This window comes from Peromyscus maniculatus, chromosome 6 (genome assembly GCF_049852395.1).
Source record: "Peromyscus maniculatus bairdii isolate BWxNUB_F1_BW_parent chromosome 6, HU_Pman_BW_mat_3.1, whole genome shotgun sequence".
NCBI classification, from domain to species: Eukaryota; Metazoa; Chordata; class Mammalia; order Rodentia; family Cricetidae; genus Peromyscus; species Peromyscus maniculatus.
The window spans coordinates 64,780,479-64,850,959 of record NC_134857.1 but is presented as its reverse complement, the minus strand read 5'-3'; the positions used below and the strand labels follow the sequence as shown (position 1 = coordinate 64,850,959).

The following is a 70,481-nucleotide window of genomic DNA, read 5'->3' as shown; positions in this document are numbered from 1 at the left end:
TTTTGTTTGCCTTGTATTTGTAGTCCACAGTGTGAAGACACAGCTGTGTGAAACATTGGGAGGTCAGCTGATACATTGAATGTGTCTGGTGCTGTGAGAGGTTTTGCATTGAACATTTAGTGCCGCCACTGTAGGGGATGACATTTTCAGGAGGTGTGTGCCCATGCAGTGTGCTTTTAAAGGAAACTGGAGCACATTGGTGCACAGCTGTATGTGGGAGAAAGGAAGGTAAAGGTTCTTTTACTTTTTCCTTAGCGTTTTGAGACAGACCTCACTATGTATCCCTGGCTGGCCCGGAACTCAAGAGATCACCTGTATCTGCCTCCTGAGTGCTGCATTTAATGCCATGCATACCCATGCATGGCAGAAAAGGGTTTCCTAAATATATCAAAATGCAGCTGGTAAGACAGATGGCTATGTATGTGGTTCAATAATACTAATCAACTTTTCTTAAGATTTCCACAATAACAATTTTTAAGTGGTGATTTGGTTCAGAAAGGCAACAAGATTGTGCCAAGTGTTCCTTCTCCACTACAGTGGCAATGAGCTTCTTTTTTTTTTTTTTTTTAATATAGTCAGTGACACTCCTTGCTCCAAATGTAAAGATTCTAGAATCCACACCACCCAGCCCAGCATGTATAAAGAGTGGAGATGGCAGGCTGAACAGCATTAGGCGAAGGCGCAGGGTGCGTCCAGGATGAGACTGAGGAACGGAAAGACGCTGTCCCTAAATGAGGTATTTCTCCTTAGCGCCTCTCTAACTAGCTATTGGAAAGTTCAAGGGAGTTAGGCCCCAAACCAAACTAACTTTAGCTCAGTTAGGATGATGCCTCCTGTCTCGTTTTGCGCTCTCTGCTCACGAACAAGCATGCAGTATGGCGCTTTTCTACACTAACATACTAGTTGCTTGAAATTCAACTATGCTAATTTGACTGCTTAAAACCGATTTTCCATCTAAAAGCGTATTTTTTGAGGTAGCCAGAATTTTACCCCATTCACACTAAAACTAATAAAGCAGCCTCACTCTATAAAGGTAAACCCTAGAAGCGTGCTTTCTCATGGGTCTCCTCTTCCGTCAGTCCTCTCCCGGCTAAGACTGGGAACATGCTCCGGATCCAAATGTCCTAGCTGGCTCATAGTCCCGAGTGGAGCCACAGAAGCCCAGGCAGTGTTTGAGCACAGAGGTCTAACCATGGCAATGGTTGCTATAGAACCACTGCCTGTCTCGGGAGCGCTAAGTGTGAGCTTAAACAGTCATGAGTATTTGCTGAATGACTGCTGGTATGACCTCCATCACCTAACCCCACTAACACCCTGAAGAGGACTACATGATTCCTGAGTCGGATGCCAGCCAGCTCTCCTTGGAGGACAGGCTCTCATTCTTGTTTAGCTTTCCTGTGTATGGGTCTTAAAAAAAGAAAAAAAGAAAAAGAAAAAAAACAAGGGTCTGGTAGTATGGTTTGGTGGCATTGCCTGTCTGGGTTTGACCCCAGAACAGAATCACCACCAGCATCATCTTAATGCCCCCCCCCCCCCCCCCCCGCCAAAAGACCGGATTTTTCTCATGACTTTTAGCATTTTCCTCCTGTTAAGCCAGCTGTAAGATGATAAGAGAAAGGAGTTAGAAATTGTAAATGAACACCTACTAATGTGACGGAAGAAAAAACAACCCTGGTACGCTGAGACAGACGGGGCCTACACTCACAAGGAGAGGGGAAGAGCAGCATTAACGCTGCTCCTCCGCGGCAGGCTCCCGTCCTAACTTGCCTCTTTGTCCTTTTAAAACAAAACCGCAGTGACATAATAGGAGGCTATTGTGCTGCGTTGGGGTTTCAGGACTCCAGAGTCACTGTGTGCCCATGAGCAGAGCAATGAAAACAAGTCTTCTTCCCCTTCAACACAAGTCACTGTAATCCAGGCCGCTTCGGACTTCCTTGCCGGTGACCTCCATGATGACCTTGGTTTATTCCAGGAAGAACTCTGCCCGCTTAGTTCTCTGTGTTCGTTTCTTACTGTGAACTCCTGCTCAATGGTAGTGAATTGGGTTCACCCAACTGCAGAAGCATTCACGATTATTAATTTGCTGACATTTCATTATTACAACATTTTCCTCCTAGGTTGTCCTCTTTGCAGTCTTACACAGGGCTTGTGGAAGAAGCAGTTTAGCTCCAGACTGTGAAGAGCCAGACTCCTGTCTTCCAGGGCATATTTCATCTCCCTTCAGTTCAAGTCAGGAGTCCTGTGTAACTTTAAAACAGTAGATATTCCACATGGAATATCTTTGGTCCTCTTTGCCTATGGTTTTCTTGAGTTCCACCTAAAAAACAAACAAACAAACAAAACTGTCTCCATCACTCTCCTTCCCAAGTTCCGTGAGAGAGCTCAGTGTTGTTTTTCAGTCCACCTGTGGGCTGCCCGCTCTGGCTCGAGCACCAGCATGTCTTCTGAAATGTTAACCGGCCTGTGCAAGCCTACGTGTCTTCACCATAAAATGTTATAATGCCTGGCTGTTGCCTTCATGTTTTTATATCCTGCTTCAAAGAGCTTGCATCTCTCAGACGGTTCCCTCCACACTGTCGAGGCCCGTGGAAGACGAGAACTGATGTGAACATTTGTAGCTTTCTCTGTGGCTTCTGTGTCAAAACAGTGTTCTCAGAAGGAAGGATCCCATTCCTGGGCCTCTGGCCTTGAGTGACTGAAGTGCCGTTGGGTGGCCGTTGGGGAAAAGGGAGAGAAAGACTAATACGGAGAACATATTGTTTGTGACTGAATATGGAAGCAGCTAGCTAACCCGGTAGGAAGTCTTGGTTCCGTACTTGAGGATGTTGAGGGGAGGGGTGGATTTTGCTCTTAACAGCGTGGTCTGTGAGCACAATCCCATCCATGCTGCCCAACTAAACCTTACATCAGTCAGTCTTGGAGCACAATATTCTCTTTGTAGGCTTTCAGGCTTAGCACCCACCCCCCACACCCTAGTCAACCCCATATAGAATGCTTGCAGGCTTGACTCCTTTTTACCCAGTGGTACTGTCACCAGCAGATGATGGCTGGGGAACTCTCAGGAACAAAGCAGACTGTCACTCCTTCCCAGTATATCCAGGTTCTTATCATAGAAGGAGTGCGGAAGTGAGACCAGGCAAAAATATTGGTAAATTTACTACAGAGTGTAAGTATACAGAAGAGGGAGCGTGGGCTTCTCGGGAGAGTCGCCCTCGTCCCTGGGAATTTAGGTAGCTCACTTCGGGGGCAAACTGTAAGACAGGGGAGGGTTCTGGATGTTTTGTGGTGGGGTATCCAGGAATAGATGGGGATTTTCCTGGAATAGGGTTTACTCCCCTTTCTGACCGTTAACAGGAGTTCCATGTGGCACGGTGTCAGATGCATGATGACAGCAGGCAACAGGAACATGGAAACGTCATTAGAATAGTGTGTAGACCAGTTAGCGGTTGTCTTGGGCCATGTTGGCCCACTGGTTTGGGGTGGTCTTGTGTCTGCTGTGAGAGTGGACATATAATGCCCTGTTGTAGCAGCTCTCTGGAGTAGCAGCCTCCAGCCATCATGCAGACTGCCTCTTTTCTGCCTTTACCTGCTGGGCTCCCCTCAGCACTAGGGTATATATAGTTGGTAGGTGAAGTGGCAGAACCATCTGAGCCTTGAAGGTTCAGAGGGAGGTGGTACTAGAAGATTGAGCTTTCATCTAGAGCCCAGCCTGGGTGCTGCCATCTTGTAGAAGGAAAAGACCCATAGCCACCCAGTTGTTGAAGTATGAATTACAAATACAGGTACAAATTACAAATACATCCCCGGGTCCCTGTTTCCCATGGAGCTTTAGGTTAGACCTAGTTATGCCCAGTAAAAAAAATGCAGACTGGGGTGATGAGTGTTTTGAGATCACCCAGGAAGACCTTGCCCTCTACAAACGGCTTTCTAAAACCTGAAAGTTCTGAAAGAGAAGTCCTTTATTGCAGCACAAGGCAGAAGAAACCAGCTTTTCATGACAGAAGACATATCCAAAAACACTTAGTGTTTTTAATTGAAGTCCTTATTGATCTCCTCAACAACTTTAGCAAAAAGTGTGTGTCTTTTATTAAAAGTCTAAAGTCTAGACTCTAGATGCTAATAAAAACAGTGAGGTGAATCAGAATCTCCTCAGCTCCATTCTCCCTGGAAGCCCAAAAATCTGCTCGGGCTGTCCATTTGTTCAGATGTATCCACCCCACCGCTACATACAACAAAGGTCCCTGAGCCATCAGGCCATTCTGTAGACCCTGGACTATGAGCATGGAGATCCTCAGGTCCCTGTTTCCCATGGAGCTCCTTTAGGTTAGACCTAGTTATGCCCAGTAAAACAAACAGCCACCTCAGAAACTGATGTTCTTACAGGCCAAAGCCGTGTTGCTTCAAAAACAAAAAAGGGTTAAGTTTGAAACTGCAAATCTTTGTGGTGGGGAACGTGGGGCAGGGATGGAGGTGTGTGGACACCTACCATTGACCTCTGCTGTCTTTAGACTCTTCAAACTGTAAATGTTTGTGATCCCAAATTTTGGCTAAATAAGAATTCACAGTAGCTTGCAATTTTCCTGGAGAGAGCGAGAGAGAGAGAGAGAGAGAGAGAGAGAGAGAGAGAGAGAGAGAGAGAGAGAGAGACTCTTTCCAGCATAAATATAAAACTAATTCCATGTCATAGTGTCGAATGTCTCATGTAGGTATGTTTGCCCTGAGTCCGCTGCCCTCTCTCTCTTGGAAAGGTGTCCATCAGTCACCCCACAGAAAGCCTGGCCATTCATCTACTGTGCCTCCTACAGAGGGCTGCAGTGTGTTGGGGGTCTGGGGATCTAAGTATAGAAACTTTAACATTTTAAGAAAATAAAATAATAAATGTGGCATTTTGCACTCTTCTCTGTAGCCTAGGCCCAAGAAATCACCAGCAGAGTCCATTGTACAAATGCCTTTTACTCTATTATCTAATATACAGTTTAATGGCAACCGCATAGAAATCAGTTGTATGCACAAAACTCTACACAATAAAGAGATTTGGGAGTGTAAGGAAATGTTTTCCATCCATTCTAAGATACCAGTTGTCAAGTATTTAGGACCCCCTTTCTTCAGAAGGAAGCCAGTAGGTTAGAAAGGATGAAAGGTAACGCCTAGGTTTAGCTCCAACAAACCCAGCTCCCTTTCAACCTCAGCTTGACCTGGCCTGCAGAACTATGTAAACATGAGCTAATTACAATGCCGAGCATTTCATAGGATTTCTCTCTCTCTCTCTCTCTCTCTCTCTCTCTCTCTCTCTCTCTCTCTCTCTCTCTCTCTCTCGACCCAATGTCAGGCTAAACTTGACCAGTAGTATCAGCAACAGAACACCTTCCTTGCTTGCTTAAGAAAATGGTTACAGTTATTTCTCTAAGTCCATTTGAGAAGCATTAGGATTCTGGTTAGTGCCTAGGCTGCGTGGAGCCTTGGGGTCCATTCCAAACTCTGCCAAAAACAAGCTAAAACAAAACATGGATTATTATGAGCTGGCCTTATTATTTGCTGTCGTAGCCTAAGTATGATTATTAAACATGCTTATTAAAAACAGAGACTTGCTGCAAGAGCATTGTCTCCAAGCTGTTTTACCAAACGAAGTACACACTTGATTCCTGGGGCACAAAGGGGCTAAGTCAACAGCTGGTCCTTTCTCCTACCTTTTTGTCTTCTACAAAGTCTCCACATAGCATTCTCACAGGGAAACACACACACACACACACACACACACACACACACACACACACACACACACACACACACACAGACGCGTTCTATTGCTGACTCCTTGGTTTGTTTGGGAACTGCTTATCCTGAGAGTTGTGGCTTCAAATTCTCTATTTGTTCTTCTAGCTTCTTGGAAGGGTAAACAGTTTGAAAAGTTAAAGCCAGTAGCAAAATAAACCAGCAGCTAACCACGCAAACTTCACTCTTATCCAGGCCTGCTCGACTGTTGGGGAGGGTGGGTAAGAAAAGAAATGCGGTGCTGTGCAGTGCTGTGCGGTGCGGTGCTGTGCGGTGTGGTACCGTGCGGTAGGACACTTTTTGACTCCATGTTTTCTGCTCCAGGTTGGACCATTGTCACAGCCAGCATGTTGTAAACGCTGAACCGGGGCTACACTAACAGTAGGTGTGGGTGAAGGCTTCCTGGGGAAACTCAGTGTGTAATGCCATCACTTTTTCTGTGGTCTCTTCCTCTGTCCTCACCTTCCCGAATTCTCGCACACACCCGAGGAGAGAAAATGGACAGTTTGCTCTACAGGCGGGCGGGGACAAGGGTCCTCACATATCTTCTTACCTCATTCCTCTGTTGGGTAAGAGCTGTTGTCAATCTCTTGACCCTTATCTCAAACAAACCGCCGCTGTTCTTGACAGGGACATGTCGTTGGTGCTGCCATGGATATCAACACAGGAGAAAGCACTCTCCGCGTTAACACGTTAGTAAATCGTTACTTAGCGTCTGACACGAAAGTTCTACCCACTTAATGATCGCAGCCCAGTCAATGTTTGCTAAATTTAGAGGCAACTTGCTATTTAAATTCTGTAGCCTGGGGAAATAAAATGGCATTTTGCCAGGTCAAAAAAAAATTGTTAGAGTGAGTGGAGCATGGCCCATGTGGCCAAAGACACTTGTGACTCAGTGTCCTGTCGCTAGAACCCATGTAGTGGAAGAAGACCGACTCCCCTGACCATCACAGGCGCACCGTGGCACGTGCACACCCACACACACATGCAAAATAAATAAGCAGAACCAAGATGGGGGAACCTCACAAAAGTTGTTTGGAAGATTCCAGGGATATGACATTTGCATGTTGCCGATAAGGTGCTGAAGGCAAGCTTGCACTCTGGCTGGCAGTCACAGTCTGCAGGTGTCCTTGTGAGACTCCCACCCTCCCGAGGAAACCGTGTGCCAGCCTTTCTTAGCAGTGGCCGCTGCTAGGTAGGTTTGTGAGCCTTGCATCTAGCTGCCGGTCTGTTTAACGACAGGATTGGCCATTTCTTTCTTTCGGCAATTTTCGGCTCCTAAGAGGCAGAGCTACGACCCGTAATCTAAACAAGCGGCCCTGTCAGGTGTATCTTGTAAGAAGAATAAAGATAAAAAGCTTGAGCTGAGCAAACCTCAGTCTGTAGCATAAAAAATGGGAGAAGCCATGTGGGAGGGAAAGGAAAAGAGACAAAATCAGTGTGTTGCTTCCGACGTGTGCCTGAGGGGACTGACTTCAGAGGATCCAAGGACCTACGGAGTCAGCACATGGGCTAAAGCTACTCCTTTAGCAAATAATTGTGCTTTATGATGATGGATATGCTTTAGAATGGATGCCGAAATTGAGTCATGCCGATGGGAAGTTTTTGTCAGTCAGTGGTTCCCAATGATAGATTAAACACGCTCTATTTCTTATTGGGGGGTGGGGGAACTGAGAGCATCTCAGAAGTCAAAGCCAGAAGAAAGAAAACGCATTCAGTGACAGGAATGGAACTTCAGAACTTTCTGGAAAGGCCGTTTTGGAAGAGGGCAGAGCAAGCTCCACAGAGAACAAGGAAAGCAGGTATGTCCCAGAGGCATTCTGCTAGCTCTGGGGGATGTAACTAAGGCACTCTGAGTGTCTTGCACAGGAAGAGACGGGCCACACTACCCTCCATTCAATGTCAAGGGGCAGCAGCAACAGCCACCTCCGAGCCATGAACCTGGTGGCTTCAGGCACCCTGCGTCAGGAGCCTTCCGAGCTTTCCCCACAGGCTGGTTGGTACATCTTCCTAGTATAGATGGAGCTCTCTGCTGGTCACAGCAAGCCTAGGGTGTGCATGTATGGGTGTGGTGGACAGCACATGAACATGTTGCTTCCTACACCGGAGAGCTGTCAGACCATCTACTGCGCAAAAGGAAAACAAGTCGACATAAGCAAGACCTATCTAGGCAGGGGTCCCACACCAAGCTGCTGGCAGGAAAAGGGAAGCCCAAATGGCAGGAGATGATGCAGGATGCCACCACCTTGTCAGACTGAAGGCCACATCTGCATACACGTGACTCTACAGAAGGTTAGAGACAGCTGTGGAAAGTTGTGAGATTGACCTGTAAATACAGTAACCCGGAAGCAGTTTCTGGGTGAGTGAGTGGATTTGGTGAGAAGGAGAATTCTAAGCTTCAGGATATAGATGTCCAGTTACACTTCTCTACGGTGAAAAACCACATGGAAGGTTGGTAGGTGATAGGGACTTAGGGTGTCCCACACATGGTGGACAGCCGATGACAGCCAGATCATCTTACTCTAGTTGGAGTTACTATGGTGGTAGTGAGCCTAAAGCAAACCACCGAAGCCAGGGCTTCAACTTCCATAGCCCGTTGTTCAGGAAAGGACCGAGGGAAAAAAGTGCTGGTTTAAGGGGAAGGTGAGTTGACTTCCAGGCATTGAATCTGGACTGGTGACACCACCAGTCGGATGTGGGTTTGAGTCCCTGGCATAACTGAAGACAATCAGCTCTCATTTTCCTGGGCTCTTTCCAAGGATGGGAACCTAAGGCCATGTTTATTCATTTTTATTGCTTTTCTTTCAAAAAGGCATCCAGATTAAAGTCAGAAACGATTCCCATGGGATTATAATGGACAATAGGAGATCAAGGGTTCTAAGAGCCTTGTGACTGTTCTTAGAAGAATAGAAGGGTCACCAGGGAGGCTACAGAGGCAGAGGGAAGGCCCCTGGGCCAGAACCAAGCTGCAGATCAAAGGCAGAAGGGAGGAGGATGGGCCACTGGGCTTGACTCCTCTCAAGCGGCTCTTTTCTTATGTTCGGAGAGCCCACCATGTTGCACAGGCTGGTTTCAAATTCGTAGGCTCAAGCCATGCCCTTGCCTCAGCTTCTGGAGTAGCGGGACCACAGGCAGGAGCGGAAAGGGGCTGGTCTTAGAACACATGCTCCCTACAGTGTGAGGTCACACAGGCCCGCAGGGCTTGGAGCAACAGGGAAGAGAGCAGCCTGGCCTCGGAGGGGAAAGGGGGCTGGCCTGGTGACCCCTGCAGAATCTCTGTGAGTTGGAGGGCAGCCTGGTCTACAGAGCGAGTTCAAGGTCAGCCAGGGCTACATATAGAGACTCTGTTTCCAAAAAAAAAAAAAAAAAAAAAAAAAGTCAAATAAAAAGGGAAAAGAACACCATCTCGCAGCTCACACTTAACACTTGTTACTCTTTACCTGGGTAGCAATCAATATTCATTTTGACTGACATGGGTTCCTAGCCCGAGACCAGCCTGGATATTTTCAGTGTTTGTGAATCATGAAATATATATAAAATCAATGGCCAAAGAACCATCAAGAAATAGGCAGGCACTGTTTTGGAGTCTAGATAGTTGGCCGATTGGAACTAGCACTTTCTCTTCTCCTAGGCAAGGCTCGCGTTAGGAGGTGAGGAATTGTGTTGCGGAGTTCAGGAGCTGAGGGCCTGGTGGAGTAACTCAGACCCTAGAGCTTGGGCAAGTTCTGTTCGGTTATCTGGGCGCACCCAGAAAAGGGTAGGATGACTTCATTCCCGCAGAGGGCGCTTCCCGCCCGGGCAGCTGAGGTGCCAGCAGCCGGTTTGTCCAGGATAAGTTTTCTTTAACTACTCAACTTCTCTCTGCCTGGCGTCGTCGCAAGTCACTTTGAAAAAAAAAAAAAAAATGCGATTAGACCGACTTCCCTGTTTCCTTCAATGAGTGGGCGGGCCCTTCCCAGTTCCCAGACAGAGCTCCTTCATTCAGTCAGATCTGCCATGCTTTTTTTTTTTTTCCTTTAATAAAGCTGAAAAGTTTGTTACCATCATTGAGAAAAAGGAACATAAAGGAGAGGGAATGGAAAGGAGGGGGGAGGGAACGGAGGGGAGGGGAAGGAAGAGAAGAGTTGGGGAAGGGAGGGGTAAGAAGGGGGGAGGGAGAAGAAACAATTTGGCCTGCGGCACAGAGGACCTGATCTCCAGATTGCTCTGGACCGCCAGGGAACTCGACTATCGCTGCCCAAAGCTCGGGGAAGAAGCTATGGTGGAGCGGAGCGTGCTCCGCGCGGAGGTGTGTGAATGTGTGCGAAGGTGCGTGCGTGCCTACGAATGTGTGTGGGGTGTTCATGCGTGTGCGCAGGGGAGGGTGTCCAGCAGACTGCTGCAGAGGTTCCTTTGTGGAAGGCGGTGACCTGCTCGGTAGCGAACGTGGCGCCTCCCCCTCGCTCCCTCGTTCCACTAGGACACCAGGACTCATCTTCGCCCTGCGGCAATTTCCATCTCCCTCGGAGGTTGCCCGCCCAGCCCCGCGCCGGTCTTCAGGTGCCAGGAGCAGCGTGCTGGGCGGCGGCTTTCGAGTCTCGGGAGCCCGGAGCTGGCTAGGGCGAGCACGGTGGCGGTGCCGTTCGGGTGGAAGGGGGAGCGAGGGAGGCAGCCGAGCAGGAAAGGGCGTGCTGCCCTTTGCGGCCGGCTCGAGGAGCAGCCGGGTAGGCAGCATTGTTACCTGCAGCGGCCCCGCCCCTCCGCACCGCCCTGCCCCCTCGCGGTCCCTGGCCTGCAGTCCTGCGGAGAGACGGCGGCGCCGGGACAGCGGGCGGAGGCTGCGCGGGCGCCGGGAGCGCGGGCGCGGTGAGTGCGGGACTGGAGAGGGAGCCGGGGCTGCGAGGCTGGCTTAGGGGATGCCGGGCCGAGCGGCGGCGCCGGGAGGATGCGGGGAAGCGCGAGCTCCGCTCCCCACTCCGGGGACCTGGTCTGTGAGCTCAGGCCCTGTGCCCCGAGGCGCACACGCGCCGGGCTGGCCCCGCATTGGACCCCGGAGCTCGGTTGCGGCGCTACCGGTGGGTGGGACTTCGGGGGTTCGGTTAGCTTTCTTGGCACCGACGCAGGTCGCGCAGGTCGCAGGAGCCCCTCTTAGCGAGGACTCGCCCCGGCCACAGTGGTGTGGGGCTTCCCACGCCTGCACACCTCCCTGGAAGTTGACGTCCGAAGTGGCGCCCGCGCTTGTGGAAGAGTAGGGAAGCAGCAGCGGGCTGGCGGTCATCCCCGGTCCCTGCGTGTGCCGGATCTCCACCTCCAGCCCGAGACTCCTTTTTGCGTTTCTGTCGCGGGCTGATCCCCTCTCCCTTGGTGTAGAGCCGCAGTGCGGCCGTGAGCCCTTCTCCTCGGAGCCCGAGCTGGGGACCACTCGGGGTCGCCGCAGCGATAGTCCAAGCGGCTGGCGACCACCGATCCTAGAAACACGGGCTCCGCAGTGAACCGGGCGCCCGAAGTCGGCTGGGACACTGGGACAGGGCGAACCACTCCGGGTCGGGTCGGCACTGGGGGAACCCCTAGGGGTAGAGCAGCTGGCGCGGACACTCCGATGGCCTCTGAGCTGATCGGGAACTGGGATGTCCCGGGCCTCCTGGCAGCGTAGGGTCGAACCCTTCTCAAGAAGGCTGTTCTTACTGTCCCAGCCGGGGAGCCTGCGCGGCGCGTGTGGGCGTCTCTCCGCCGCGACGCGCGCCTTCCCGGCCCAGATAAGGCGGCCTGTGGGCGAGCGCGGTCCAGGGACCGCCCACTCGGAGCCCGCCTGCTGTCCTGGGATCCTAGGCTGCGCGGCTGCTGGACACTGGTGGCCTTCGGGGACTCGGGCTAAGCGCAGCCGGAGCCGGCGGAGCCGGGGGGCACTTTGGTGAGTGGATCCGTCCGAGCGCTGTACTAGAGACCAAAGGAAGTGGTGAGCAAAGACTTGGGAGGTAACTGTTCATCTTGCCTGGAAAGATATCGTGTCCTGGCTGCTCCCTCCCTGCCCTGGTCGGGGCGGCTTTCATAAAGACCTGGAGCTAGTGTGTAAAGAAATTCTGCCTTGAGTTGGGCCCTCCGCGGACACTCTATCTGGTCCCCAGTTGCCTTTCTGGAGCGTCTGTCTCTCCAGGAGCATCCTTTGGCACTCCCGGGCCTATTCTCCCTGGCTTGGGGCCTGGGAGAGAAGGAACTGAAAATGTGCGTTCAGAAACAGGCGTTCTCTCGCAGCTGTGAATGTTTGTTTATGTGATGTGACAGATTAAACCTGCCGTCATGGATTCTCGCTGCCGGCTGAAGTGCCAAGTCAGGCTGTGTTGCTCGCAAACTGGTTGTCTATTTCTTAATCAAGAAAGGGTTTGAAAAGACAGGTCGAGGTGGAGGAATGTTCCTTCAGGAGTGAGTAGAAAGAAGGGAATAATATTTTAGAAAGGCGGGAACTTGCCCCGGCCCCGGCCCTCTTTTCCCAACTAAGAATACTGTGTAGCTCAGTCTTTTCCTCAGTTCATCAGGTGTACCGTCCGGCCTGCACTTCCAACCCAGGCCTCATCTGTGACACATGTCGGGATGGAAGAGGAAAGTCATCTGGCGCTGGGTCACTTTTTATTATTGTTGAGCAGAGCGGTCTAGAGGAAGACCCTGGTTAGCAGTGAGGCAGGAGCCAGACCGCTCTTCTAGGAATTCTTAGGAATATTCTTATTCTAACCCTGTGTGCTGGCTGATCCTACGCTTAGGTGAAATCCGAAATACCGAAATCCGAGTTAAAAGGTGCTCAACTGAGCAGCATCCCCTCCAGAGAGAGGGGTAGCACCCCCACCTCTGATGGACCATGGTTATCACTCCGAGGGCTTGGAGATGGGTTCTGCCTTCAGAGAGCCTATTTGTGACAGTCCTGCATTTAACAGCTTCCTCCCTGCTGCTGAGGTCCCCCTGTTGGGGAGATGTTAAATACAAGCCTGCCTCTGTTTGTCCTGGGGAGATTGATGGGATACTTGATGATTCCCAGACAGAACCAGGGCCGACCCCATTGTCCCTGCCACCGACTGTGAGAAACAGGCAAGGGGTGTCATCTGTCAGGGTGTTTGCATCACCCAGCATCCTTGAGAGTGGGCAGTGTCATCTCTGCTGTGGACAGTATGATGGACTATTTGTTGTGCATCCTCTATTTTAATACCACATGGGACTGGAAGGAGCCGGAACGCTGTCTGTGCCCTCTTGTTCCTGTCACCACTGTAGCATTGGAGACCCTGCCCAGGGTCGGTAGTAGGGACGCACGATGAAGTAATGGTATAAAAGCATGAGCATGTAGCTAATCATCACCAGTGAACTGACTCAGTTGATGCTGTTGGGAGCTAAGATCTTTGAGTGTTGTGTGTGTGTGTGGGGGGGGGTTGCCAGATAAAGGGACCAGGGACTGTATGGTACATTTCCCTTTGTCCCTCTAACGTCTTAAAATGACGTTCTTCTCTCAGGGTGGGAAGTATAGAGTTGTATCAACGCACAGTTTATGTGTGGCACTTTTTAACTATTGCAAGTGTTTATCCGGTACTTGGGCTGTGCATAGCACAGTACTCAAAAAGTCTTCGTCCTTTGGGCTGTAGATGTCAGAAGACAGTGATTGATGATGTCACACTGCCTTTGAGTATTCAACCTTGTCACTTCAGTGTTTCTACCTATGCACTGAGGGGGTTAATACTACACCTTTAGGTATACTTAACTGATACAGAATGAATTATCACTTCCTAGATCAGTGTTTTAACTTACCCCCTCCCCTAGCCCCTCAGTGCTGGGGATCCAGTTCAGGGCCTTGGGGGTAGAGGACATGCCTGGCGTGCATGAAGCTTCTGTGTTCAGTCCCCAGCACTGGGTGGAGGTGGGGTGAGATGATGTATAAATATATCAGTATATGTGGGCCTGGAAGTGAGTTGGAGAATTAGCAGCTTTTTAAGGGTTATTTTATGCATAGAAAGTATATAAAATATGTAAGAATAAACTGCCAGGATGACCTGTACAGTCTTGAAAAAAAGAGGAGTTCAAATGTAACTATAAACTGTAATTGACAATGAGTCATGATCGCTTTAGGGGTGCCAAGTATGAAGACAGCCTAGTTATGCCCCTAATGGTAATTATGAAAACTCCTTCTAAAAGCCAGTTCCGTGTCTAGTGAACCAGAAATCAGCTTAGATACATACGTCTGGATAACTTTACTTAGGTGCTACCTACCCAGTGGTGACCACTGAATACACCGATACCACTGAAATCATGGAAGTGATTTTTTATTTATCAAATTGTTAATTGGGAATGTCGTTTTCTATTCAATACTTAAATTGTCCGGGACTGAACTTGTAGCTTAGTGGTAGAACACATCCTTAGCAGGTGGGTTGAATGCCCAGCTCCAAAGTGAGAAAAAAAGGGCTATAGGCTCAGCAGCTAAGGGAGGGCTGCCTGGTTGGCATGCAAAAGGGCTGGGCTCACTCCCCAGCTCACAAATAATGAACAAATAAACAAACCTCAGACAGTTAAATCTTTCATAAATGCATTTGTCCCATAACAGAGACAACAGCTTAGCATGTGGCCACTGAGTATTAAAAGAGAGCCGGGGGGAAATCTATCTTCAAACTCTGGTAGCAAAGTGAAGATATTACACATATTTCTAAGCAGCCAGGACTTTTGGCATCTCACCTCTAGACCCAAGACATGTTTTTTTCAGATTTATTATTATTTTTAACTGTGTGTATGTACGTATTAGTGCACATATGTGCATGTATGTGCATGAGTATGTGTACTTGAGTGCAGGTAGCCTTTGGAGGCCCAAGTGTCAGATCCCCTGGAGCTGGAGTTACAGGTGATTGGGAGCCACCTGACATGGATGCTGAGTCCTTGCAAGTCATTTTAAGCAAATGAATTATCAGTGAGGATAAATGGAAACAGTGCGCACAAACAATTATTAGAAATAGTTAACTACATTCCTGAATTAGCGCATTTTTCTTACACAAGCCAGTGGGAAAGGTATTCTCCGATTTCATAGATGAAAAATGCTGAAATGTAGGTGAGGTCATCCACCTCTGCTCAGATTGCAGCTCGAGGAAGTTGCAGAGCTGGGCTCTGAAGGGACAGTGTCTCTAGACTCCACTCTCGCTCCCCAGGAAGTCCCGCCTATTATATGTGGTTGTATGTACAAGGTTTCATAATGTCTGAATTAGGGACATCCTACGGTTTATCCTGTGTAACCCAGTGTTGTGTGAACCACTTGTGTCTGCAAGTCGAGGCTCTTCTCACGGTGATGACATAAGCTGATAATTATAGCCAGAAAAGTCATGTAAAAAGCTCCCTCTTCACCTCTTCACCCCCTCTCACCTGCCTCCTTGTGAGAAATGTGGTTATTTTGACCCTCTTTCTAATTCAGTATAAAGCCAAAACCAAACATCTGTAGGTCCATAAAAATACAGATAAGTGAGTTGTATTGATAAGGGCCAGACATGTGGCGAAGCTGATAGGGCAGTGTGCCCTTGTGCATCTCCTCTTTGTCATAGTGTCACAGCAGCAGAAAAGGCAGGCGACAAGGTTAGGGTCTCTGAAGAGTGGTTTTTCCAGAATCTAAGATCACAGCATTCGAAGGGGTGATAGGAGTTATTTAATGTACTGTAACTTTAGAGAGGAGAAAATGGAAGTCTAGTGAGATGATGTAATATGCCTGGCACACTTTTCTCCAGTTGGGAGATCCACATCACCCCGTGGAACAGGAACATGGTGACCCTGGCTCCAGAGAAACGAGCTGGGCCATTATTGTCTCAAGTGCCCCACCTGCTCCCTTTAACATGGAAAATGCCTTTTGACCCAGTGATTGGAGAGAACATGTCCAGACTGGAAAAAGGCAGGGTCACTAAGTAAGCACCAAGCACCTAACACTTCAGCAATTTGGGCAGTTTCCCCAAGGGCTGGGATACATCGTCCAAGAGAGGAAGGAGCCTCTTGGTACACAAGTAGTTTATTCATAAAGGAAAGGCTCCTGGTTTAGAGCAGGCGCTGGTTACGTACGTGCTTCATTGATTAATGGGAGGTTTCCAAACTGGTTTTATTGCTGATTCTTTGGCAGCTTTTCCCAGTAGCAAAGTGTGGTTTGGATTTAGAAAACTATGTGTTCATTCCAGGGTGCCTTGAGATATCCTCTTGACCTCAATATCTACCCATTGTGGGCCAGCCTACCCTGGCCTCCGAAAGGGAAAAGCTAGAGGGAAACCCTTTTCCAGCACTGACTTTAAATTTGCTCCGTCTTCACAGGTCAGAAAGCTGACATGAAGCACAGTTGCCTTCTCTTCTGGCAGCAGACTCGTGGGCCAAGAAGTACGACTAGAGTTTGATGTTTGTGTCTGCTTCTCCAAGGTCAAGGAATTAGCTCCTTAGAAGGCAACAGTACTATGCATGTTATGAATTGTGTCTCCCTGGCCAGCGATAAAGAAAATGGGACTCTTGCCACGGCAGCTGCATTCATGGCTGGGCAGACGTCACCCTCTGCATCTCCTCCTCCTCCACCGCCTCCACCTCCACCTTGTCCACATTCAGGAGAGGGCTTCCTCCCCTCCCCACCTCCTCCTCTGCCACCCCCACTTCCTGGGGGACCTCCTCTCCCCCCTCCTCCCCCCGGACTACCCCCAGTTTCTCACGTGAATGGCTACAGCTCCCTGGGTAAAAAGAAACGGCTGCGAAGCTTTTTCTGGAAAACCATTCCAGAGGAGCAAGTTCGTGGCAAGACCAACATCTGGACCTTAGCAGCCAAGCAGCAGCACCACTACCAGATCGACAAGAAGACCATTGAGGAGCTTTTTGGGCAGCAGGAAGACACCTCCAAGGCTTCTCTTCCCAGGAGAGGAGGAGCTTTGAATTCATCCTTCAGGGATGCCCGGGAAGAGGTGAGAAGGGAACCTGAGGGTGGGGAGGGGGCAGAGGCTGGTGGCCATGTTGCTCTGTATTGGAGTTGCGTGTTTCAGATGATTTGGGAGATTTCACTGAGAAGTGAGAGCATGCAAGCTAGATGTGCTGTGAAAACCACAGGAAGGGCTCTCACACGCCGAGTTGGAGCTGAGCAGCAGAAGTGTAGGGAGTGTGTGCGTGCGTGCGCAGGATCCTCCCAGGCATCCCCACGGATTATGACCTCATACAGAGAACACAGGAGTTGGGGCTGCTGGGCTCTGGCCTCTCAGCACCACCACCCTGTTGCTCACAAACGTGCTGTCGTTTTCTCAGGGAGAGAAGTTCAGCTGGAAGCTAGAGTTTGTAGCCCCGCCTGGGGTGGAAGGCTGGGCTCTGGAGTTCAGCTGTCTGGGATGAGCTGGGGCCATCTGGGATCAAATGCCTTGTCTTAAGTGGCGTAACTACTACTAGACTGCCTTGGGCTTCCTTCCCCTCATCGTGCCCTCAGCATGTGTTTTGGGATGGCCTCCATGCCTCCCATCTCCGAATTAAGTTACGGCCTTTGTGAAGACGGATTACTAAAGAGCCAAAGTATCAGGCTATTTTGAGACAGTTTTTATAAGAAGCATGTTTCTAGTTAGCACTAAATGTGTTTCTCTGAAGGAGGAAGCAGCTGTGAAATTACCAAACACATAATACAACTCAATATAAATCCTTTGCTTTAAATCTGTTGTAAAGGATCGGAGAAAATAGGTTATCAATGGGGCTGCCTAGATAAGAAAGTGGGCGGGGCCCTGGAGTGAAGCATTCGCTCCATGCATTATTGAATTCTTGAGCCAACAGTGTTGACCTCTTTTCTCTTCATGGCTTAGGAACATGTTAACTCCTTCCGCCAGGCCCCGAGGTCCTTTAAGATGGTTGTATGACCCCCCCCTGAAATCGCTGAGAGCATTCTTATAAAATACAGGGAGGGAGCAGGGTTGTTGTGTCTAATAAAGTGTGAAGTGAGTTGGGAAAGTCGGTCATCAGAGGCTGTGGTGTCGTCAGTACTGATCACAGGCTTTGCTGTCTGCCCTTCATTTGGTCACCTGCCCTTTCAGTATTGGAAGGGACTCAGGGTTCATTTCCTTAGTGCCCTGGTCTTGGCCCAGCTCCCAACAGAAGGACCTGATTGCACAGCTGGTCACGTCTCACCCTTGTCTCCTAGTTCTCCCTGCTGAGGTGACTGGGCAGGTGTGTGTGGACCTGGGGCACCTGTCCCACAGAAGCACCTGGGACAGAAGGGGGGTTCGGCTTAGTGTGCCCCTGGGGAGGCAGCCCTCAGTTGAGAGAAGAGGCTTCCACTAGGAACTTGGGAGATTTCAAGGTGTTAAGGGCGACTTACTGCTTCCCACTCGAGAGGCAAAGAGCAGGGTAGAGCCCCTGAGAGAGGAAGCACGAAGCAGTGTTGTGAGCCATTCTCAGTCACGACAGGAACAGAAGAGTCCATTTCCAAGCCAGATCCAAAGCTCAGGAGCAAATGTCTTTCTGTCCACCTTCTTCTGTCCCTGCGGCCTACATCATAGACATTTATATTTTTTTCTTTAACTTCCTTTTTCAAAGAGTTACTTTTAAATTGTGTGTGTGTGCCTGTTCATTTGAATTGAAGGGCGCTCGCATGCCCTAGTGCGTGGGTGGAGATCAGACTTCTCTGTTGGTCCTTACCTTTCATCTCCTGTGAGACAGGGTCTCTCTGGTTGTTCACCACAACTCAATACCAGGACAGCTGGCCCCAGAAGCTTCCAGAGATTTTCCTGCCTCGGCATCCCGCCTTCACGCAGGAGTGCTGGGACTGGAAACTTGTGCCACGGCGGTCCGGTTTTTGCGTGGGTTCTGAGGAACCGATCCAAATAATGGATATCGGGAGGTCATCAGGCTTATTTGGCAAACACTTTACCCACTTGAAAGAATTATGCTTAATTTTGTAGGGGATTTATTCATTTGATTTTCATGTGTATGAGGGTTTTGCTTACGTGTGCGTCTGTGTACATACATGTGTATGTAGTGCCCTTGGAAGAAGGCATTGGGATAAACTGGAGTTAACAGATGGTTGTGAGCCGCTGTGTGCTCCCCAAACCCGGGTCCTCTATATAAACGCTTAACCACTGAGCTGTCTCCCCAGCCCCTGAATTTGTTGTTAGTGTTTAAATGCTGCGAATGGGATCCAGAGCATTGCGTTTGTGAGGCAATTATTCTAATACTGAGCTGAACCCTGAGCCCTAAAAGTATATATTTCATTGTAAATTACATATAAAATTCATTGCCTTAACTGTTAGTTGAATGGTATCGCGTGCATCCATAGTGTGGTGCTGACACCATGGTTCATCTCCAGAGCCCTCCCCCACTACAAACCTGAGCTGCATACCTATTAAACAAGGACTTCTCATCACCCCCCCCCCCCCCCCCCCCCGCCCCCGGCCCTTGGCAGCTCCATTTTTCTTTCTGTCTCTGTGAATTTTATTACTCCAGGTACCTCACAGAAGTAGAATCGTGTAGCATTTTGTCTTTTTCATGACTGATTTATGTCTCTTAACCTGGTGTCCTCCAGGTCCATCTAAGCTAGAGCATGAGTGTGTCAGAATCAAGTCCATGGAGTATTTAGTCCATTGTATACTCATACCGCACCTTGTTATAAATCCCTCCATCCCTGGATAGCTGTGTTACTTCTACTGCTGGCGAATGATGCTCTGTGGACATGGGGTGCAGAGACAGTGCTCTTGAGTCTCATGGGTCTGACTCTAAGAGACAGGGTGTTAAAGTTAACATGGCTCCGTGCCAAGAGATGATCCGACCCCCTCAGCTCCTCACTATGCAGGAATGGGGAGTTTAGATTGGTCCTTCTAAGTTCATGCTCGTTGACGTCGTCACCTGAGAGATCACTGGGGATCATTTTCAGCTTCTCACATTATCTTCAATATGACTGGAGATAAGCCAGTGTGTGCCATTTTCTTTCCTGACTGGTTGAGCAGGGCCACTCTCTTGACAAAGATCAGCCATAAATCTCCCAGCTCACCCTGCAGTGAGTGGAGTCCAGGGTCAAAGCAATAGTCCTCACCCTCCGTCCGGGCGCCCTGGAGAAAATGCTGAGCAGTGTGGTCCTCGGAGGGCCTGCTCCCGAGCCCAGACACGGGACACTAGCACGTCACAACAGGCCATAATTCTGGAGGTTTCAGACGTGCGGAGGAGGAGCAGGTTGGGTCCCTTGTCATATAATAACCTCACATAGAAATAGCCTGATATTACATGATTGGCTTTCATTTTAAAGGGCTTATAGAGCATTACTAGAAAGTTCCATTGTGCTCCGGAGGAGGAATTTGCTGGAGGGTAGGGAAGATGTTGGTTTGGGGATGGTAGGCATAGAAAGAGCAGCACTTAAAATAGTAAATTGGGGGGAGGAGGTTATGAAACGCTACCATCCTTGTATGCTTGTTACTAAAAATTAACTTGGGAGATCACAGATGTGATGGTGTCATGGTAATTAAGCTGTAATAAAGCAATTGGAGATACACTGATATATACTGGGCTCCTAATAAAAGGTTCGGCTCAGATTTCACTTCACGGTTCACTGATGCCATCCCTGAGGAGTTGCCGAGTTCCTGTCCATCCATTACAGATGTGCTGAGTTCTCAACACTGCTGTCAGCTGAGTCTCTGTCTCCCAATGCTGGTGGGAGTTGGCTTTTTGTCTCCCTTTATAATTTGAGCAGTTCTTGCTCCATAGACTGGGCTGGCCTTGAACTCAGAGCTCTTGCCTACCTCTGCTTCCCTGGTGCTGGGACTAAAGGCGTGCGCCACCACCCAGCTCTAATTTGAACAGTTCTTTAAAAAGCAAAAAACAACTTTATTTTTAATGTTTAGTTTATTGGTATGTGTTTGCTTGTCTGGATGTGCACCACATATGTGCAGGAGCACTCAGAGGCCAGAAGAGGGGATTCAGATCTCTAGAACTGGAGTTACAAGTGGTTGTGAGCTACCATGTGGGTGCTGGGAATGGAACCTGGGGCCTCAGTTAGAGCAGTACGTTCTCTTAACCACTGAGCCAGCTCTTTAGCCCCCTTGAGTGACTTTTTTTGGGGGGGTAGGGGGAGGTTTCGAGGCAGGGTTTCTCTGTGTAGTTTTGGTGCCTGTCCTGGATCTCGCTCTGTAGACCAGGTTGGCCTCGAGAGATCCACCTGGCTCTGCCTCCCGAGTGCTGGGATTAAAGGCGTGCGCCACCACCGCCCAGCCTTGAGTGACTCTTAGGGATGAGAACATGGTTTACCAAGTTGGTGAACTCCAAAGAAAACAAATGGAGAACTAAAACAGAATGGCCCAGTGCAAAGGGTCCATCGTCCTAGGCAAGGACAGATCAGAACTGGGGCTCACCAGCTGTCGTTCACCGTGGTGTGACAGTGAATGTTGGCACAGTGTAGACAATGAGCTGGAAGACGAGGATGGGAGTGAGAGAAGAGGGAAGAGGAGGAGTCAGGAGCAGGGAGGGAGGCCACAAGAATGATGGCTCTTTCTAGATGCGTGAGCTGTGCTGCTTCAGCCTCCCACGCCCTCATTTGAGAACCAGTCCTTCCCCTGTAGTCATGATTACATTCCCAGTACGTTCCGAGATCCTGGGAACTGCTCACACTCAACAGCTGTAGACTGAGATAGAGTTTATAGATGAAAACAGTATGTATATTTCAGGTTTCTCGCTTTCTTGGTTTTTTTTTTCCCCCTCTCATAAAATAAGAGGTTCCAATAGATAGCCAACCAAAACTGAAACGGTGAAAAGCTGTCAGAGACCAGAGTGAAGTGAGCCTGTCCTGGAAGGAGAAAGATTTAAAATAGTTTTGCTTTTCGGTTTTGAGTGGGGTGGAAACCGTCACCGTGTCAGGCGACCGGCACATGCAAGGATGTCCCAAGTGAAAGAGGTTTGAAGGGTTGAGACTTGGCTCCATGCTAGAGAGCGTTGCTTAGCAACGCTAAGGCCAAGCTGCACCACTGGCACCAGGAAACCAAGAACCCAAACCGCAAAACCCAAAACACACCACCAAGGAAACACACCAAGTGACTGGAAGTTTTTTTTTTTCCTTCCATCTTGAAAACATGCTAAATGAAATAAGCCCACCACACAGGGGAATTCCAATTCTGCCTAGATAGAGGTACCCAAAGGGCTAGAGAGAGAAGTCAGTCAGAAAAGCGCTTGCCTCAAAAGCATGAGGGCCTGAGTTCGATCCCTGGGACTCCCAGGAAAATGCTGAGTGTGGCGGTGCACGCTTGTAACCCTAACACGTGGGCGGCGGCGGGGGCGGAGACAGATGAATCCCTGGGGCTCACTGGCCTGCCCATCTAGCCTAACTGGTGAGCACTAGGCCAGTGACAGACCCTGTCTCAAAGGAGATGCACAGTGTTCCTAAGGATGATTCAGGCAGTTGTCTTCTGGCCTACACATACATGTGTGCAAACCAATGTACATAAACACACACACACACACACACACACACACATACACACACACACACACAAAACAGAAAATGAGGATGGAAAAACTCATGGCAATAGAAAGTGCCAGCCAGGGTCATTGGCTAGGGCAGGTGTGGTAATAGGCAGCTACTTTTTAATGGGTTCGGGGCTTTGGTCTTGCAAGATGTGAACACTTTGGAGCTGGATGGCATCATAGGTACCTTGTGGGTCCACATAGTGCTATTGAGCTGCACACCTAGAAATGGTCACGATGCTAAACATTATACACACGGTTTCCTACAACTTAAACAAGTTTCTTCTTCCTGTAAGGGATGTGGGAGGTGGGGCTTTATAAAAGACTGATGCTAAGGAAAGGCGTAAGAATTGTGGGCTGGGGCTTTAGCGTCGTGGTAGGGCCCTTGTCATGCATGACACGCCGGGCTTTGGGTCCTAGGCCTATCTGAGAGAAGGGGGCTGAGGGGGGACCTGACGTATCGCTGGAGGGAGAGATGGCAGGGCCTCCGTGGCTGGATTGGCACATCCCTAGCTTCTAGTAGCTTGTCTCCTCTGACTTAGCTTTTACAGCCCACTGGGATCTCTTTCGAGTGCCGCTGTGTGTGTGTGTGTGTGTGTGTGTGTGTGTGTGTGTGTGTGTGTGTGTCTGTCTGTCTGTCTGTCTGTCTGTCTGTCTGTCTGTCTGCAGCACACCACCGGCCAGTCCTAAAGGGCTCTGCAGCTGAAACACTAGCTCTGTGGAAGCCCGAGTAGTTTGGGAAGTGAGATAAGCTCCTTACATGGGCGGTGATAACCCTCTTTGAAGGGCTTTAACAAACACCTTTATAACTGTTATACGGATCCCGTTTGATAAGGCAGCAGAATCGGGCACTGGGTAAGCCCAGGGTGCCCGAGAGCAGGCGCTGTCCTCAAGTGTTATCTTTTGTCCCTTGTTCCTTGTTTGGGTGAAGGGCTGGCCTTTGTTTTCTTGGTAAGCTGATCAGTCATGAGCAGCCCAGGCTTTTCCTTAGAGACCAGCTGACTGTGACCAATTCCAGAAACTGCTTGGGCTGTGGGCACATCTCCTCCTGGCTAGAGCTGCCCTTGAATGGAGCAGGTTGGCTGCCTCTCTGGGGTGGCCTAGGCTCCTGGAGGCTGGACTGCCTGGTGAGAACATGACGTCACCAGGCATCCCACACTAACAACTCCAGGGGTGCCCCTAGACTTGGCCAGACACTGTGATTGGCTGCTTTTCACAGACCTGTCCACATTTCTGGAGGAGACTCCCCACCTTGGTGATGGGGGAGGGGGGCCTACATTTATTGATTCCACGGGAGACCCACCAGTACTGAGCTCACAGGAACCCAAGGGGAGAGGAATCAGAGAGAACCAGGCTGACATTCTGTTCCAACACTGCTTTGGGAAAGCCACAAAATGACATCTCTGAGGTGCAGTTTCCTTATCTGTCAAATAGGGATAATAAGAGTAATTTCTCCCCTTGCTTTTCCAACAGTGGTGGCTATGGACCTGTGCCAAGTATTCAGAGCCCCAGAGGGTGGAGGGGTGAACAGGATGAGGGTGGGGTTGGAAGCGTAGAGGGAGGAAGGATGCTGCAGCCCAGGCTGAAACACGGCAAGAGGTGGCAATTTCGTGAGAGAATTATCCAACAGGTTTGTTTCCATTCTAGGTAGACACGGACACCACTGCATCAGGGTACGTGTTCGTACTTGTGGCCTTTTAATTTACAAGTCTTAATGAGCAGTTTTCTGCCTTAATAAATTGAGATTCCTCATTCCAGTAGGAGCTTTCCTCCTTAGAGTGATAGGGTTCACAGGCTTAATTTCCACTTTCTTTCCCTTCCTTCCCACTGAACTTGAACCGCAGCCCCTGGGTAGGATTCCAGTTAAGGAGGGTGCCTGCTCTCAGCTTGGAAGCTTATTTTATGGCTGGCAGGTGATTGTGTTAACATCAAATAAACCCATGGGTTAGTAAATAATGAGATTGTTCGAGATTAGCCTTCAAAAGGAGGCAACCATACCTTGTAAAAATTTAACCTTATAGCCAGGAAGTGACATTAACGGTCTTGCTTGTTGCTTACAAACTTGAAGCGACCCTGAGATGCAGAATTCGGTCTGAAACCTGATTCTCTTTTGTTCTCAGTGAATCTCTGTCTGTCTCTATCTCACCCAGCCTCCCTTTACCAAAAGACAAATGGGAAAGATGGCAGTAATTTTAGCTTACCTTCTATCCTCCACCATGGATTTTTACTTCCACAGGTAAAGATCACTTCTCAGCAAGGCCCCAGAAGTTGTAATTTATAGTTTAATAAGATCTCAAATTATTGCTTTTGAACATTTAAAACTTGTTACAGTTCAATCTGGGTTTGGATGACACAATAGAATAGTTCTGTCAGCATTTGCTAAGCCAAAAGATGCTATACCATGCCAGGCATGGTGGTGCACATGCTTAATCCCAGCAGGCAGATCTCTGGGATTTTGTGAGTAGTCTGGTCTACACAGTAAAACTGTATTATTACATGGACCTTTTAACTCAGAGACAGAAAAGTGAGGAAATAAATGTATGGATCTGAGACTTCCTGGTGAAAGACAATTTTTAAACTTCTGAGCGAACAAAATGTAGAAACTTTTTTTTTTTTTTTTTTTTTTTGAGACAGTCTTTGACTGGCCTTGAACTTCTGATAATCCTCCTGCCTCAACCTTTTGAGTGTTAGGATCACAGATGTCCGCCACCCGCGGCTGTGGTACTTCCTTCCTTTCTCCTAAATGGATGATTTATGTCTACGACTGAGAACTGGGACCCAACCTCGGCAGAGCCATGGTTTTGTTTGGCCATTTCAACTCTCCTAGGATGCCTGCGATGCTGATGTATTCCCTTAGGCCTCTAAGTATGGGCTATATGGAAAAGAAAATTTTTCATTAAAAATATTATCTATTTGAATATCTATACTGGTATGATAAACCTATGTCTTGTGTGTTGTTCTGGGACTAGAACTCAGGGCCTTGTGCATGCTGGATAAATGCTCTACTACTGAACTACCAAGTCTAAACATGAATTCTCTTAAAATTTTTATTATTTACTTATTTTTGGCCCTGTGGGAGGAGGATTGAGACAGACTGTCTTGTAACCTAGGCTTGTCTCCAACTCAACAATGTAGCTTAGGCTAGCCTTGAACCCTCCTCTTACCTCCGTCCTCTAAGTGCTAGGATTAGGGGTGTGTGCCACCACACCCAGTGACATGTGTCATTCTTTCTGCTCAGGAAATAAATACAGTAAGATATTCATAAAACTATACTAAGGACATGTGTTAATTACCAGATTTACATATTAGAAATCGTTCCCATGTACATTGGTATTGTACTTTAACAGGTTTGTAATGAGTCTTTCTCTGTCCTGCCAGCCAGCTCCCAAATAATGACATGGAGATATCTTATTAATTATGAAAGCTCGGCCTATAGCTTCGGCTTGTTCCTAACTAACTCTTAAAACTTAAATTAACGCATGTTTTTGTTAATCTATGTTCTACCACGTAGCCTTTACCTCTATCCCGGTCTGTGTGTCCCACTCCTTCTGCGCCTGGCTGGCTTCTCCTCTGCGCTTCGATTATTTCCTCCAACTTCCTCTCTCTGGCCAGAAGTCCCACCTACACCTCCTGCCTAGCCATTGGGTGTTCAGCTCTTTATTAAACCAATCACAGCACTGTATCTTCGCACAGTGTACAAATATCCCACACAGCACAGGTTTTTAACTCTCTTGTTTCTTCCAACTGTTTTTATTTTATTTTATTTAGTTATTTTGGTGTTTCGATACAGGGTCTCTCTCTACAGAGCATTGGCTGTCCTAGAACTCACTCTATAAACCAGGCTGGCTTGGAACTGACAGAGATCCCCCTGCCTCTGCCTCCAGGTGCTGGGATTAAAGGCGTGCGCCACCACGCTTCAGCTCAGCTGTTTTTATTTATATTTAAAAATGTCTTATGCATCTGTTTCTTTCCAGGTTACCGTCCTGGATGCAAAACGAAGTATGAACATTGGAATATTTCTTAAGCAGTTTAAAAAGTAAGATTTTTTTTTTTCCGCATGTCTGGAATTTTAGGCATATCCGTGCTGTGAGGGTGTGACTGAGCTGAAGTTCAGACTGTAATCCGAGCTAGGGGCACTCCATACTCCTCCAAGTCCATCCTAGATGGGTGGCTCCATGGGTCTACACGCGTCTGTCTTTGCTGTGAGCTTACAATCTTGAAATGAGGGAGAAATACCCTGCAGTGTCCATGGAGGCACTGTATGTCAAGAAAGTGTGTGTGTGTGTGTGTGTGTGTGTGTGTGTGTGTGTGTGTGTGTGTGTGTGTGTATTTTAAATTCTTTGACAATTTCATATACACATGTACAGAATTTAGGGCATTTCTTCCCCATTACCCTCTCTTGTCACCTCCTCCATCCCCAAAACTACTCTCCTCAGCAAGTCCTGTTTGACTTTGATGTCTTTTTTTTTTTTTTTAGCCTACTGAGTTTAATTATGGTTGTTTACATGAGTGCGGGGTTATTTACAGGAACAGGGGTGGCTTATCAGTAGCTCTGCCACTGAGGAAAATGACCCCCACCCCAGCACCCATTAATTGTCCATAGTGCCTCAGTGAGGGTGGGACCTCATGAACCCCTGATGAGGCAAAGGTTTCATTCCTCTTCCCCCAAAGATCCTGTGGTGGATGCTGCTGTCAACCATCCTGGGACTCCTGGGGGTGTTTCCTGGAAAAGGGAGCCTTAGAGTGCGTGCTTCCCAGTAGGGGAGCTGGTGGGACCTCTGGACCAGGAAGAAGCGTGCGGGAGAGAGGGCAGAGAGATGAGCTTGCTTTAACTGCCATAGGCAGTGTCCCTGTTGGCACATCAGCAAATGCAGTTCCTTATCTTCTCAAGGTCTCCTCAGTCCATCGTAGAAGATATCCACCAAGGGAAGAGTGAGCATTACGGAGCAGAGACGCTTCGAGAGATCCTTAAGCTTTTGCCAGAGTCAGAAGAGGTAAGGAGCTTGCCGCGTTGACTTACGGGTGTTTGGAGTGGTGAGAGAATCTACAGGTTCTTCTGAGTGCGAGAGGCCTCCGTACGCAGAACACTTCCTCCCCAGGGTCAGGGGAGTCACACCTAACAGGCAAAGGTGACCAGTCCAATAGCACGAGCCCGGCTTACGGAGTCCCGTAACTGAGACGCTCGGGCACGGTTCTGGATGCCCGTGAACTTTAGATTCCTCACCTGTAAAATGAGGACAATGACCCTTACCTCATCGGTTCCCAAGATGACTAAGCCCTGATTATGCAGCCAGCATGGTAGTTGGCATACGGGAGCTCAATAAATTTTAGTTTTCTTTTCCATCATCTTAACATTTGACCTTTGCTTAGAGTGAACCCGGGTTATAATACCTACACCCTGTCTTTTTTTGAAAAAGGAAAAGAAAAGCTGTTTTGGATAAAGATACTGTAAATGTAGGTGAGTATTAACATAGGGGGCGTGTGTAATGGACTAACAGGAGGAAGTTGCTGTGGTCACAGAAAGTACCGTGACAACAAGGTATTAATTTTGTTTGGACCAGATGAGTTAGTTATTGGGTAGTTAGGAGCTTCGTAAGAGAAAAGAGAATCGCCATTTAAGACTTTAAAAAGCGTACTTCTTGCTGCTGTGTCTGTTGGGGGGTGAGTGAGTGGCCGGGTGCTCCAGTGGAGGTCAAGGGACAGCTCTGAGGAGGTGGTTTTCCCCTTTCCCCTTCCTATGGGTCCCAAGGATCAGGGTCAGCTCTCACACCAGACTAAAGAGCCCTTCTCACCGAGCCAAGTCCCTGGCCCTAGACCCTAGGAGAGCGACTTTATAAAGCCATCCAGCAATGTGATGATACCAGCCTTTATTGACTGTTTCAATAAAAAGAAATTACACACATTCACGGGCTTATGAACACTGAACTAAAACAGCAAAGAATTTTATAAAAGACTTTACTTCTGTAAATAAAAGTAAAAGGGGACATTTTATAAGTAACAAGGAAGGATGGAATGAAGTGTGGCTCAAATGTACGAGGCACTAGCCTGATCCTTATCACTGTAAGAAAATAAGTCAAGAGGATAAGCTGTTTTTTTTTTTTATAAATCATCTCTTCCAAAAGTACTGTTGACTCCTCCTACCACCTGCCCCCCCATCCCATACATCATTTATGAAAGGTGATTTTAATGCCATTAATAACAGGAGAGAGAGTTGTGGTTTTCCTTTTATGTTGACGGGTTCTAAATTCATAGTGGATATCAGCGGGTAGCTGGAGGCTCTAGTTCACGTGTATCTGATAAGAGGATGCACTCTCTCTGCCTCCGATTTTGTTTATAAATGTCACTTACTTAAGCCCTGATGAATTAATGACCTTTATTAATGTAATCTAAGGGTCTTAAAGTCTCTTAAAGACCGACAGATGGTCCTTCATTTTTTTTCCTATGTAAAAAATGGGGTTTGAGAATCTTTGCTAGCATGAGTAGGGCCGATTTCATTTGAGTTTTAAAAAGATTATTTGCTTTCAGCTAGGGCTGCAGCTCAGAATGCCTCCCGAGCATGCGTGTAGCCCTGGGTTTGAGCTCCATCGCGGAGGGCGCGGGGGAGGGGGGGGGAGACTGATGTGCTTTTGAAATTGTATCCCTGCGCGGCCTCTTTCCTCGCCCTCCTTAGGATTTCTCTTGAGTGCTCACTGACTGACCTCATCGGTTTTTTTTTTGTTTTTTTTTTTTAAAGGGAATATCAAATTTGACAGTGCATGTGGAAGTTCTCAGAAGGCTCCTCATGGTCAAAGGGAGAACTGAGAACTCTTTTCTTTTCTTTTTTTTTTTTTTTTTTTTTTGGTTTTTCGAGACAGGGTTTCTCTGTGTAGCTTTGCGCCTTTCCTGGAACTCACTTGGTAGCCCAGGCTGGCCTCGAACTCACAGAGATCCGCCTGGCTCTGCCTCCCGAGTGCTGGGATTAAAGGCGTGCGCCACCACCGCCCGGCTCGAGAACTCTTTTCTTAATATCTGCATTTTTCATGTTCAGTTCAAAAACGATTAGAAAACGCAGAGGAGTTTTTCGAAAGAGCAAAGAGATGTCAAAGGGCCTCTAGTTTAAAGATCATTTTATGTTGTTTGAATTTTGTGGGGTGTCACCGGAACAGGATTGTGCAGGGCCAAGTGACGAAGAGGCACCTGAGAGCCATCCAGGTCACCCAGGTGCTCTGGCCCCAGGTAGTGAGCTAATCGCAAAGAAGCCTGGAGTAGGCCCCCTGAGATGTCTTTGAACTCCCTGACACAGGCCAGAGCACACAGTCTCCCGTACAGGGTCATCCTCAGTGTAAACCTGGTGTGACAGCCCGGTCACACTTCTTGTTTACATTACCGTCTCCGGGCTGCCACTCACCACACCCTCCACCCTCCACTTCAGCAGAAACACCCTGCTGGGTCATCCCTCCTGGAACTGCCGGGGGATCTGTGCGGTCCAAGGGTCTGCAGGAGAAGCAGAGCTGCCTTAAGGATGTTTTGTGGCCTGGGGTACTACCTAGACTGGTGAAGACCCTGGAAGATCTTGGTCTCTGATGGAGGTGAATGATGAGAGTGAGGTCAGGGAGGAAGATGGGCCAAGGGAGAGGATTTGGAACCGTGGCAGAAATACACTAGTAAGTGTTTGTGTGTGCACAACAACCCCTAGCCTGGGGTGTAGCACAGTACCCGTTGTTAGCACAGGAAATAACATCACGTCTACCGAAGCTCTCTTCGGCCAAGCACTGGACAGGACAGACGGAAATTCGGTGGTGCTGTATTTACAGAGCTTCGTCCAGTGATGGACCCAGAGATGATTATTCTGTAGTCTTTTCCTCACTTGCTCTTCGCAGGAACAGTATGAGATACCCCCGATTTGCAAACTGCCTCGGCTCTCACAGGTTACAAGGTGTCTCAGGGTTGCTAGGTGATACAAGAGGGGTGGACTTGAACCCTAATTTCTCTGACCCGGAGCAGTTTTTCCTGTTGCCCTCTGCTGCCCTTCTTGGAGGAAGGAAGGGCAAAGGTTGTCAAAACCGTGTGCCTTGCTCGCACCACGTGGTCTCTCAGGCTTTTCATCACGGCTGCTATCACCGCCACCGGTGTGAGCAAGTGTCATCCGAATCCTCCTGTAACCTTATCAGCGTGCTGAAGACCATGAGCGGAAACAGCCGTTTTCTCTCCCGTCCCGCCTTCCCAGCTGACAGGCCAGCCAAAGCCAAGGTTAATTCGTCATCAGGAATTTCTCTGCCCTTCACCACTTATCTTTTATCTGGCATGTTTGCTCATCCTTCTTCCAGTATGTGGTTTGCCCTTGCAGAGGAAGAGGCGGGGCCCAAATAAAAGTTCTGGGTGTGCTCTTGTCTGCCGGTGGTTCCCATACCAGGGATGAGGGTGAGGAGGGGCCAGGGCCGCCGCCCAGCCTGGCCAGCTCTGCTCCTGCTGTGGGCTGCTGCTGCTGCTCCACTGACCATCTCAGTGTCCTGGGATCAGAGCTAGAAGGTGCTGGCGGAGCCGCTTGCTCTGGGGGTCACTCCCGCCACCCCACCCGGGGCTTTCTGAATGCTGGAGCAGCCCTTTTGTCTCCCCAGCTGCTTCCCTCCTCGGCCAGTGGCCATTCCATAGGCGGCAGGCTTGTGGGCAGTCCTGCCTTTCTGAGGCTGTCTGTGCGAGTGGATTGGGGCAGGATGAGGAGACCACCCTTTCAGGATGAGGAGACCACCCTTTCTTTGGCCTTTCGAATCTCAGGAGCAGGTTCTGGCTCTTACGACAGAAACTGGGCACAGCAGGGGTCATAATGAGAGGCCCATGGCTCAGCCAGCCAAATTATGCCTAACTGTTTAAGGCGTGATCTTTGATAATGACGATGGGAATGCATAATAATTACAGTTTGCTCACCTCGCCTCTTCCTTTCCCTGCCACTGGGAAGGCGCAGTAATCCCTCTTAATGAATACAAGGCTGGCTGGGAACTAGAATGAAGAACTATGTACATGGCGCTTCAATTTCTGTCTTCCCTCTCCGTTCCCTTAAGATCGATAAACATTGTTGGCCCTCTGTGTAAGTGAAGGAGATTAATCCTTGCGCAGTCACTCTTGAGCATATGTTTAACAGAAGCACTGAAAGTTTAGCTGGAATGACCCGTTCTTGTGCTTCAGCCTGAAATCCGTGCCGCTGTTTTCCCAAGCTTTGCACATAGAGAGCGTGGGGTCTCTTAAAAGGCCCCGCCTCCCTCTGCCCCTGCCCATATATAGTGAACTGTTAAACTCTGCTCCGGGAGCAATCAGAATGCAGCCTAGGGCTGTCTCAGTTCACAAGGGAGGCACTAACTGGAGTTGAGCTAAACCGGAAGTGCCCTGAGTCCTCAGGTGTGTGTCGCAAGGCTAAAAATGGTAAATTCCCTCTATGGCTCTCTACAAGTGGGTCAAATGTAGCTTTACAAATGTCTGTTTTCTGCCCCAACCAACCAACCAACCAACCAACCAACCAACCAGCCAGCCAGCCAGCCAACCAACCAACCAACCAACCAACCAACCAGCCAGCCAACCAACAACCCCCACCCCCCAAAAAAAGGCCAATCTGGGTGTCGTTCAGTAGCAAAGCATTTGCTTTATCAAGCATGAGGCCCCAGGTTCCATCCTAACACCACAAAATGAAAATAAAGTGGAGAGAGCAGCTTTGAGAGAGATCTAACTCTAGAGAGTGAATTTGTACTGTTAGATTTTATATTTTCACGTAATTGATATAAATATGTCAATTAGTAGTTTTTAAAGAAATAAAGCCTTCATGTTTTTTAATTATAATTTTCTGTTTTTATTTCTCCATTATTTATCTTTTTGTTTTTTGTTTGATTTTTCTAGGCAGGGTCTTGCTATGCAGCCTAAGCTGGCCTTGAACTCATCCTCAGCCTGCTGGGTTCCTGGGTACCACCAGGACAGGCTGCAGTTTCCATGGCTTCAAAGGGCTTGAACTCAATCAGGATGGGGAGGGTGGGAGAGAGCGAACTTGTAGAGAGCAAGCTTTGTGATGAACGGTGTGGTCCAGAGTGTGGCGCCTGGGAGATCTTTTATTTAGCATTTCGAGACCCTGGGTTGAATATCCAGGAAAGGATATTCCTTTCCATGCCGGAAAATGTGAAATTGGTCAATACTCTTTGTCAACAGTTAGCTGCAGGAATGGGTTGTGCAGCTGACAGTAACGGGACTAAGGTACCACTCACGTAGAGACTCTTAAGAGTATCTTTAGAAGTGATATGCTCTTACCTTGGTCCGGTTTTCTGTGTGGAGAGGGCAGGATTTTTCTGTCTGATGCAGTTTGAGAGTTTTGTCTCTGCCTCTACCTCTGCCTGCCAATTGTTTGGCTGTATACCTACGTCAGAACTCCTTACTACAGGAGGGGAACACGTGTGTGTTTCAAAACCTTCATTTAGCTTGATTTTTTTTTTTTATAGCAGCAGTTTGTTCATTGTAGATAAGTAAAAATAACTAGAATTGGAGAGCAAGTAAAAAGAACAGTGACTGGTAACACTGTGGGGGGGTAGACAGCTTTTCTTCTTGATTTATGGAAATGTGATCTTCACACTGTATAGACTATTTATTTACCTGCTTTTCGTAAGAAAAATAATTTTTAGGTATTTTACTTTTGATTAAGTACATTACTTGTATGTACTGATGGAGTTCCATATTTTACTTTTGATTAAGTGCATTACTTGTATGTACTGATGGGGTTCCAGATCATGTGCACAACAGCGTGTGCTGATCAAATCCAGCGCCCCTTTGCCCATGCTCTCGCTTCCCCTGGACAACCCTACTAATCACGATTCTACAGTCAAGACATTTCTCAGCTTCGACATAGGTCAGAGAATTTGCAGTTCTTGTCTTTCAGCGGCTGGCTTATTTCACTTACCATGATGCCATGTGGTGCCATCCATTTTGTTACAAAAGACAGACTCTCTTTTCAATAGCTGAGTGATACTCCATTGACTGTGATTCCATATTTTCTTTATCTGTGTACCTGTGATTGGCATCTAGGCCAGTTCTATACCTTAGATACATCATAGGCAGATATCTCAACAGCCATCGTTCAGTTGAAGCCTTTTTCCTTCTTATTACCTACTGGAGAGCCAACCTGGTCTCACTCCAATAGGCTAGGCTGGGATAGCCCAGTGGTACAGCATGTGCTTCTCACGCCCAGGCTCCAACCTCTATCCCAACACTGGGGGGTGGGGAAGCAGTAGCCAGGTGAGATAACACACATCTGCAATCCTAGCTGAGGCAAGAGGATCAAAACTCTGAGATTAGTTTAAATAGCAAAACACTAAACAAAAAGAACAAATAATGGTTATTGTCACTAAGATCCACAACCTGCTGCCTCAATTCTGAAATAAGTTAGTAAAGAAAAGAATGAGTTTATTTAGTTCAGCCACCAAGAGAGAAAGTGTAGGTGGACTTTTCTGTGTCCTGACAGCCAGCTCCCAAATAACCACACTGAGACTTATTATTAATTATAAATGCTTGGCCAATAGCTCAGGCTTGTCACTAGCTAACTCTTACATTTTATTTATTTATTTATTTATTTATTTATTTATTTATTTATTTATTTATTTATTTATTTATTTTTTTGGTTTTTCGAGACAGGGTTTCTCTGTGTAGCTTTGCGCCTTTCCTGGAGCTCACTTGGTAGCCCAGGCTGGCCTCGAACTCACAGAGATCCGCCTGGCTCTGCCTCCCGAGTGCTGGGATTAAAGGCGTGCGCCACCAACGCCCGGCTTACATTTTAAATAAACTCATATTTCTTATCTATGCTCTGCTACATGGGTTGGTACCTTTTCTCAGGACATCAAGTTCATCTTCTTCTCTCTGTGTCTCCTCACAATTCTTTTACTCCACCCTTTTTCTTCCTAGCATTCTCTCTACCCTGAAAATCCTGACTAGCTATTGTCTAATCAGTTCTTTATTAACGATGAGAGCAATACATATTTACAGTGTACAAAAAGATTATTCCACAACAAGAAAGAACCTAGTTTTTCTCCCCACTGGTGCCCAAGGCTCTTTTAGACTTTATAGAAAGTCAGGAGGCAAAGGGCAGAAAACATGTGGGTTTAGCTGGGAATTTTACCTGCCCTTTCCTCGGGGCCCAGGTCACCTTGTTGTTCTCTCAGACTGTGTCCATTCTCTTGGTGGAGAGGTCACTAGTGTGCCTTTAGAATTTAGGAAATCTCCTCCATCTCTCCATCGGGTTCTCTGTCAGCACGAGTCCCGGCCATAGCATCTACCCATCCGGCGGTAGACCTGGGACTCAGTGGTGGAATGTTAGGCTAGGATGCTCAGGGTCCTGGGCTCATCCCCAGATACGAAGACGGATAAGCAAGCAAACAAACAAAAAATAACACAGTAGTAGGTGTGGATTCCTTTTTCTTAGAGCTACATTGTAATTTGAATTTAGCACCGAAACATTATTTTCTTAGAATGATCCTAAAATGAAATTTATTCTTAAATTTTAATCAGTTTTTATTTATTTTTTTGTCTTCTCCCCTTCTCTTTTGTCTTTTAGGTAAAGAAGTTAAAGACATTTAACGGTGATGTGTCCAAGCTCTCTCTGGCAGATTCCTTTCTTCACTATCTGATTCAGGTGCCAAAGTAAGGCTGCAGTCCCTGGCCACTGTCCTCTGTGGAGCGGGGTTGTTGCTGATACCTGGTCCGGCTTTACTTAGTTTTATTTCCTTACTGTTTTTTAGCTATTCACTTCGGATTGAAGCCATGGTGCTAAAAAAGGAATTCTTGCCATCCTGCTCTTCTCTGTACAACGACATAACAGTTCTAAGAACTGCTACAAAAGGTAATTGAATATGTCTTTCCACATAGTTTGTTTTCATCAGTTTTGGTAGCTGTTTATCTTTTTTTAAAAAAAAAATTCAGATGAAATTGGAAATGGAAAAAAATCTCATTTTTGCATCACCTAAAAAGGGAAAAGTGTGTAAGGAGGGATGCAATTCAAGTAATGAACATCCATTTGCATATTATCTTTCCATGGAAGAAAGGTTCTTTCATCTCAGGCTTCAGAGTCAACCTTGCAAGTAGCAGCCTGTCTTGCTTCTCAATGTGGCTAGCTTTCCATGTTCTGTGTGTGTGTGTGTAAAATGTCTGTGGTAGTGTGTGTCGTGTATATGATACAAAATGTGTTTGCATTATGTTTATGTGTGATGCTGTGGCATTTGTGGTATTTAGTGTGTATTGTGCGTACTATATATTGTGTTTGTGTGTGGAGTTTGATATCTAGTGTGAGGGGTGTGATGCTGGTGAGTATGGTACTGTATATAGTGTGTACGTGTGTGGGGTACATGCAAGCACAATGCCTGTGTCCTGGACCGTCTACATCTTCCTTTCTCGGTTGACCGGGGCTACTCTTCCAAAAGCAGGCAGGCCTCCCTTCCAGGCTGCAGCGTGTGCCTTTTCCTGCCAGGGCTCCTGAGGTTTCTGTTCTGTGGCTCCTCCCACCTACCACCTCTCTAGACTCCAGCATGGGAAGGTCTGTTAAGTCTGAGATGGATCAGCTGATCCTTTCTTCACATCTTAAAGCAGCTAGCTAAGTTTTTCCTGCCCGGTCTCCTCTCGGGGTCTGCCTGCTCGGGCTGGGGCCTTTGTCTCTGGCTTTTTGTGTATCTTGAGAGTGTAGGCTGGCAGCCCTACAGCTCCCTGGCACTCACCGCCCTGGCACAGGCAGGTCCACCCACCTTCCCATCTTCAGCCCTCCAGCCTGGTTTTCTCCCAGCCACTTCGATGGTTGTTTTTCTGGAACTGTCTATTCCTGTTTGGTCTTCCTGTGCCGTTGCTCTTGCCTGTGGTGAGAGGGGACGCTCCCCCTTCAAGCCTGCCGCATTTTCTTCATGCTGGAGCAGCACTGAGCGTAAAAAGGAATTTTTCTTCTTCCAATATGGAGACCTCTTCCAGTTCTTCCCATTCCGAGGCTGTTTGTTGCAGCCATGGTGAAAAAATGGAGCTTCCTGTTCAAACAGCATTGGGAGCGCTTGTTTTCGTATTGAGCAATATAAATTTGTGGGCACGGAGGAAACGTTTCTTATCTGTGTAACCTTCCCAAACTGGCCTTCTTAGATAACGAAATACAGGCACTGGTCCAAATGTAATGTTTTGAAAGTAATGCCAGACTTAGTGGAGAAAAATGACCTACAAAGCATCAGAGGTGACGTTTTATTACCTGCGCTGTCATTTTAATAACCAGGCTGTTTGTTTTAGCTTTCCAAATATATCCTTTTAATTGCGTGTCTTTATAGGCACGTATAAGAGATTTTGTGTTAATAAAGAATTAGTTTACCAATATGTTACCGAAAGTTCCCTTTTATAGCCTTCAGCCAATCCAAATGAAATGTGTTTTGAATAAAATGGAAAGATGTTTTGAGTACCAGGGGCTTGAGGGCTGGTGGTTTGCAAGTTATTTACATGACATCCCCGCTTGTTTATTTTTTTATCTTTTCATAACTCATTGGCTAAGCAAAATGTCGCTGGCTATTGTTTTTCATGTCTCATAAATATAGTCTTAAAGGATAGTGAGGAAGGGGAAAAAAATGAAAGCATTAACCGCTGAAGAGGAGGAAGTCGGTCTCCACATCAGCACGGTGTTTCCTTGGGCTCCTGTGTTTTCTGGGACTTGAAAAGTGTCAGTGAATGACTTCTGCGGTGTTTGACTGCCCTACATGTTTGAGCCCCGGCTAAACACCAAGGCCTAGATCATACTGTGTTTCTCTTATCATCAGAGACATGACGACTGTAAAGAGTGCTTAGTTTGGGGTCAGAGCTTGCTCCAGATACACTTGAACTTGGGTGTGAAGCTGTCTTTCGTGCATGTGGGGTCTTCCTAAGGCGCAGTGGTGTGTTCCTTTTGACAGAGTTGATGTCCTGTGAGGAGCTACATTCAATATTGCACTTGGTGCTCCAAGCTGGGAACATCATGAATGCAGTAAGTAGAACCCCAAACGAGACACACGTCGGCCACGTCATTGTCTGTCTGAAGGCTCAACACATTTCTCTCTCTTGCCTTGCCTTCTTTAGGGAGGGTATGCTGGCAATGCCGTAGGATTTAAACTGTCTTCTTTACTCAAATTGGCGGACACAAAAGCAAACAAACCTGGGATGAATCTTCTGCATTTTGTCGCCCAGGTAAGTAGAGAGAGGGAGAACGTCTGTGAATGCCCAGTGGAGACAGTGTGGTTTTTCCTGGGCAAGATATGATTTCTCACTTAGGAAAAGGACAAGGAGTATACCAAGAAGATTCTGTTTTTGGAAGCTTTGTGGATTCCCAGTTTGAGCTACTGGAGGGAACTGGACAAGGGAGGCAACGAGGCTGGGTTCAGAAAGTAGGAAAGGATTCAAACGTCAGAGGTGCCAATTCAGAGGTCATGGTTTTAGCCAGGGGAAGCAGACGGAAATTTGTGTACAGTAATAGCATGACCAGGATTTTTGTTTTAAAAAAATAAGACACAATGAAGGCTGGGTTGGAGAAGAGCAAGAACAAAGAGACATCCTGGCCATAGCTGTCTAATTTTTCGGTGCAAGCTAGATGGGGTAACCATTGTAGGGACAGCGTGTAGAAAGCTGGGTGTGGGAACCGCCGATGTGAGATGAATGGGATTAGTAACCAGTCTCTTGGGACCTGTGCATCACAGCGCTGTCTGCTACTGTAGGGCTTAGAGTCTGACTCTATCCATGGCTTCTTGTCTTTGGAATCTGGGGATGGAAACCAGGGTCTACCAAGACTGTCCCCACCCCAGCCTCTAGTCCTCACTACTTGATTGAAAAGTCAGTGTTCAAAGCACTGAAGTGAGAAACTGTTTCCTTATCCAGCCTGAAATGCTTGCTGTCTGGTGGGGCTCTTTCGGACAGATGTGGACATTGGCTCTGCGTGGCCTGGGCCCCGCTCCGGTAGGAAGGAATCCCCTAAATGGTTCCTTCCCACTTACCCTTCCCAAATCAGCCTCCAAACAGCTGAAGAATCCAGACACCTCCTTGGCTTCTATGCCTCTTATTAAAGTTGTTTTGCAAACTGGTTTAACCGTCAGCGGCATCTCATACCTTCCTCCAGGAGCACGCTCACTGAGATGCCTGCCATTTAGGCAGGGTATATTGGGTTCTCCTGGAAACAATGGACACTAAGCTGCTGCCTCATTCCATTGAGTTTCAATGCACATGAGTTGAGTTTCATGCGGGAATTGTTTGTCTTGGGAAGGTTAAAGGTATCTGAACAGTGTGGGGGGGCAGTTCTGGTAAATCTTAGGAAGAATATCAAAGTTCATGTCTCAGGGAATTGCTTTCAATGTAGCAAGCTGAAAACTAAGTGTTGTTTCCAAGGCTCCCTGCAGCTCTGAGGGAATGAGGCTTCCCTCCCAGTTTTATTCATCCAGTAAGACAAGTTTGTTTCTGTTCCAGGAAGCCCAGAAGCAAGATGCCATCCTTCTACACTTTTCTGAGAAGCTGCAGCATGTGCAGGAGACATCGAGGTGAGCACGGGGACAAAGGGCGCCTTGGTTTCCTCGACTGCCTTCCCGTGAAAATGGCGGAGTCCTCTCCAATTCCAGTCTGAACTCCTCTTGTTGAAATGTTTTCTCCTGTTCTTGCTTTGCATGTATTTGTGCAAGTGTGTGTGTGTGTGTGTGTGTGTGTGTGTGTGCATCTTTGAAATTTAAGGATTTTGAACAACTAATTGTTATTTTTTAAACTGAAAGAAACCATTTTAGTCTATTCTAAAGAGCACCATTCAGTATAAGGAAAACAGGGATCAAGAGCTTCAACCCCCTCCTGGTCGAAAGGGCACAGCTTGTTACCTTGGGAGTTGGTTTAGATCAAACTCGTAGGGCCATACCTCACTGTTTCCTCGTGGACTTGAAAATGGTACATTTATTTTCTATTGCATTAAAAGAGGTTGGAACCACACCAAGGCCCATGAAAGGACTTGATTCTAAATTAGTCACTCAGCTTTACAGAGAAAGTGTCTACCAAGCATGAAGCCCTAATTCCATTACTCTAATTGCTTTTAAACCTAATATAGATGCATGCTTTAATGCAACAATGATCTGTGTGTGTATTATCTCCATTCTGTTATTTAACTTAGAATAGGCCCATGCATCCTCCGGTAAACACTGCAGTTAATCAGTTCTTCAAGAAAAAAGTCTTGATTCTTCATGTGATTTTTGCTAATGTCTGTGCCTTAAATACTGCTAGCCTGGCTGGTTTTCGGCTGCCAGCACAGAACTACTTAATGCAGAGTTGGGAAGAAATGCACACAATAGCCTCTGATGACCTGGCTCAGCTCACCACTGCTGTCAACCAAATTAATATCACATACTTTTTTTTTTTAAATGATATCTTACTATGTTGCCCAGACTGGCCTGGGATTCCTGGGCTGAAATGATCCTCCTGCCTCGGCTTCTTGAGTATCTGGGACTCCAGGCAAATGACACCATGTCTGGCTATGTAATATCCTTATTATTTGAGTGACTATCGCCAGCCATGACAGCATGAACTATCTGCATAGAGAGAAATAAACCACAGCTCGCAGTCCTGTCATTAGACAGTATCTAACTGTTATTGACATCTAGCCACAGATAATATGTCTTTCAGACAGGAGGATTACCAGTGCAAAGACTAAATACTCCGTAATTCATGTTTACAGATCACTAGATTATGTTCCAAGAAAAAAACAGATGTAAGATACACAGTTTTTTAATTCCTAGAAGAGACTAATATGCACATGTTTTACAGTATTAATACTATAGAAATATTACACATGTATATATAAAGAGAATTAGTGTTATGCTTTTGAGTTAGCATTTCCTGGTGGTACTGGGTAGCTTTAGCAACCCACCATTGTCTTAGACAAACCTCTCCCAGTCAGGCTTGTTTGTTTGAATGGAAGGTGAGTGACGTACAAAGTGAACTACAACTCATCCTTCAATTAGGAACTGTGTACCACCAAAGACCAGGATGGGTGGGAAGCTGTTTGCACAGCAGAAAAACTAAAATTCATAATAGCAACATGAATGCATCCAAATGTACTAAATTCCCCTGGATTTTGGATTTCGCCTGCTCCCCTCCCTGGCGACAAAACAGTCTTGGTGTTCTGCTGATTTTTTTTGTTTTTGTTTTTTTGTTTGTTTGTTTTGCTTTTGTTTTTTCGAGACAGGGCTTCTCTGTGTAGTTTTGGCGCCTTTCCTGGAACTCACTCTGTAGCCCAGGCTGGCCTCGAACTCACAGAGATCCGCCTGCCTCTGCCTCCCGAGTGCTGGGATTAAAGGCGCACGCGCCACCGCTGCTGCTGCTGCTGCCGCCGCCGCCGCCGCCTGGCGTCTGCTGATCTTAATTTGATGGCTAGAACACACACACAGCGGTCGATCCAGCTGCTCATTTGCGGCGCCGTTGGCCATGTTTTAGTTCTCTGTAACATACGGGGAGAGGTGGAATCTGGCTCCCTGTGACCCACAAGAGGAACTCTGAATGTCAGCCTCTATTGCCTGCCTGTTGGTGAGCGAGAGCGTCCCAGCACAAGGGAAGCAGCTGCTCCCAGTCTCGCGGGGTTTTCGTTGTGATGCTTGTTGCACAGGGGTGCTGAGATTGCCTGTCTGAAAAGCTCCCTCAGTCCCGTGGTCTGGGTCGGCAGGCAGCCCGCTTTCCTTAAGTCTTGCGTGTGAAGGAAGCACTCGCCTCTTAAAAAAAAAAAAAAAAAAAAAAAAAAAAAAAGACGGGTGGCGATTCACTCAAGATCTAAATACAGGAGTGGGTAGACGGATCCCAGAGGCTCCCTGTCCCGGGCTTGGCCAAAGATGGGTCTTGTTTGCAATAGCCACATGCTGCATGGTGTCTTGGTGCCAGCCTCTCACTCTCCCCTTCCTTCTTCAGATTGTCTCTGGATGTCACTGAGGCGGAGCTGCGCTCGCTCTTTGTCCGAACCAAATCGCTGCAGGAAAACATCCGGCGGGACCAGGAGCTGTCTCAGCAGATGGAAGATTTCCTCCAGGTCAGTCCGTCTCATCGTCCAGCGGTCTCAGCAGGCCGGCCTGTGTGATTGGTGGAGGCAGCAAGAGCCCACTCATGCTTTTCTCCCAAGTGAATACAGGGATCCTTGTGCCCCACTGTCTATTCATGGCAGAGGATAGCGATGATGAGCTTGCACAGAATTTGCTTCCAGAAAGGGCTTCTGCTGAAATGGCGGCAGTCCAGGCCTCTCACCCTGGGGCTCTGACTTGGCACCTTAAGGTTTGGCTCTGTAGCCTTCATATTTTTGGGCAAGGGGAGAGAGTTCCACGGAACATCCTGACACTGGAGGGTTTGGGCTGATGCTCCTTCGTGTGTTTCTGTAGAAGAGACAGGCCGTTTGTACCTGTCCTGATTTCTACTGCCAGCAGCAGGCAGGGCACACAGAGCTCCGGTGCCCATCGGCACCCGAATCCATCCGCCCACAGGGTGTGTCAGGAACCACTCGAAACAACATCAACAAGAACCAGTAGAGTGGATCTGTGACAGCTCAGTGTGACTCACTAATCACATAGTCTGACGTACTTCTTTTTATCTTCCTCATTTAAAACAACAAAGTGATACCTTCCTTCCCTTGCATCCAGCCTTCTGTGAGACCCTTGAGCCATGGCTGGGCTGCCGAGGCAGGCGGCAAGAGCAGGATGCGTGGCCATCAACGTCCCCACTGGTTTGGAACCCAAGGCCTTGTGCCTGCTGGGCAGGTGCTGTCCCCTGAGCAGTATGGTATGCCCGGTTCCACCCACAGTGCAACAGCAGCACAGAGGCCGTCTCCTTCTCTGATTACAGAGCAGTCCTACGTGTGGTCAGGTGCAGAAAACAAAGCAGAAACCCAGGAAAGAGAACTGTCACATCAGAATTTAGATTCCGGTGGTTTCTTAGCCCGGTTCTTACTTTTAAGTACTAAGATCGTATACTAAACCTTTTTGTCCTGGAGGTGCTGGGGATTGAACCTATCTGTGCCTTTGTACATGCTAAGCACACACCCTCAACTATAAGCTACACCTCCAGAGGTAATCTTGTACCGGATCTTAACAGAAGTCTTCAATATAAGACCCAGCTGCCTCCTCCTCACCTCTGGGCTGCTTTTCCGAGCCAACTTGCTCTTTAAACATTTAATTTTAATTTATTTTTGGTAGTGTTTGTTTAGCAGTGCGGAGACTGGAATTTTGTTCCTGCTGGACCAGGACAGGACCTTTAAGTGACAGCTCCAGCCTCGGCGTCCTTTATAACCTCTATCTATAGACAGAAGGTGCCACACAGATGGGTATTTTCCAGGTAGTGAGATGAGGTTCCTGGGAGCAGGCTGGGTTCAGGCCATGGGCCCTCAGACAGTAGTGTAAAGATGACACATGTCTTGCTATGAGCAGCACCGAGCTGTTCAAGGCTTATGGCTTTTCTGTTTGTTTGGCGATTGGGTTTGTTTGTTTGTGTATGTGCAAGGATTGGAACCCAGGGCCTCATACGTGCTAGGTAAGTCCTTCCAGCCCTTATGCAAGGTTTTTGAGCAGAAAGGTGCCGAGACACATCTTTTTTTTTTTTTTTTCAGCTTTATTTCATCATTTTGACCTGACTTTGGGTGAGATTATATAGGCCTTAGGCTTTGACTCCCAGCAGGACAGCAAGCTAGGGATGAATGCAAGTTCACCTCACAGCTGCTAAACTGTGTCTCCTTGGCTGGCACAGCTCTGTTCTGGGTTTGTACGGAGTGCTGTGGAATTTATGGCGTCAGACTCCACGGTGGCTGTTTACAGGGTGCCGTTCAGAGTGTTTGGTTGTTCCAGGGGCTGAGGGCAACTTGGGTTTTGTTAGGCTTTACCTAACATCCATCCATCAATCCATCCATCCATCCATCCCCATGGGGTCTGCAGATCAGACATAGGAGGTCCAGATTCTGATCAGGAGGCCCCTCTCTCCGGCAGTCAGCTGGTCTTGCCTTGAGTCTTTTTTCTTTTTTTTATGCAGAAAAATGACAAACAAATAGTTGTCTATCTGTGAATACCCTCTTCTCTGTGAAAAAAAAAAATACATTGGGAAGACTCTCACCGCCTTGGGCCTCTGACTCAGATGGTTACTGTCTCTGGTATTCACTTTCCTACATAGCTTTTGTTCCCCACCACCCCTAGAATGTGTCTGGTTTAAGCAAAGGCTTACTAAGGGGAAAGTGGTTGGGCTGGTGGGAGGGGCCGCGTCTGACAGGAATTTCCATTTCTGCTCCCCAGCGGGCTGAGTGTGCACAGAGAGCAGCTCCCCTCCTCCAAGGCGGGAACCCTGTTTCTTTCCCACACCTTAGGCCCAGCCCCTCACTCCAGAAGAACTTGTTCACGGGTAGACTTCCTTAAACTAGGACTGTAAGAGTCCTCTCATGAAGTCATGTGCTTCCTGCATCCTTCTTCATATAAGCCTAGTCAATGAGGCGACAATGAAAGACTTCCGTGCAGTAGTTCAAATCTCCGGTCCCCTTCCTCTCCCCACACTGCTACCTCATGACGGCTCGGACGCTGTCACTAACCCGTGACCCTTGGACATCACAAACCCCATTCTAGATGGCTCGGAAACGTGCTGGGGATGTGCAACCTTCTGTACACACACACACACACACACACACACACACACACACACACTACTTGTTGACGTAGCACTGAAATCTGTCGTGGCCTGGGAAACTGACCCATCCCAGAGGAGTCAGTCAGTAGAGTAGGGATTGGAATGGGGCCCACCAGTCAGAACCGGGGAGTTCTGACACACCCCAAACCTAGTACACGTGGGACACAGCTGTCTCCGGTAGCAGCACCCCGGGCTTCCATCCTGGGCAGTGGGGACAGTGACCCAATAAAGTTTATTTGGGATCAAGTGTAGATCCCCTGTCAGCCGGACAAGGAGGGCAGCTTGTCAGGACAAGTTAGCTTCTGAGACCTTGGCCCAAAAAAAAAGGTGTTTTAAGGAGAGGAAAAACAAACACAGCAGAATTTCTTAATGACGACAGGCTGTTTTCCTTGGCAACCCCGCCAGGGGTCTTAAAGGTGAACTTTGGTCAGTGACGCTCTATGGGTTCAGGCTCTCGTATTTACTTTAACGACAGGGTCTTGCGATGTAACCCGGCTGGCTTTGAACTCCTCATCCCCCAGTCCCTATCTCCCAAACGCTGGGATTACAGGTGTGCACTACCACTCCCGGCTTCTTCGGTTCCTTTGGCGGCTTCTGGGCCTCAGGGAGGAGGTTACCTTGTCCCCTTGAGGCTTGCTTTGGGGTGACTCATTTTCCTCTTGGCTCTGAGTGGCCTCCGCGGCCTCCCCTTTCCAGAGACCTGCCATCGAACCCCGACGGCGCGTCCACCTCGTCTGACCCTGCTTACCGCGTGTGTCCCTGTTTGTTTTTCTGTAGTTTGCCGTGGAAAAGTTGTCGGAGCTGGAACTCTGGAAACGGGAGCTGCAGGACGAGGCTCACACCCTCATAGACTTTTTCTGCGAAGACAGAGAAACGATGAGACTGGATGAATGCTTCCAGATATTCCGAGACTTCTGTATCCGATTCAACAAAGCTGTTAAGGTATGGTGGCTGTCGGCGCCGCCCTGTTTCCAGGGTCCTTGGGATTTCTGTTTTTCTGCTCACTGACCCGGTCCTCTGCCCATGACAGAAAGATGGTTCTTTGGTTTCAGGACCATCTGGCTAGGCCAGGCTCTTGGCAGGAAGAGTGGAAGGCGGCTCTGCTGTAGCCTCAGGAGTCTGTCACCGTGGCCTCTGGCCGTGGCTGATCATACAGTGTGCAGACCACCCTAGAAGCATTTTGCTAGCTTATGTTGATGAGACTTGGAAGCTTCTTGCACATCGGACTGTTTTTTTCTCAACCCCTCCCTAGGAGGAAGTGTCAGCCTCCAGGGAGGCTTGAGTCACCTAGAAGAGAGGCCTTCCTCTTGCCCATTCCCAGAGCCACACACCATTGGGGTGTTAGCACCATGGGTGCCGTCATTAGTTAGCAAGACCCTGAAGGTCTCCCAGGTTGAGGGGGTCTGCTGCCTTAACCGTGCAGGCAGTGGTCTCCTGGTTGAATTCAGAAGCCAGAAAAACTTCCCAGGTTGCTGGGCCTTGGTAAATGAAGCATTTCTCTGTCGATAAAAACATAAAAGAAGCTCAGATCCCATTATTTCAGGTGACACTGAGGAACCAGCTACCCCTAACTCCTATTTTATTTACTTACCAGCCTATTCATTTACCTATGGTGTAGGATTCACCCTGAGGCTGGCACTGTTGCTGTTTTGAAAGCAGACCATAGATGGATTTAGTAGGGGAACTGGTCACATTGCTTCCAAGTCCAGAATTCCTTTGGGTTCCTCTCCACGTCTTTCTCCTCCATCTAGCTGAGTGAAGGGAGCTGAGCCTGTAGCCACGTTAGCATGCTTCTGTCCAAGCAGTGAGCTCAGCTGTGGGAGGCTGTGGGGCTTGGCCGGAGTCTAACTGACTGCCTCTGAGGCTCTCACTCTCCATCTGGATACTGCAGGCCTGTGAGGCCACTGTGGGAATCTCTCAGCCCAGGCATCATGAGAGTCGGGGCCTGGGCCACCCCCAACTATGTGAAGGCTTAAAATGAGAAGACCGAGAAACTTGGGGACCCTAGGGAGGCTGTGGCTAGAGTTGCCGAAGGAGCCAAGACTCCCCAGGCAGAGCTCCACAGGAACTTGGAAAGGAAGCCCACTGGAAGAGGAAACGTATTGTCAAATAAAAACTGCTAACAATAACAGAACTGAGGTGTCCACGTAATTACATGATTACGTGGGCCTCAGAACCCAAAAGAAACTTACGAATTATAACACAAATACAGCTGTTTCTGCATATCCACACCTACAGATGCAGCCAACTACAAATTGAAAATAGTGTTTAAAATGTCTATAGATTTCTTGTTATGCCTAAACAATACATATGTAACTCTTATGCTGCATCAGCTATAAGTAGTTTAGACTTGGCTTAAGGTAGATATGAGGATATGCATAGACCACATGTAAATCCTGTTCCATTTTGCATAAGGGACTTGAGTATCTTCAGATTTGGTATCCAAGGAGGAACCAGGACTAAATCCCCTGGATATGTTGAGGGACAGCAGCAATATGAGATTACTCAGAGAGGTGAAGGACACTTTGGTGTCTCCACGTGGGTTCTGTGTCGTTAGGGAAGGTTGATTCCTTTCCAGCAGGGTAGATGGTTGAAAGATTTGTAAAGCACACCCGTTTATCTTGTCTGAGTGTGGGACTGGGCTTGAGGGACAGAGCAGTCACCTCTGCTTCAGCCTGGGGTTGGCAGACCCACCAGGGCATTTTTGGTATTTGTTCCTTTATTTTCATCCAGGGAGGCACTCCAAGAACAAGATGAAAGGTGTCTCCCACTGTCTTTGGCCGATGTTAACATACCCTAATCAATGTTAACTACAATGTCCTGCTTAGGAGTATATGTGCATTGACTTATAGAGGGGTATGGATAGAGCTGGGCAACTGGGTTGTATAATTTTGTGTGCACTCTTTCAGCATCTATGGTATTTTATTCACCTCTCTACAATTGCTTAGGCAGCTTTGCTGGAGTTGAGACTGTGTGCATACATGGAATCATAGCCCATCCTGGAAGCTGGGCATTGGGCCGAGGGATCAAATAAGACCTATAGACAGATTGTTGGGGCCAAGCCTAGCATGACCCTTTGTCACATTCCCTCAGTTGCTTTGGGAAGCCTTCCCACCCTGCACACATACACATGTGCAGAAGAAGGCAGAGCCTGTGTCGGGAGGGACCCGGGGCTGTCCGTGAGAGCACCACTCAGTAAATCTTACGGCGAGTGGGCTTAGTCCTGCACACAGGCTCTCGGCATCTCATGCTGGCTTCTCTCCACTCCATTAGGACAACCGTGACCGGGAGGAACAAGAGCGGAAACAGATACAGAGGCTGAAGGAGCTGGAACAGAAGCGACATTCTTGGACAACGGGAGAGCTGGGAGGCTTTGGCCGAAGCAGCAGTGAGAATGATGTACAGATGCTAGGGAAGAAGGGCACAGAAGACCTGCAGTCCTTCCTGAAGCCCAGGCCCGCCAGCCCCTCCTACCGGCCCCCCAACACCCGTCGCTCGCGCCTCTCCCTGGGCATCTCTGCTGACCGAGAGCTTTTGACCTTCTTGGAGAGTGCCACCAGCAGCAGCAGTCCAGAGGAACCCAACAAATTCAACAGCTTACCCCGGAGCAGTCCCAGACAGCCCCGGCCCACCATCGCCTGGATGGAGCCCAGAGAACAGCAGCACTGTGACCCTAGCTTTGGGCATGATCCTCAGGCTGCCAAGAACCAGGAGAAAGCCCCTCGCTTTGCTTGGCAGAGTCAGCTTCCAACACCCCAGCCGGAGGAACCTGCATCTCCTTCCCCGCTGACCGGACGGGGCAGGGCCAGCATCCTCCGGAAAAGGAACAGTGAACCCGTGGGCTTGTGTCCCACACAAAGCCCTCCTCTCCTACCATTGGATCTGGGCATCAGGGAGCATGAGCTGGTCACAGGACTGACCCAGTTTGACCTCCAGAGTCCCAGGAGCCTGGAGGAGGCATCCCCACTGACTCTAGATGACTTTTGTCCCCCAAAGCTGCAGTCGCCAGGGGATCAGCGCTCACAGTCCTTTGATGCTGGCGGGGACAGCCTCACACCCAAGGACACAGGTCCCCAGGAGGTTCTCAGCCCAGCTGGGGAGGATGACAGGGCTGTCTCTGGTGAACCCAGCAGTGAGGCTCTTGTGTCTGTGGTTGTCACTGACACTGAAGATAAGGACCCTGGGCCTCTGTTATATGTCTCGGATACTACAGACTGCTCGCTGACTCTGGACTGCTCAGAGGGAACCGACTCCAGACCAGGAGGAGAAGAGCTGGAGGAAGATAGAGCAGGAGATGTCTCAGTATCCTCTGGGGCTGGAGAGGCAGGCAGCAGCCAGATCTCCAACCCTGCTTCCAGCCCCCCGGGGGAGGTGCCCGCTCCCGACTCCAGTAAGAGTGAGCCCAGCTGCCAGGGTGGCCTTCCGAAGGACAGACCCAGCAAAGGGAAGGATGCCACAGCACCAAAAAGAAATTCCCTCAAAGAGACATCACCGGGGGCCTCAAAGCCGGTCAGTGCCCGGCGTAGCCAAGGGGTAGCTCCCAAGTCTGTGAGAACCTTGAACTCCTCTGAGAATGAGCACATGCGCAAGGTGGTGCCCATCTCCAAGTCCAGCAGGGGAGCAGGGGCCTGGAAGCGTCCGGAGCCGACATCCAGGGCTTCCCCCCGGGAGACACCCAGCAGCACAGACACACTGCTTTCACGAAGGAGCTCAGTGCGGGGGACCTCCGACACTTCGCCCAGGAGGCCCCACGTGAGTGGGCCAGGGACAGAGGAGCCCAGGCTGCCCCGCTCGAGTGGAAGCATGAGTGGGCGGCCAGGGAAGGAGGCCGTGGTACAGCCCAGGGCCTCGTTTCGAAAGCCCAGCGCCAAGCCCCTCAGAAACATCCCCAGGCAGAAACCCGAAGAAAACAAGGTCAGCAGCCTCACCTCGCAAGATCCTGAAAGCCTCATGGAAGAGCCCAAGGCACCTCAGACTCCGGGTGTCTCTCGAGCCCATCCCCACGTCCCAAACTTTGCTCGAAGTACGGTGGCCTCCTCATCTCGGTGCATGCGAACAGATGCTCCGCCTGTGTCCAGAGCTTCTGGCATCACCAGGACAGTCTCCCAGCGGCAGCTTAGGGTCAAAGGTGGCCCCGAGGATTCTGCCTCCAAGGACAGTGGCACTTTGAAGAGGGCCAGCAGCGCCAGGGCCTCCAAGAAGAGCCCTGAATCTTCCGGGGGTTCAAGTGCCAATGCAGAGACCCCCCTGAAGGGCAGAGGGACTGCGGAAAGATCCTCTCTCAGACTGAAGGACTCCGGGCAGGCTACCCTAGGGAGGCTCCTCCGTCCCCTTCAGAAGTGATGGGGCCTGTCTACATCTCTGCCTTGTGGGATTTTACCTACCAGGACTGGCTGCTGGGGTGAGGACAGGGGAAGCCGATCTTTAATGTCTTGTTACATGTCAAGCAACTCTCAGGTGCCGCCTGTTAAAGGTCACGTCCCGAAAGGTACATGGAGATCTGTAGCCTGCTGTGCAGACTTCTGCTCTGAAATCACGGCTGAGAATGCTCTGTTCTACACAGTGCTTTGCCAGGCCCCAGCACCTCCTGGCCTTCATACTCAGGACCCGAACCCTAACTCCTGCCCCGAGACAAAGATCCGGCAATAGTCTGGACATGTAAGATGACAATTCTTATGTAACAAGTAAAAAACAATTTCTGGCCAGTTTTTATATATCAAAGACTTATTTTTTAATATTATGAAAATAAAATGATGTTTTAGTTGGTTCCTTTTTCAGAGTGAAATGCCTCCCTGGGGAGGGGGTGTTATCCTTAATATGAAGATGTTTGTACCTTCTTGCCCCCAGCCTCTGGGTTCCATCTGCGCGCACACACACACACACACACACACACACACACACACACTATCCCTGGCCAGCCATGGCCTCTCTCAAGCTCTTGGGTGTTTGTAGGATTGGGTCTGTCTCCTGGAGGACTTTATGCCTTCCTTGGGTTTTCTCCTCAAATGACTCCAGGTGAGCATTTTATGTGAACAGGAAGTCAGATTTGTGTGGGTAGATATCTGATGCTACTGTAAGTTCAGGGCGTCCCAAGGTTGTGAGGCTCATGGGGGAGCCCATGGCTGTAGGAAGTTTGCCCCAAAGACAGGGCCAACTGTGTAGGGAGCTGGATTTTCCGCAGTCTGTGTCGTGTTTTAGTGGGAAGACAGAGGGTCTGCTCAGCTGAGCATATCTTTACCTCAGCTTCCCGTCTGTGCAATTGAGTGATGATCACTCCCTTTTGTCCCTCTGTGTGGAGAAGAAAAGGACCCTTTCTGTGGGCCAGGCTTCCTTCTCTCCTGGAGCCTCAATGCCCCACCCCCACCTCCGTTACTTTATTTTATTTTGCGTTTTGAGACTGGGTCTCACTGTGTAGTCTAGGCTAGCCTCTTACTTAGAATCCTCCTGCCTCAGCCTCCTGAGTGCTGGGTCAGGGGTTATAGCTCCAGTGATGGCTTCTTGGTGGCAGCTTCTCTTCCAGGGTATAGTGCTTTTTAAGTCCTGAAAAGCCAAACCAAGGTTGGTTGGTTCATTGTAAACAGACTCCCATCCCTAAGAAAACCTGAGTTCAAAAACTTTGCCATCAGGGACACGTGTATGGAGATCAGGCGTCATGAATCGTGAGCCCAGTTATTGCCCAATGTTCATTTCACTACTTTTTTATTTTTTAATTTAAATTTGTATTTATGTGTGCATTGGTGTTTTGCCTGCATGTGTATCTGTATGAGGGTGTCAGATCCCCTGAAACTGGAGTTACAGACAGGTGTGAGCTGCCAATGTAGGTGCTGGAAATTGAACCCGGTCCTCTGGAAGAGCAGCCAGTGCTCTTAACTGCTGAGCCATCTCTCCAGCCCCCGCCCCCAAACACACACACACACACACACACACACACACACACGCACACTTTTTTTTAAAACTTTATTTTTACACTACTTCATTCAACCTGGGAAATATAAAACATGCTTGAAACTCTTGATTTTTTAAAGCCCTTCTCTTAGAGAGACCTCACTTTGGGTGGGGACTGGCCGTGTGGTGACTGTGGATGGTGCCGTGGTCGGTCTCCCTTTGGTGGATTGTTGCCTCTCTCCTCTGACTGGAAACTGAGCTGCTGCACCTGAGCTGAGGTAGTGAACAGAAGCAAGGCCCAGTCACCATTCCTTGTACTCTTGTAGAAAAAGAGTGTGGGGGGAGGCAAGGAGGGAGGGAGGGAGAGAAGGAAGGAAGGAAGGAAGGAAGGAAGGAAGGAAGGAAGGAAGGAAGGAAGGAAGGAAGGAAGGAAGGAAGGAAGGAAGGAAGGAATACAGCCCTAAGGATATGTGTCTGGGCTACTGGGAAAATCCTAGAACATGAGTTATCAACCTGTGAGCCGCAACCCCATGGGGGTCATATATCAGATATATTACGATTCATAACAGTAACAAAATTATATAATTATAGTTGTGAAGTAGCACTGAAAAAATTTTAAGGTTGGGGGTCATCACAACATGAGGGTCACAGCATTAGGAAGGTTGAGAACCACTGCTTTAGAACCAGGTAGATAAAATAGTCTCAAGCCTAAGACCTGTGGGTGGGAGGGAAATGGATGAAAGAAGACATATGCGTATGGGTTTGTGGACGGTGAATGGGGAGGGCCCACTGGAGAGCTCCCAGGGTCCGATCCTTGCTATATCCCAACGCCATGTTGCAAGCGTCTCCTCTCCCCTAAGTGTCTGTCTCCTGGTCCACAGAAGTGAGACGTGGCAGCCTCCGTGATGGTCTCCACGTGACCTACCATCTCAGTGGTCCAGGACCAGTGTCTGTCCCTGAAGCAGCTTCTAGGATCCTGAGCAGAAGCTGAGCTCCAGGGCTGCTCCAGAGACGCCTGTCAGTATGGTGCTTTCAGACCACAGGGGCTGGGAGCCCTGAGAAGCGGCATCCCCGGCCCTGTGCACATCTGTGAACAGGCGGTCATTCCCCTGCTCCCTTGTGTGTACAGTAAGTTTGGAAAAACAATCTGCAGCAGAAAAATGTAAATACGGTTCTACCCTTGTTGGTTGAGGGTGAGCTGAATGTCCTTAAAGGTCCGTTTCTATGTGCTTTACGGAACAGGTAGTTTAATAAAGTTATTTGTAGGAGTTATGTTTGGTCTCAGCTGCCTTTGTAGATGTACCTCAGCTTTCCTGCCAGGAGGGTGTTTAATTTCTGTCCCAGAAGGAAGGTGAGATGAAGGAAGAAGGGGGGCTGGGATATGGCAGTCTTGGCCTCCAAAGGTTTGAAGAGTCAGAATAAGGCCCAATGGGGTGTCTTGGTATTGGCTCCGTGCCATGCACACTTAACTGAGGGCTTGGGAGCAGGCTTTGCTACAGACGTCCAGGGATCCAGGTTTATCCCACAAGCCATCATTGGAACACTCGAGGCTTCTTAGGGCTTTCATTCCATGCAGAGCCAGGCTTTGTGTGATCTCCATGGGGCTGGCAAGTCCGGATCTGTCCCTATGTGTCCTCCTTGAATTGGGACACACATTGGGAAATCACAGCTCATTTCTGTGTCTGGTTCGGGAATGAGCAGAGGGAGGGAGGTGTTGAATTTGAAATGCGCTGTGGGTGCATATTTGGAAAAGAAAGGAGCATTGTGGGTAGGTGGCACCGCATACCTCGGGTTCACATCGCGCTCCAGTCCTAACTGCCCTGTCTGAGAGCAGGCTAGAGGAGTGTCCCCAGGTATAAGCATCCAGGATTAGCTATATCCATGTGTTCAGGTGAGAGGCCCTGGGATACTTCAGTAGAACTCAGTACCCTTTCTGTGGTGTACAAATTCATGAACATCTGCTTTCAAATGTGCAGTGTGTCCTTCCCCTACGTCCCCTACATCCCCTCCTGCAAAGGCTCCACTTTAGAAAATTTGCCCTGAAACTTCATTCTTAGTTTTTCATTGTACTTTTACTTACGTTCAATTCCTGTTTAAAACAATACATTTTGTTTCTTTTTTTGGTAAATGTCCCCACACATAAGTATCAAACATAAAATTTGAGTAAGGGACATTGCACCATTCGGCAAATGCTTCTTAGAATGATTTGGGCTGTGAGTATAGGTGGTCTACCTACTTAAGTTACCATACTTAGCACCCACAGGGGAAGAATGTGTAGCTCAGACTAGCTACATGGCACGACTGAGCACATAACCCTGAAATACTGGGCTTCGCCATCCCCAAGTGTCTTCTGGTTAACAAATGCCATGCCTCACTGGGCCACCTAAATGAGGACAAGAGTAGCCAACGGCAACTTTTTTGTCTTCCAGTCCAGAGTTCTGTAACGGAGTCTCCGTTTGATGGGAAACTGACAGTACCCAAAGAACATCATGGTCTTCATAGCCAGTCTGTGCATGCCCAGACCCATGGCTGTGCCGTCGAGGAATCTGGCATCATGGCCACCAGCCTGTGGGGTGAAGGTGCTAGACCTTTCAATGAGGAAATCTGCTCGAAGCCCCCGTTGTTGGATTCTTGTGGGGATTCTTGGAATCCGATCCTAGACTTTGACCAGACCTCCTCAGGCACTTCCAAGGACCAGATCATGCAGACCATGTCTGACCTGCAAGCAGACGGTCTTCTCCGAGTTTATCTGGGTTTGATTTGGGGAACTGTGAATGCGCTTTTCCTCGGTAACCATGTCTCACCCCAGAAACAGTTTCCCAGGACAGACCCTCTGCTATAGGTCTGGATGCCTCTGCCCCCACTCATCCCATCTGATAGAGTCTAAAGCCAAGATGGCGGTGTTAGGAGCTGAGGTCCCTGGGAAGTGCTTTGTGTGAGGGTGGAGCTTATGTGAACAGGGTTAGTGTCCTTATATAAGAAGACCCAATGTACTGGTGTACTGTGTACCAAGAATCAGGGTTCTTGATCTTGGACTTTGCGGCCTCTAGAACTATGAGAAATAAATTTCTGTTCTTTATGTTTTTTGGTGTACGGCACTTTGTTATAGCAACCTGCGTCGACTACGACACTATCAATAAGAGGGCTGTGGCTATGACCCCACCATAAAAAAGAACCTACTTATAGCAGCATTTTCTAGGGGCCAAGTACAGTATTCCATGGGTGTCGGGAGTGTTCCATTTCCTAACAGCAAGTAGAGGCGAAGGCGCTGTGACCTGAGGGAACCAGTAACCAGTGAACTAACGCAAGGGCAGGCAGAAGCATAGCTATCCTCTAGGCCAGGCCTGGGAAACATGGGCCGTTTCTCTGTCTGTGACTTCCTCTTGCCTGTTCTTCATGAGGCACACACTGGCCCTGTGGGAAGGAGATCGCTCCCTGTTTTCCATTTTCCAGAAAGAAGGCTGGATCTGGCCGTTTGCTGCCGACATACCCTGAGAAGGTGGTCAGCGTGATGGGAACGTAGCCAGTGCTGTCAGCTGGAGCTAGGCGAGTGATTGACAGGATGTTCCATGCAGACAGTGAACTCTCCTTGGAGCCTTTCAAACCAAAGGCATCTGGGCACCCAGCCGTCATGCGGAGGCCTCCTGTGAATGATGGAATCATTAGGGGTCAGTGATTTCCGGTCCACGCCAGATCTACTGAGTCAGGATCTTCCCAAAGAGCTCCTAGTTTTGGATGTTAAGCAGCTTCCTAGTGGTCACGACTCATCCTGCCTTTGAGGCAGGCCAGAGGGCTAACCGACCTCTCTGCTTTAGTCTGAAGGCTTGTGTTGTCCCTCTGGGGACATCACTTCCAAGAATTTAAAAAAGAAAAAGAAAAACGGTGAGGTGAGTTGATCCGTTGGTCCCTTCGGAAGCCTGCATTGGATACTGTAGGTGCCTCACTCCTCAGGAAAATTGTGTGTACTTGACCTCTCCTTTGAATCCGGAGCTTCCCGTCATGTCACATTGGAGCGAGGACAAGTCCAGGGAGCACAGGAAGGGACCCTTGACGCCATCTTGCCGCGGCAGGCCTTTAGAAAGGTCAGAGCTCTGTGAAGGGGAAGCAGCACCTGCTAACACACGATGGACCTTGCCGAGCATTGCCTGAGTGCTCGCAGGAAGACAGTCAGCAAAGCTGCTCTTCATTGCTTGGCTTCCCGGATGTTGGAGCATTTCACAGCCTTTGTGAGAGTCACTTCAACTGGACTCTGGGAACTTGGCTAGTGGCTGGAGTTTCCTCCCTCTTGCTCCATCCCTGGGGCCAGGCTGGCCAGCATCCTTGCTGACCTCACCTCACAGGATCGGGGTGGGCACAGCTCCCCAGGGTGCTGACTCTGCATCCTTGGTAGGCTCCTTACGCTCTCCGCAGCCAGTCAGTATGTGAGAAGACAGACATGGAGGGAGCCCTCGGCCCTGAACAGAAGCATGGACCCACCTCATCCCAAGCCTGTCACATGTGATATTTCACCTGTCCTCACAACGGCTCCCCGCTGGTCTGAGAAGGCCGCTGAGAGGACACAGGCAGTCTTCCCACTTTCAGGGACAGCCATTGTATGATTTGTATGGGTAAGCACTAGAGGCGAGCTTGAGTGCTTTGGATGAAAATGATGATGGGACTGCTTTGGAAACGGCTCCAGCACAAAGAACAGTACCTCCATTCAGCTGGGGCTCACCGGCCAGGGCTAGCTCCTTGTTTCCCAAGGCCTAAGCGTTCCCCAGCCAGCTGATTCATCTCCGGGGAGGAGAGGAGAGCAGTGGGCTGCCTGCGGGGCAGGCTTCTTCACTCAGCTGAGAGACAGACAGCAGAAACGCCTTCCCACCCCCACAGGACCTCCTACTCCCGAGTTCAAGATCGACTCCAATACAATAGAAGTTGGAGTTGCTAGGCAAGCGGCTGGCTATCAGGCCTGATTGCTCATAGTACTTTCCCAAGCCCCTGCTTTTCTCACTGGCTCGTAACATTGAACTCTGGCTACAGCTTGTTCCCTCCACAGTGTAGGGCTTTGCAAATACTCATCACACCCTCACTGTCCCAGCCACTCAGTGGGAAATCCCGCTTGTCAAGAGAGGAATTCTGTGAGCCAGGTGGCCACCAGAGCACTACCTATGGTCACTTTCGTGCAGTTATGGTACCAGAGCAGAGCCAACTGGTCTGTCGGGGCACTGTCTTCAGTCTGGGGACCCACCTTCCAGGAAGGACACTCACGGGGTTGGGTGTGACAGAGAATATGACGGAGAGCCAGGTCCTGACCATCGTGTCTAAGGATACGCAGCTGAGGCTGCTGAGATCGTTTAAACGGAAGAGCTAGAAGAACTGGGTGGTAGAATCATCCTACCCTGTGTCATTCCAAAGATGACAACTCTTCGAGTTAACGCCAAAGCTACATGGCCCCCTCCCTAGGTCTCTGTGTCGCTTCTGTAGGAATGCTCCAGTCCTACGGAGAGACTGTCCCTGACTCAATAACTAACTGGATCTAGAAGTAGCTGGGGGCCATTTTTCCCGTGCAAGGGACACATCCTGGGAAGGACAGCTGCAGCGTCACATGTGTGGAGAAGACGCTCCTGATTGTCACCGGCAGCATGGTACTTCATGGAGCTGCCTGCTCTCGCCAGCACTTGGCTCCTGTCAGCATTGCCACTTAGTAGCTCCATGACCTTGGCAAACTGTGCTGAGCTTCTCTGCCCGGGAACCACAGACGTCTGTCCTCGGAGCAGTTCCACAGCACGTGACTATCTTGATGCAGGACTGTCTGTCATCGGTACCAGGTCAGAGCCCTGATATGACAACCTCTCCATCAGGGCAGCAGCCCACTGGGGGATGAGTGAGGCAGGCTGGCTTCAGCTACGCCTGCAGGATGGCAAGAGACCTCCCTGTGGCAGGCAGAGAGACCAGCGGGCTCTGTAAGTGCCCCGTGACTGATGCTTGATGCCATTCCTATCTGGCTGAGACCTTGGGCAGGCCACTGACCTGAAACGCATTTTCTTTTTGCTTCCTCCTCTAGTGGAGAATTCAAGGCAGAGTGTCACAACACCTGACACTCCATAATAGCCGGGTTGTGTTGCGTTTATTGATCTATAAAATGCTCTTGCTTCTACAGGCCATGATCTCATCCCAGAGGTCAAAGTCTACTGGAGAGTTCCTCCTATCCAGATCTCCTGGAGTCCCTCTCTCCTGGGTAATGGTTGCCCAACATCTATAAGGAGCAAGGTGCCCTCTGTGTAGCAGTGAGCAGTGTGTTGGTGCCAGGCAAGGCCAAAGGAACAAAGTGTGTCCAGAGCTCACTCTCAGAGTTAACAAGTTCATCAGGACCATGAGGAGTGCAGAGGCCTCATCTCTGAGGTCCTGCCAGCCACTCCAGGGTCACCTGCTTTCTCATGGTTCTACTGTGGTGTGTCCCCTGTCTACATCAAACCTGCCTGCCCTGCTGCAAGGAAGTCAGGACAGAGGGAGAGAGACTTCAGGGCCACTGGCAAAGAGAAGACCTTAGGATACTGGGTAAGGACTCATGAGATGCCCCCCTCATTTTACACTGGTTAGTGCTGGGCCAGTTGTATATCCTCTTTAAATGGGTTTTCTCATTGCCCAAGGAAGGTAGGGCTCAGGGACCACCAAGGTCCCCCGGGGCTGTGGTTCTTGGGTGCTAATGGACAACACTCCTAAGAGTGTTAGGGATGTTGAGTCTGCCTTCTTTACTTCAGGTTTATGCCACCCTGAGGACTTTCACTAAGGTGCAAGGATCCCCCCACCCCAGCTCCCACCTTGTACCAGTCTTTGTGCTGGCCTTCTCTGTGGAGAACGTGGGCATTGGGGCCATGTGCACCCGGTCAAATCTCAACATTGCTGTTTACTGGGTTACCTAAGTTTCTCAAGTGTCAAATAAAAAAGGCCGTGTCTACCTTTTGAGGCAGTTAATCAAATTGGAAACATTCTGGAGCCCAGAAGCTGCTGAGTAAATGGTGACTTGGCTATTAGGAAAGTCTGTCCTGTGACTATTTACTGAGTACTTTGTGACTGGCCGTGGCCAGTCAGCACTCTGACGAGGACGTCCTTAAGAAAAGCAGAGGGAGTTAATAGCTCATGCCACTCTTTTCCACAAATGAGAAACACTCCTAAGAGAAAAAGGACTCTGGCTTGTCGTTGGCTTCCAGAGAATTTCCAGAGTCAAAGGTCTAAGAGCAATTGGAACACAGCAAGGCACTGCTTCTCATGCGTGGCTACCCACACATGATGCTTGTTTCCAGTAACTCATCTTTAAAGTTCAGAGGCCACATGACAGAGCACTTTCCTCCAGAGGCCTCAGTGGGGGGAGGGAGGGCAGTCTATGTCTCAAGCCTGTGTCATGTCTGTCTCATCCATGCGAACTCCCTCCCTCAGTGTGGCCAGGGTACTCAGCAAAGTGCCTCAACCACTGCTTAGGGCTTGAGTGTCCGTGTCCAGGGTAAGCTGGAAACCAGCCTGGGTCCCCTGCTGATCATCTGGATTCCTGCCAACCCAGTGTGGGCCTTAGTGACCAGGCCAGTTGCTTATTTCCCTGTAAGCCTCAGCGGCCCCCAGGTTGGGACTGTCTCACATGGAGTGCAGTGGGGGCAAGGGACTCATTTCAAGGGGGCTTTGATCTTGAATGATACGTGCATATTAGAACTGAGTGGCGTTCTTCCCAAGAGCCGACTGGGAATGATGCTTTGCTATAGATCTAAGTTGGAGACAAACGAGATTGATTGCTCACTTGCTTCCTCTCCGTCCGCTGGTTGCTACATTGACCTTCTCCAGAGGATTTTTTTTTTTTTCCATCTCTGGCTGGCCACAAAGAGAACTATCTCTCTCATCCATGTCACTGAAGGACTTAGAAAGGATGCACACTCAAGACTGTGCTGGCTGGCATTCCCAGACCCAGCAGGCGACAACTGAGTCAGCCGGTGCAGGTTTTCTTGACCCTGACGTTGATGAAGTCAAAACCGAGGGAAGGGGTGGCTGTGGAGATGGCTCACTGGATAAAGCGCTTGATGTAAAGCATGAGGACATGAGTTCAGATCCCTGGCACCCATGACCATGCAGGCCTGTAATCTATATCAGTGCTGGGCAGACCAAGACAGGTAGATCCCTGAGCATACCGGCCAGTCAGTGTAACCAACTGATGAGCTCCAGATTCAGTGAGAGATCCTGTCCCCAAGAATAAGATAAGAATAAGACAGGCTAGAGGGAGATATCTGATGTTGGCTTCTGACCTTCGTATGCACACACACATCAACGTGCAGTACACACACACACACACACACACACACACACACACACTGTTCCCAACTGTGGTGTTCAAAGCATGGCTACCCTTTGGAGGGTAAGTAGTCACTTGAAAGGGACATGTGTGAGGGGCTCCTGTGGTTGGGAATGTTCTGTGCTGGTTCTATGAGCATGTATAGGTTCTGAAGATTTGTTTTTTTGATATGTGCAATTTCCCCCTCTGTACACACACTGTGATTTAAAAACAACAACAACACAAGGTCAGACACGTGGTTCATGAAGGATTTGGGGGGCACCGTGGGTAGAAGTCATTTTGAAAGCTGCTTCTCTGAGAACTTACTGTTCCACCTCATCTGCTAGAAAATGACAGCCATAAACCTTGACCCGGGGCCCATGCTAATACCCGTGCAACTCTTCTCTCAGCAGCTCTATGGACCGGCAGGCCCAGCAAACTGTTGACATCAGCGTGCTGTGCCCACACGAGGCAAGGGTTCTAGATCCGCTGTGGTTAGAGCCAGAGAATACCGAACAGGTTGTGGGAAAGATGGTCCCTTCAATCCCTTCTCCTGCCTCCGTGCTGTGGTGACATCATATCCTCCAACCTGGATCCCTCCCACGGAAGCCTGGGTTTTGCTCTCACCTGTCCAGAGAGGGTGAGCTCATCCGAGCTCTGAGGCCGTTGTCCTGGAAAGGAAAACAGCCAACAACACTGATAGAGCAGGACAGAGCCTCCCCACTCATCAGGAGGCCTTCCCCTTGACCTGCACACGAGCACAAAGCATTGCCTTCAGACCGGGTGCCCATGTGATAAGACACACACAGCCAAGCCCTCCAAACAAACGCGAGGGCATGCTGGCTTCCGCAGTTGGAAAATGGAGCCTGGCAGAGCCTGGGGCTAGAGCAAAGCCCCTCCGTCCTGTCCTCCCACGGCTGTGAAGTTGTATGGCTGGAGCCGCTCCCCTGCCCTCCACGGGTCACGATTCTCATGTGGGGAATTGAGTGAAATCATTCCCAAGACCTCCAGACAAGAGTAAAATTCCCAGGCCCCTGAGAAGCCCGGGCATTTCAGGTTGACTGGCTGGAATGGGGTGGCCTTGTTTTGTATGATACCATGACAGCAGAGGAAGAAACTGACTGTGGTGTACAATTATGACCAGGTTGTGCAAAGCCCTTTCAAGCGGGTGTTACTGCATTTTTACCCTTTACCTCTAATCTCCGCTCCCACCCTCACCCAGCAGGCACCAATTATAATGTATCTGATACCTGTTCTTAGATACGCGTGTGTTTATAGAGTGTATATGCATCTCTATGTCTCTATAGATAATAGCCTTGAAAGAACCATAGCACAGTTTTGGGTGTTTTTAAATTTATGTAGGTGAGTCAGGCATAGTGGTACATTCCTATAATTCCAGCACTTGGGAGGCAGAGGCAGGAGGATCACAAGTTCAAGGCCAGCCTCGACAACCTAGAGAGTCTGTGTACAAAAAAGAACCCCAGGAGATTTCCATAAAATGGTCGGGCGCTACAAATCCCACGCTGCCCCTTCATTTTGCATGCATCTGTATTCTTTCTCCTTGCTGTGTGTACATCCGGCCTGTTGACTCTCACTGACACAAGAGTCCCTTTGTATGTGACTATCCCATTGTTCTTCCCCTTCCTCTTACAACTAGACATCTTTGTTTCTTACAGACCACATCATGACACACAGGGCCTCAGTGAACATTCTACTCTTCTCCCAGTACCTGCAAGGGAGGTCCTCATTAAGCAGAGATATATTCATTGTCGCTAAGTACTGCCAGATGCCCTGGGGTCAGAGGCAGCTGAAGCAGCTGAGCCGTTGGGGTGGCAAAGGCTGGCAAAAGGCTGGCTGAACAAGAGCTATTGTGTGGCTGCTAATCTTTGTGAAGGGTACGTGTTTTAATTGGTTGGCCCTTATTTTAAGAGCTACAATCCCTTCGGGCCGGTAATGGGTTAATAAACAGATGTGATTCAGGTACATGGCCTGTCTCCCCTGCTAGACCTCGAGCCCTCCTAGGGTTTTCCGCACCCACAGCTGTGTTAGGCCATGCCTCAGACACAGCAGTGCAGCAGGTGGATTGGGGACTATACTTGAGCGGGGAGGAGCAGATCAGAAGTTGCAACAGGGAAGCTGGGCAGTGGTGGTGCACGCCTTTAATCCCAGCAGTCGGGAAGCAGAGCCAGGCAGGTCTCTGTGAGTTCGAGGCCAGCCTGGTCTATAGAGTGAGTTCCAGGACAGGCACCAAAACTACACAGAGAAACCCTGTCTGGGGGGAAAAAGAGAAAGGAAGGAAGGAAGGAAGGAAGGAAGGAAGGAAGGAAGGAAGGAAGGAAGGAAGGAAGGAAGGAAGGAAGGAAGGAAGGAAGGAAGGAAGGAAGAAAGAGAAGAAGTTGCAGCAGGGTCAGCAGGAACTAGCTCAGGGCAAGAATGTGTGGCACCGAGGGGCTCTCTCAGAGGCTGGCCCACTCAGGCAGGAGTGAGAATGGGGTGTCTCTAGCATTATCCCGGGTCTGCCTCTGACCTACAGGTAAAACTAAGAAAAGTTCTGACCTAGGTGCAGAGCCTTCCTCTTTCCCCATCTCTAAATTCTCCTGCACTGAGCATCAGTGCCAGGCGGGGCGTGTGTTGACACCAGGCAGCAGGAGCCTCACAGGAATCCCTGAGCTGCATGGGAGGGACGAGACAGCAGAGCTCAGTGCAAGGATGGGTGCTAAGAGGCGGAAAAACAGCCAGGCGGGGATGGCGCATGCCTTTAATCCCAGGAGGCAGAGGCAGGGGGATCTCTGTGTTTGAGGCCAGCCTGGTCTACAGAGTGAGTTCCAGGATAGCCAGGGCTACACAGAGAAGCCCTGTCTCCAGAGGAAAAGAGAGAGAGAGAGTGGTGTCTGCCTATGTGAGGGTCGAATCTGTCCAGAAGGCAACAGATGAAGGTGTTCCAAGCAGTGCAGCCTCAGATGCTTCTGGAATGTGAAGTGCAAAGCCATGACACAGGGTAGTAAGTGGGGGGTGGGGGATGGGGGTGGGGAGTGAGGGGGTGAGGCTGCACACGGAAGGATGGAAGGGTTAGAAAAATCACATGGGGCTGGAACTCGCTGAATAGAGGCAGGGGAGTGGCATCAAGTTGGAACATTTTGGGGTGTTCCGAAGCCATGATGAGCTGAGAGCTGGGCTGGCCTGGGGTTCTGTCTCAGTGGAGGGAGTGGGAAGTGACGCTCTAGCCTGAGGCTGCTGAGCTGGGTGCACAGGGGCTCCAGAGTTCAGATTTGAGTTGGGCGGGTGGAGAAGGGCTAGGTACTGGACCCCAGGACTTCACACACACTCCTGGAAGGGTATAGAAATGCATGTCCCAGCGCTGGCTGACAACTGACACATCTGAGGTGAGCCGATAGGGACTGCTGAGCGACAGAGCTCTGTGAATCAGAGATGCCTTTCTGACAGGGTAGGGGTCTCCAGTCCCTGGTAGAAAACATCTGTGGGCAATACTGCCCAGAAATGAGAGAAGGTCCCTGGACAGGTGTCCAGTCTTCCTGAGATGATGGAGGACATAGCCTCACCTCACCTAGACCCAGAGAAGGCCATCTGACTTCCCCCATACCCTCAGGACAGAAGCCATCACAGGTCTTAGACAGAACCCCGGGCAAGGGCAGCTCTCTGAAAGCTTGTCTACAAACAGTGGATGGATGGGCCCCTTTGTGACTCTGCACGCAGGTCCTGGGGAAGCACTTGCCTCTTGTGAGGCTGAAACTCTTCATTCAGCCTGGAAGAAAGGAGCGGAAATGAGAAGGCCCATCTGGACATCACCGTGCAGAGCGAGCCTCAGCAATTACCTTCCTGTTGGCTTCAGCCTTCCCTCAGCTGAGGAGAAATCTTTCTTCTCCACCCCTTCACCAAACTGGCCTTTCAGGCTCTGTGGCTTAGGTGAGAGTGGTGGAGGCTGTGGTGCCTGCAGGTCTCTCTTCCTCCCCCTTCCCTCAGCTGGCTTGGCTGGCTTCATTTGAATCTCTCCTCTATCCCTTGACCAGCAGGTTCACGGCCAGGTGGCCGAGTTGCAAATCTGTGCAACTTCTGCTGGCCCTACTTCCGTGGCCCTCCACCCCCCCACCCCCACCTCCCCCACCCCATACCCTCCCCCACCCCCACCCTCCCCCACCCGCAACAGCAGCCAGGTGCAGATTCCCCTGAGGCTCCTTCATGAAAAGGTCCTGAAGTCTATGACTCCAAAACCCGACCTGAGCAGGAAACACAGACTCCAGCCAGCTTCCTGCCAGGAGAGCTCCTTCTGCTCAAGACTGGTGCCAAAGGGCTGGGAACCAGGCTCAGCTGGTAGAGTGGTGGCCAGGCACGGACCCCACCCCACCCCACCCCACCCCCTCACCTCCCGCACCGCAGCAGATAAACCAGGTGTGGCGATGCAGCCCTAGAATCCCAGAACTCAGGGGGTGGAGGGAGGAAGGTCAGAAGTCCAAGGTCATTCTTAGGTCCTCTGGGAGTTCAAGGACAGCCTGGGCTACATGAACTGGTCAAAAGAAAGGGAAAAAAAGACAGCGAGGGAGGGAGAGAGGAAGGAAGGGAGGGAGGGATGGAGGGAGGGAGGAAGGGAGGTTCCAAAAGTTAGTCTACTCTTCCTTCAACACCGTGACATTAACCTTCTGCAGCTTCCTCCAGCACCTGGGGGCTTTCCTGAAGGAAGTCTAAGTAGGCCAGACACCTGTGGGAACAGGAATGGGAACATTTTCAGCCTAGCTTGGTTACTGGGATGCAAAAACCCGGAAGCTCCGTGTAGACATGTCAAGACCATTGGGAGTTTACTGTTAAATAAAACTATGACAAATTCAGTTGGTTTCTTTCTAAAGCAGCTTTCTGTCTGGTCCTCTGTGGGCCTCACTTTCTCCTCCATCTCCTTCTCTCTCGATTCCTACCTTCCCTGTGAAGGAGGGAGGCCCTCCATAAGGAAGTCTCGGAGGGATGCAAATCAGCGGGAAAAGTGCCCCCAGGGAAACTGGGAAGCATCCTAAACTTCTGGGAGCTGCCTCCCTGAGTGTCAAAGCACTGTGTGCTGCCAGGGGACGGTCCAGCCATTTAGATGCTAAATGACCTGTGTCTCTGAGGGTGCAGGCCTGGGAAAGGAGGTTATTAAAAAAGAGGTTGTTGGTTGGAGGGGCAATTTGTGTCCATGGAACCAGAAAGCTATTTGGTCCCTTGGCCGACAAAACCTTTGACCTCATTCCTTAGGGGTCCAATATCTGCAGCTCAGCTCGTCCTCGGCACCACTGCATTTGAGACATTTTACTATGAGTAAGCCAGACTTCTGAACTGTCGGGTCTGCTAGCCACAGCCCAGTCAGACTAGGAAGAGAGAAGGGAGACACACGGAGAAGCCAGGAGAGGAGGCGGGACAGCAAAGCCGTTTTGAATTCTCAGGGAGACTTTATTTAAATACATGCGGATATTTCATTTGTATTTCCAACCGAGGCTAGAAGTAGTTCACACTGCACAAGATCATGTCACCTTCCCTGAAGCTCCAAATCAGGCTGACCCCGAGGGGCGCCACCATCACCCGCTCACTGGTGTGCGTATCTCTCAGGCTCTCGGCACAGAGCCGCAGAGCACACGTGTGGACCATTTTGCACAGTGGCACAGTGTTCGCCCATCTGGCTCCGGCACCGTCTTTGGTTTCTCAACAGGGCCTCATGGATGGTCGGGGAGAACTTGAAGCCCTGCCGGGCTGGACAGCAAGTGAGTAACTCAGCAATTCTTCCTGCCTGGAGGTGGGTGAGGTCACCTCTCTGTGTGCCAAAGGCAGGCGAGTGAGTCACAGCCCCTCTGTTTGTCTTCATGGTGATTTGTCTACTTACTGACCCATTGCAGTAAGAGTCCAGAGGTTTGGCTATCGACTCAAATTTGGCAAAGTCATAGAAAGGGCACTGAGTGGAGCTCATCAGTCAACCAACAGCTGACCTCTATTGAGCTCCTTCTGTGTGTCAGGTACTACTCCGGCATAAGAACAGGACGGGGATGGGTAGTTTTCAAGTAGTTTTCGTGCTCTGCCAGTGGGTGTGTGGGTAGGGGAGACGAATCATGCAGGCATACATGTGCTTTGAGACTGAAATGGTCTGTCTAGCCAAGAACTAACCATGTGACATGATACAAAACATCTCTTTGCCTGGACATCCCTTTCCTCCCCTGTATAATGAGGGTGTTGGACCAGGTCACCTCAAGCCTCCTTCTATAGAGAGAGCACAGAAGGACTTCAAAGACTGTGTACCGTGGCTGTTTCTGCCCCGGAGCATCTTTCCCGTGGTTGCAGCCTCTAGTAAGAAGGATCTTTGATACTATCCTTTATCCATTGATAGCAGGAGCTCTAGAGAAAGAGGCCCACAGAAGAGGAGCCCAAACCAACTCCTTGCATGGTCCAAGCGGTTGCATTCCCCACCCACCCACCCCCCACTCCTCACCCCCACTCCCACCCCCACCTCCACCTGGCTAGAAGCCTTGGTGGGAGGCAGAACCTATAACACAGAGCAGTGAAACACAAGATCGGGCAGAGCCTGGAGAACAGGGAGGAAGGTGATGGGACCCAGGAGGAAGGTGATGGGAGCCCATGTGGAAGGAGATGGCAGAAGCTTGGAGGACCCTGGAGACCCAGAGTCCCTCAGGCTGAAGAGGCTCCCAAGCCACTTGTCACATCCTGACTCCACCAAAGCAATGCCCTTGGCATGGCTCCACCACAATCCAGGGAGCAGATCTGGTTTGCTCTCAGGGCCAGCCCAAAATGGGACCCAAGTTCAGCCACACCAAGAAAATCTTGCTTGGCCAAAAAGACCCGTTTAGGTCTTGAGAATCAGAGAGGAGAAGAAGGAATGGAAAGTCTCCACCTTCCCTCCTGTAATGTGCAGTGACTCATATGATTTCCTTTTCATAATTCATAGGGTCACATGCTGCTTAGGAAGAGGCCCCCAGGCCCAGGGGTCTGGCATTATAAGCTTTGTAGACTTCAACAGGTGTAAGACTGTGTGGTTCAGCCCGGGTTATGTTCCCCCTCCTGAGCCCCTAGGGAGTGATGCCCAGGGGAGGAGATAGGAGATGATAGTCCCCTGTGGCCTGCTTTCACTTTAGGGGAAAAGGAAGCCACCTCAGGGAACTTTGGCTCCTATCTGATTCATGTTCATTCATAGCAGCCGACTGAGAAACAGTGAGTAATTCAGCAGCGAGCAAACACAAGCCAATCAGACAAGCTCACCGATCACGCTCCTGTGACACCAGGACTTCAGCGGTGGAGTCTATGACTTTGTAAGGAGTTGGGCCCTGAGCCACAGAGGCACCTCGCCCACTTCAGGGTTTTGATAAAGATTAGCTAATGCTGAGGTCAATAATAAGCCACACTATGGTTGTGTGCTAGCCATGTGACCAGCCTGAAGAATTTAAGAGCAAGAGAAAGAAGCCACAGCATGAGCAGCTTGGGAAGGCCCTGGGCAGGCACTCAGGACCCTGGACGAGGCGACTAGGAGGTCAGGGAAGTTTAAGAGCTGGCGGCAGCCCCGGGGCAGTCTGGAAGGCAGGTGGAGTGCCTGTGTTTTCTCCTTCAAAGAGCACAAAGAAAGACTCTTTTGGAATTAGGGGAAGGACTAGAGACTTCTCAGATTTACCACACTAAGTGTTGAGCATTATTAAAGAAACTCCTCCGTCAATTTATAGAGAGGACTAGAATGGTAGTCATTTTGTAGCTAAAGGAGATTCTTGGGGAATTTGGGCCTGAGGTCCTAGACCTGGTGATACCCAGTGGCTGGCCACAACTGTGCTCCGAGCACCCCTAAAAATGTCCACACCAGTCACGCACTGACACATTCATGAGGAAAGCAAGTTTTAAATGCCTTTAGTTGAGTGGGCATGGCCTCTACTCTGACTTTGCTTTTCAGTGCTCCAGCCTAGAGCTGGGTCCTTGCTCAGTGCCCTGCTCCCACTGGGCTCCACCCCCTTCAAGCTTAGATCTCCAGACCACCTCTGACTCCCTTATTTTTAATTTCTTGTTTGTTTGTTTTCTGAGGTAGGCGTGATGGCATACACCTGTAATCTCTGCATTTGGTAGGTAGAGGTCAGGGCATATGAAGTTCAGGACCATCCGAGGCCACAGAGTAAGTTCGAGGACATTCTGGCTGCATGATACCCTATCTCAGGGACAAAAAAAGAATCAAACATATATGTATGTAGTGTGTGTGTGTGTGTGTAAATACATATTTGGGCTTGGTCTGTAGCTCAGCAGCAGAGTACTTGCTCAACATGTGCAAGGCTCTGAGTTCAACCTAGCACTGAAAACACACGTGCACACACACACACACACACACACACACACACACACACACACACACACACTCCATGACAGGGTGACCAGGAGTCTGGGTGGGAGGGGAGTGGTACAGAGCCATGCATTGAGGAACTTGTCTGTCAGGGTCCTCGGGAGAAAATCTGTCGTGGGAGGTGAGGATTCCATGGGCTAAAGGAGCCCTCTGGAGAACCTCCAGTCCATGGGGGTTCATTTGGAGTTGGGGGTTCTCATGGCATGTGCTTCCTGGGACTGAGGAGTAAGGGTTTACTGCTTTAAACGGGGCAGCCCAGGAAAACCAGATGAGCTGGGAACCTACCAGTCCTCTCCGTGCTGCAGAAACTGGGGAGCCACCGTCCCCGAATGAAGAAATACTGTTCAGGAGAGTGTTTGAAACAGCAGCCTGGAGCTGTGGCTCAGCAGCAGACAGGGCACAGCCTGGCATGCGTGAGGCCCTGGGTGCCATTCCCAGCACTGCCAGACAACAAGACAGATGACAAACAGATGGCAGATAGACCAACAGACAGACGGACAAAGTCAACTTGATGCTCCTGCCGCCAGGACCAGAAAGTACCAAATGGCTAGGTGCTCAGCGGAGACGTGGCGGGGAGCTGGAAGTTAGGGACAGCAGGGTTGCTCTTAATTAACTAACTAATTAATGAATTCCCTTTTTTATTAAACACCCCAGCTTGCAGGGAAGTGCTTTTGGACAGCTGCATCTTCACGAAAAGAAAAAGCAGGATTGGCTTACCACCACCAGGGAGCCGAGGATCACGCGCAGGGTTTCCCGCAGGAGCTGCACAGCCATGCCTGTGCTGGTGGGAGGGGCCGCACTCGGTGGTGCTGGATCACTCAGACTCCGAATTCCCTGCCTGGAACGTCCTCTGATAGCACTTGCCTGCAGCCAGGCGGGCGGACGCCACCCTCACAGACTCTGCTGTTCACTCGCAAAACTCAGGGCCTAAGCACAGAGGGCATGGCCTGTTTATCCTTCCCTCGACCCCCTCCCCCTGCCACCTCCACCACACTACTGTGACCTGATAATTAAGGAGGACCTTAGCAGGTCCCTTGCCTCAGGCGCCCCCTGCTCGACCTGAAGCCCCACCTGTGAGAGGCCCAACAGGATCTGAACTGACCTCCTGTCCCCAAACCTGTGACCTTCTTTCCAATATGCCTATGCGTGCTGCCTGTGGCTCCTAGAATAAAGGAAAGTGATGCCAGGGTAGAAGAGGTGTGGGGGAAGCATCTCTGAAATAATGGAATCATGTTTGTAAATACTGTGGCTTAGCTTTGGGATTAGGTTCAAAGCCAGCTTGTAGGGCCAGTGTGGACGCACCCACCGTGGCTTAGCAGGCAAAGGCACAGGCCACCAAGCCTGACGACCTGAGTCAATCTCCAGAACCCACACAGTTGAAACACACACACACACAGACACACACACAGACACACAGACACACAGACACAGACACACACACACACAGACACACACACACACACACACACACACACACACACACACACACACACACACACATGCGCGCGCACGCGCCAGGGATGGGGATAATGTTTAACTAGAAAAAAGACTGAAATCCCACTACCCTTCTCCATCCTGAGCCCTCCCCAACCTCTAGTGACGACCATTCCACATTTAATTGACGTTGGAAGTTTTCACATGTGAGAAAACACGGGGCCCTTGTCTTAGATGTCTGCCTTATTTTATTCACACACCATCCTCCTGACTACACCATCCTCCTGACTACACCATCCTCCTGACTACACCATCCTCCTGACCACACCATCCTCCCCACCACACCATCCTCCCCACCACACCGTCCTCCCCACCACACCATCCTCCCCACCACACCATCCTCCTGACTACACCATCCTCCTGACTACACCATCCTCCTGACCACACCATCCTCCCCACCACACCATCCTCCCCACCACACCGTCCTCCTGACCACACCATCCTCCTGACTACACCGTCCTCCTGACTACACCGTCCTCCTGACTACACCATCCTCCTGACTACACCATCCTCCTGACCACACCATCCTCCTGACCACACCATCCTCCTGACTACACCATCCTCCTGACTACACCGTCCTCCTGACTACACCGTCCTCCACACCACACCATCCTCCCCACCACACCATCCTCCTGACTACACCGTCCTCCCCACCACACCATCCTCCTGACTACACCGTCCTCCCCACCACACCATCCTCCTGACTACACCATCCTCCTGACTACACCGTCCTCCTGACTACACCATCCTCCTGACTACACCATCCTCCTGACCACACCATCCTCCTGACCACACCATCCTCCTGACTACACCATCCTCCTGACTACACCGTCCTCCTGACTACACCGTCCTCCACACCACACCATCCTCCCCACCACACCATCCTCCTGACTACACCGTCCTCCCCACCACACCATCCTCCTGACTACACCATCCTCCTGACCACACCATCCTCCCGACTACACCATCCTCCTGACTACACCGTCCTCCTGACTACACCGTCCTCCTGACTACACCGTCCTCCTGACTACACCGTCCTCCTGACTACACCGTCCTCCTGACTACACCATCCTCCCCACCACACCATCCTCCTGACTACACCATCCTCCTGACCACACCATCCTCCCCACCACACCATCCTCCCCACCACACCATCCTCCCCACCACACCGTCCTCCCCACCACACCATCCTCCCCACCACACCATCCTCCTGACTACACCGTCCTCCTGACTACACCATCCTCCTGACCACACCATCCTCCCCACCACACCATCCTCCTGACTACACCATCCTCCTGACCACACCGTCCTCCCCACCACACCATCCTCCCCACCACACCGTCCTCCCCACCACACCATCCTCCTGACTACACCGTCCTCCTGACCACACCATCCTCCTGACTACACCGTCCTCCTGACTACACCGTCCTCCTGACTACACCGTCCTCCTGACTACACCATCCTCCTGACCACACCATCCTCCTGACCACACCATCCTCCTGACTACACCATCCTCCCCACACCGTCCTCCCCACCACACCATCTTCCTGACTACACCATCCTCCCCACCACACCATCCTCCTGACTACACCATCCTCCCCACACCGTCCT

General features: G+C 49.6%; 1 protein-coding gene and 2 long non-coding RNA genes across 7 annotated transcripts in view; all 3 read left to right on the top strand.

The window, feature by feature from the left end:
- The first annotated feature begins 9,935 nt into the window (after positions 1–9,935).
- On the top strand, positions 9,936–49,605 carry Fhdc1 (FH2 domain containing 1). 4 transcript variants are annotated; one of them, XM_076574326.1, is made up of 12 exons: positions 9,936–10,060; positions 16,054–16,682; positions 26,166–26,227; positions 27,083–27,185; positions 34,748–34,833; positions 34,932–35,032; positions 37,098–37,168; positions 37,261–37,368; positions 38,635–38,705; positions 41,101–41,218; positions 44,617–44,781; positions 47,113–49,605. In XM_076574326.1, the coding sequence occupies exons 2-12, from the start codon at positions 16,191–16,193 to the stop codon at positions 49,180–49,182; spliced, it is 3,447 nt and encodes a 1,148-aa protein (XP_076430441.1). In that variant the 5' UTR covers positions 9,936–10,060; positions 16,054–16,190; the 3' UTR covers positions 49,183–49,605. The 4 variants fall into 4 exon arrangements, with proteins under 4 accessions (XP_076430441.1, XP_015859314.1, XP_006985384.1 ...); XM_016003828.3 differs by having other exon boundaries at positions 9,975–10,617; XM_006985322.4 differs by lacking the exon at positions 9,936–10,060 and adding an exon at positions 11,522–11,662.
- A 5,157-nt stretch (positions 49,606–54,762) lies between these two features.
- LOC143273885 (uncharacterized) lies at positions 54,763–60,998 on the top strand. Its single transcript, XR_013052145.1, has 3 exons — positions 54,763–56,531; positions 56,864–57,261; positions 59,428–60,998. It is a non-coding gene; the product is annotated as an uncharacterized LOC143273885 (long non-coding RNA).
- Positions 60,999–63,626: 2,628 nt separating this feature from the next.
- The window catches only part of LOC143273883 (uncharacterized), an 18,825-nt gene continuing 11,970 nt past the window's right edge, over positions 63,627–70,481 (top strand). For both annotated transcript variants that reach the window (XR_013052142.1, XR_013052141.1), the window contains exon 1: positions 63,627–64,758. This is a non-coding gene — a long non-coding RNA (uncharacterized LOC143273883). The remainder of the gene's footprint in view (positions 64,759–70,481) is intronic.

Coding starts and splice junctions, on each gene's coding strand:
- Fhdc1 (XM_076574326.1), top strand. CDS start 16,191: ATGCATGTTATGAATTGTGTCTCCCTGGCCAGCGATAAAGAAAATGGG. Junction 16,683..26,165: donor TCAGGGATGCCCGGGAAGAG/GTGAGAAGGGAA, acceptor GTTTCTTTCCAG/GTTACCGTCCTGGATGCAAA. Junction 37,169..37,260: donor CTGGGAACATCATGAATGCA/GTAAGTAGAACC, acceptor TGCCTTCTTTAG/GGAGGGTATGCTGGCAATGC.